This window comes from Cololabis saira, chromosome 1 (assembly GCF_033807715.1).
Source record: "Cololabis saira isolate AMF1-May2022 chromosome 1, fColSai1.1, whole genome shotgun sequence".
In the NCBI taxonomy this organism is placed as follows: Eukaryota; Metazoa; Chordata; class Actinopteri; order Beloniformes; family Belonidae; genus Cololabis; species Cololabis saira.
The window spans coordinates 38,390,623-38,449,938 of NC_084587.1; the positions used below are offsets into that span (position 1 = coordinate 38,390,623).

Sequence of the window (59,316 nt, forward strand, 5' to 3'; positions counted from 1 at the left end):
AGAGTTTTATGAAGTATTATCTAGAGTATTACTAAAGTATCATCTAGAGTTTTATGAAGTATCGCCTAGAGTTTCCTAAAGTATTATCTAAAGTTGTATGATCTAGAGTTTTCTGAAGTATTATCTAGTTTTCCTAAGTATTATCTAGAGTTTTCCTAAAGTATTATATAGAGTTTTCCTAAAGTATGATATAGAGTTTTCTGAAGTATTATCTAGTTTTCCTAAAGTATTATCTAGAGTTTTCCTAAAGTATCATCTAGAGTTTTCTGAAGTATTATCTAGAGTTTTCTGAAGTATTATCTAGTTTTCCTAAAGTATTATCTAGAGTTTTCCTAAAGTATTATCTAGAGTTCTACTAAAGTACGATCTAGTTTCCTAAAGTATTATCTAGAGTTTTATGAAGTATTATCTAGAGTATTACTAAAGTATCATCTAGAGTTTTATGAAGTATCGCCTAGAGTTTCCTAAAGTATTATCTAGAGTTGTATGATCTAGAGTTTTATGAAGTATGATAAAGTTTTATGAAGTATTATCTAGTCTAATCATTAGGTGGTGGGTACTGGGGCATGTGAGGGTCATGTGTGCAGCCGTGCAGGCTGCAGCCCTGCAGAAACAGTCCTGCAGAACCAGTCCTGCAGAAACAGCCCTGCAGAACCAGCCCCGCAGAACCAGCCCTGCAGAACCAGAACCAGCCCCGCAGAACCAGCCCTGCAGAACCAGAAACAGCCCTGCAGAACCAGCCCCGCAGAACCAGCCCTGCAGAACCAGAAACAGCCCTGCAGAACCAGCCCCGCAGAACCAGCCCTGCAGAACCAGCCCTGCAGAACCAGCCCTGCAGAACCAGAAACAGCCCTGCAGAACCAGCCCCGCAGAACCAGCCCTGCAGAACCAGCCCTGCAGAACCAGAAACAGCCCCGCAGAACCAGCCCTGCAGAACCAGTCCTGCAGAAACAGTCCTGCAGAAACAGTCCTGCAGAACCAGAAACAGCCCTGCAGAACCAGTCCTGCAGAACCAGCCCTGCAGAACCAGAAACAGCCCTGGAGAAACAGCCCTGCAGAAACAGCCCTGCAGAACCAGCCCTGCAGAACCAGTCCTGCAGAACCAGCCCTGCAGAACCAGTCCTGCAGAAACAGTCCTGCAGAACCAGGCTGCAGAACCAGTCCTGCAGAAACAGTCCTGCAGAACCAGGCTGCAGAACCAGTCCTGCAGAACCAGCCCTGCAGAAACAGTCCTGCAGAAACAGTCCTGCAGAACCAGAAACAGCCCTGCAGAACCAGTCCTGCAGAACCAGCCCTGCAGAACCAGAAACAGCCCTGGAGAAACAGCCCTGCAGAAACAGCCCTGCAGAACCAGCCCTGCAGAACCAGTCCTGCAGAACCAGCCCTGCAGAACCAGTCCTGCAGAAACAGTCCTGCAGAACCAGGCTGCAGAACCAGTCCTGCAGAAACAGTCCTGCAGAACCAGGCTGCAGAACCAGTCCTGCAGAACCAGCCCTGCAGAAACAGTCCTGCAGAACCAGCCCTGCAGAACCAGTCCTGCAGAAACAGTCCTGCAGAACCAGCCCTGCAGAAACAGCCCTGCAGAACCAGCCCTGCAGAAACAGTCCTGCAGAAACAGTCCTGCAGAACCAGTCCTGCAGAAACAGTCGGTACTCGAGTTGAGGGGGGATGCGGGGGGATGGCATCCCCCCTGAAATAAAAACGGTCCAAATCAGCCCCCCCTGTAAAACTGCCATCCCCCCTTTCCATCCCTTATGTCATTTCATCAATGAATGTGGTTTTACTGCTATTTCAACATTTAGAGTCATCACCAGAAAAATGTGACAATTTTTTCTGTTTCAGGTAAATTTTCACTTGAAATAAGTAGGAAAATCTGCCAGTGGGACAAGATTTATCTTCTCATTACAAGCAAAAAAATATTCCACTGGCAGATTTTTCTACTTATTTCAAGTGAAAATCTACTTGAAACAGGAGAAAATTGTGTTTTTTTCCAGTGATGAGTCTTGTTTTAAGTGTAATGAGATTTTTTTTTACTAAAATACTAAAATGAGACATTTTAACTAGAAATAAGACAAATATTCTTGTTAAGATTTTGAGTTTTTGCAGTGATCAATTTTACTTATCCTGTGAAGGACAGAGTCATATTGATAAGTTCAGAAAACTGTTTCTTATTGTTGTGTTTAGATGTATTTGATGTAAGCCCAGTGGATATTTAAAGCTTACAGAAGGCTGCATTTATCTGCTGCTATGTCATTCCTGCAGTATTTCTGCAGGTGTTTTGGTCACTGCTATTATTTGTAATATATTATATTATTTGTAATCAGCACAAATTATCTGTCCCCATATGATAAAATCCACCACCCCCCCTGATTTTTTTTTACAACTCGAGTACTGGAACCAGTCCTGCAGAAACAGTCCTGAAACAGAACCACACTGGCCGCTCCGCTGCCCCCGTCTGCGGGCAGGAGGAGCTTATCGCCCAGAAACTTCTCACTGAACATCTCACTGCCGAAGATGTTCAGCCAGCCAACTTAAACAGCCTCCCCGCCAGGTGAGTCCGCAGCTTTTACCAGTATATCGATCAGATAAACTACCCACGCTGTCTTTCTCTCATTGACATTTACATTGTGGATCAACTTTGTGCAGCTGGGTCGCCAGCTGATGTTAGCTGCACCGCTAACGTTTGTTCATGGATGTAGAATTAAAAACATGGCTCGATTATATCTGTCCTAACTTTACAACATAACTACCTGCTTTGTGAAATACTAAATGGTGTTTAATCAATCTATTTAAACGTATTTGTCTTGAAAAATGTAAATAAGTGTCGCCGGGTTCCTTTTTTTTCCCCCTTTTGTGGGCAAAAGTGAAGGGCAAGGCATGAAATGACATCGGTGCAAATGATTAAGTCACATATTTAAACAACACATTTAATATAAATGACAAATTTAATCCAAATCAATGAACAGAAGTGTTACTGTTGTCAAGTCACAGCCTAACGTGAACGCGTCCTCCAGCTGCTCGAATCTGATTGGTCAGTCCTCACGTGACGTGATGACGTAGTGATCTGCGTCTGTTAAGTAATAGTTGACCGGCAAAAACTTTGAGACAACTTTTTATACTTTTTGGTAACTTACATAAACATCAGATCATGAAATGGGCAAACAAAAAGCCGTCTTAACTCGACTTCATATAGACTTTAAACTGTCTTATGATGTTTTATCTCTAAAATTAATCATAAAAAAGTTAAATAATAAAACTTTTAATAAGAAAATACAAAATTATAGAATTATAGATGGATAATCTTTCTTTTTCCCTTTTTATAATTTAGATATTATTTAAGACGTGATTCAAACCCCCATCTTATTACCCCCTTACACCTGCACTGTCTTTGCTTCCTTCTTGAATGTGTTCTGCATGTCTGTGTTTATATGTTATCATCCCCGGCTCTTGTGCTGTTCTGGGAACAAACCTGTACCTGCTTGTACTTTGTTTATATATGCATGTATAGGGAGACCCGTGTGAACAGGATTACAGTAGTCCAGTCTACTGAAGATATACATGGACAAGTTTTTCTAAGTCCTGCTGAGACATCAGTCCTATAAAAAAATACAGACCTAATCCTCAATATGTTCTTTAGGTGATTCAATAAAGTTAATTTTGTCTTGACTTACAATTAAACGTCGCTGTTTCTTTTATCTCAGACAAAGATTTTAGGTTAGGTTGTTCTTTAGGTGATAATAGGCTGACTTCACTACTGTCTTAATGTGGCTGTTAAAGTTCAGGTCTGAGTCCAGAACCAGTCCCAGATTTCTGGCTTGGCTATTGCTTAAAGCTTAAAGCTGAGAGCTGACTGTTAATATTTCTTCCTCGGCTCCAAACACTATTATTGGTGTCTCCATTTAACAGAAGAAAATTGTGGCACATCTATTCTTTAATTTGATCAATGTTTAAATTGGATATAGTCTCCTGGCAATATGGTTACCGGTATATGGATTTGTGGGTCATCTGCGTAGTCATGGTAACATCTTTTGTTCTTTTTCATAATTTGAGCGAGAGGGGGCATATACAGGACTGTCTCAGAAAATTAGAATACTGTGATTTTCTGTAATGCAATTACAAAAACAAAAATGTCATACATTCTGGATTCATTACAAATCAACTGAAATATTGCAAGCCTTTTATTATTCTAATATTGCTGATCATGGTTTACAAGCTTAAGAAAACTCAAATATCCTATGTCAAAAAATTAGAATATTCTGGGAATCTTAATCTTAAACTGTAAACCATGATCAGCAATATAAAAATAATAAAAGGCTTGCAATATTTCAGTTGATTTGTAATGAATCCAGAATGTACATTTTAGTTTTTTTTAATTGCATTACAGAAAATAAAGAACTTTATCACAATATTCTAATTTTCTGAGACAGTCCTGTAGATGTTAAATAACAGAGGCCCTAGAACGTACCTTGAGGAACTCCACATGTTTGTTTTTTTTAGTTAGCTCATATTTGTAGTTACCTAAAGACACAAAATAGTCCCTGTCTTTAAGACAGGACTCCAACCAGGCAAGTGCTGAGCCAGAAAGTCCCACCCAGTTCTTCAACCAGTCTATCAAGATGTTATGGTTGATCGTGTTGAATGAAGCACTGAGATCCAGTTAGACTAGACTGAAATGTTGCCACTATCCGTATTGGATGTCATTAAGGACCTTTGAGCTGTTTCAGTGCTGTGACGTGGAAACCTTACTAGAATACATTAAAACAGTCATTTATTGACAGGAGGTTATACAGCTGTTGAAAAACAGCTTTCTCTATGATTTTACTAAGAAAAGGGAAGTTTGATACGGGCCTATAGCTGTTCATGAGTAACTTGTCCAGACTGTTCTTTTTTTAAAGTTGACAGCTGTTTTTAGCACTGAGGAAAGATTCCTGAAAGCAGAGACGTATTCACAACGTCTAGAAGCTCTGAGCACGTACAATGTGCAACTCTTAAAAATAAAACAAACCCTGTTGTCAGAGTATCAAGGCAGCAAGTGGAGGAGTTCAGGTGGCGTATGATGTCATCCAGGTTGTTATGGGTGACTGGACAGAAGTGTGTCCTGGTTTCTCTCTCTGGACCCAGAGCTGGCACATATCCTGTGTCCAGCATAGCAGCACTGAATGACTGATTTTCTGAATCTTGTCAGTAAAGAGAAGCACGGTTGGATAAAAGTGTGGGGTCACCTGACTCAGGGGGTTTGTTAGCCCGTCAACAGTGGTGAACAAAGTGCATTATTGTTGTTTTTCCGTCTCTCTTTAGTTGTCATGAACCTGTAATTGAGTTTTCCGCCATACTAGTAATACTAGTACCAGGGGTGGAAAGTAACAAATTACATTTACTCGCGTTACTGTAATTGAGTACTTTTTATGAGTAATTTGTAATTTTCTAAGTAGTTTTTGAAATATGTAATTTTTACTTTTACTCGAGTACATTTTGACCCAAGTATTTTACTTCGCTACATTTGAACCCCCTCACGTTACTGAGTACAAAATTTATGGTGAAAATCTTGTGGGCATTTTATTGTGGTTTATTGTGAATAGCAGGATCCTGCGGGCGTTGGGCACTTTATTTTGTGTTTGAATACTTTGATTCTGGTTTTAGTGTTGTCGGTTGGACAATATGACGGAAAATAGTTTGCACTTCACAGTACAGGTTGTGACTGTCCTTTTTGTCCTGTTCTGCGGAAGTAAGAGCTTTTACAAGTATGGATGTGTACTTTAATATGCCTCAAAGTTGATTAAAACAACTTGTGCTGGATTTGATTCGTGACTCATCCTTTTTTTGCATTGAATAACTGAAAGTAACTTTTACTCAAATTACATTTTAAATGAAGTACTTTTGTACTTTTACTCGAGTAAATTTTTAGATGAGTACTTTTACTTTTACTTTGAGTAGGATTTAAGCAAAGTAAAGATACTTTTACTCAATTACAATTTTTCAGTACTTTTTCCACCTCTGACTAGTACTAGTAATTTTACCACTGAATTTATCCACAAGCCCATTCACTGAAGGTGAGTTGAGGGTTGAGGAGGAGTAGCCTATATCCAAGAAAAAAAATCAATCACAGAGTCGAAGAAAAATAACCTTGTACCTATTATTATTATTATTATTATTATTATTATTATTATTATTATTATTAATAACAATAAAGTCAAAAACCTTGCAGAAAACAAGGTGATTAACTTAAAAAAAAGTTTCAGATAATGTAACGCTTTGAAAGAACAAAACATTTCAGCGAACATGACATGCTCTTAGTCACAACAAAACAAAGTGCAAGGTTTCACAAGATAAGAAAGAAGACAAAAATGTTTTACAAGATCACATTTATGAAACATGTTTTTTTGCAGCTCTGCTGAGCTTTCTCAAATGCTGTATTTGCTGTTTCAATATACTGTAACTGTGTTAATAATCTTGTTCTGTATTGTTGAACTTGGAGAACTGTTAAACTGTTAGCTGTGGATACTTGGGGCCCTATAAAATGTGAAAGATAAAATGTAATATTGCAGAAATGATATAAAGAAGTGGCTGAACCTCACTGAGTGTTTTTAAAACTTCACGGGCCAAAGCCGGTAATGTTTAACAGGCGTTGATTCTTTCTTCTTAATGAATTATTGAAATCCCGGCTCTTCCTCGGCCCTGAAGGATAAGGGGGGGAGAAACCTGAGATGTACCGGAGAGAGAAAAAGGAGGAGACTTGTCGGGAGGCAGTTAATCATGTGGTAAAGGGAGCTGAAGGAACATGAACTTGGTTGTGGGATGCGTGCGAAGGAGAACAGCATGATGGTTGCAGCCTGTTCGGGGGAGAAGAGGCAAAGAAAGGGTGAATAACTGAATTCTTATACCGTAAGACAGTGTTTCAGTGTACGCTGCAGAGGGAAATATGGGCCATGTATTCACTGGTCACAATGAGGGCATTATGTCCCGACCGACGGTTCTGTGTCTGGTTTAAAGAGCGTGTTGGTGTTGACAAGCATGAACTTGTAGAGAGCAGCTGAAGAGGCACCAGGGGGATTATGTGACATAAGATTATGTGTTCACTACAACATTTGCCTCTATGCAAATATTTCAATGATTTTGTTTACATGTATACCAATAATTTTAGAAATTAGATTTTTCTGTGCAGCCTCGTAGATGCTCGTCTAAGTCAGATCCCTATGTAATGTTATTCATACGCTACACAGGATGTCATCTTCTATGTCTAAGACCTGAGATCTTTTTGGTGAAAAATATCTTTAAACATTTTTGTTCTACAGTAATTCTGTTTTTTTTTTTTTTTTTTTTTTTTTTTCTGAGATAAAATTATCTTGTTTCTCAGAGTACTATGAATAAATCTGAAATTTGCTGCATTATATCAATTAGGCATGAGAAGCTATATATATATATATATATATATATATATATATATATATATATATATATATATATATATATATTATACCAAGCAGAAGGATTGAGGGCCACCATAATATTGTTGTCATGAAAAACAAGCTCTTATATTTCAGCAGATGGTGTGTTTATTCTCCTTTCCTGCCAGACCTGTTGCTCAGTTGACGATATCTAAAATAAAGCCCATTTTAGATGAAAGCACACTACAGTTACACTGATGTTATAACAAATGGTTTAACTTTGTTTGTCTGGCAAAGTCTTTATCTGCAGACAATCTCCAAATGTTCCCAGGAAATGAACCAGGCATCCGTTCCTTCAGCTCACTGTACGTTTTTTCTGTTACCAATGGGCTCTCAGCATTTCCCAAAGTTTCGTACAGGATGTCCTAAGACATTACTGGATGTCATCTGTATAGTAAAACAGCCCAAGAACGATGCATCTTCTTTTAAAAGGGGACAACCTCTACATGAAAATGTGTTACTGCTTGCTCTTACCATTTAAGATTAGTCATTTCATTTTCGGCAAGAGGTTCAATTCAATTTTATTCATATCTTATGATGATATTCAGCATCTATTACAGTATAAGTTTCCTCTAGGGGCAAATATTACATAAACAACGGTAGGTAAAAACCTTAAGGGAGGACAAACCTTAAGCCAAACAGTGGCAAGGAAAAACTCCCCTTTAGGAGGGAAGAAACCATGAGCAGGACCAGGATCATAAGGGGGGGCCCTCCTGCCGGAGGCCAGCTGGGCAGAGCAGGAAAAGAGTAAACAGACAGAGAGAATGAAGAACAGAGAGAGGAGAGACACAGACACACTGTCAAAGGTACAAAAGACAAGATGCACTGTATTATTATATCTCGCAGGTTCAACCTGCAAGGAATCGTTTTAAATTTGGGAACGTATTTGCAACTTTGTTATACTTTTCCGTCACAATCAAAGACACGACAAGAGCTCAGTTTTTCACTGCACCAGTAAAATGATCTCATTGTCAGCATATACTCGTCAAAAGTTTGGACACCCCCATTGTTTTGACTGGCAGTGTAGATGATTTCTTTTTAAGTTTGTCTCTGTGTTCCAGAGCACCTTATAGTCTCTCTCTTGCTTACTTATTCATACAAAGAGTGCCTTTTATTGTGTTTATCCACTCTATGTACAGTTTCTGTAACAACCTGATGAACATATTGGTGGGAGTTGGTGGGGGAGGTTAGTGTTCAGGGTCCGGCCCAAAGTGACCTAAACCCATGGTGGGACCAGGTAGATGCAAATTACCCATGTACCTGTAGAAATGGTATATTTTGTATTTATTAAAAACTATAATTAGTTACTTAAAATATATATTTTTTAATGGTTTCTGAAATATAAGGATTTTCTTTAAACCTCTATGACCTTTTATTTCTCAGTCTCTGAAAAAAGCAGAAACGTTACATCAGAAAATGAGTTGAAGTTTCTAGAGTTTGTGTGTTTGTTTCTTAATTCATTTGTCCAGAAGATGTGAAGTGTAAAGAAGTAAAACATCAGGAGTTAAGTCAAAGTCCTCCGTCCTGTGAAGGAGTAGGCACCTACTTAGCGTGCTGTCTGTGCAGCGCCACAAGCTCTAAAACGTAAACGCCGTAGTACAAACTCCTTTGACATCATCTTCACCAATTCAATTGTTTTATTTTATCTAGCTGTTGGGTTTGCTTTTTTGTTTAGCAATTATATCTTCAAAATTAATAGTTTAAATCAAGTTTTATGTAAATGTATGATTGAAAACTGCCATCAAATTCCCCACTGAAAACAGTTTATATGATAAGATATATTCTGTCTTGTCCCACATCTTCCGTCGTGCCCCTCTGCTGATGCCTTTGTGTTTTTGTTTGTTTGTTTTTTCCAGGATGTGGTAGTTTTCATCCCCAGCCCTCACGTGGCAGTGATGATGAAGGCAATACTTCCATGAACTCCTTTGGTTTTGCCCTCCGAGGCCTCCCCTTGGCCTTGGTATCCATGAGGCAGGGGGTCGTCTCAGACTCGCGCTTCCATCCAAGATGGAAAGCAATATTTGTGGCGGCGCTCCTGGCTTTGGTTTTCATGCTATATTTGCACCGGACAACAGAAGACGGAGATACTTTGACCAAAGGTTACCACCGGAACAGGGCTCATACTTTCCACATCTCTCATAAGGCTGAAGATGACATTTTCAGGGAAACTAAAAAAAAAACTACACCAAGGCGCCAGAAAAGTGAAAAACCTTACAATGACACGTACCCTTTAAGTCCACCAGAGAAGACCAGCCACGGCGTGCGCTATCGTATCGGTGTAATTGCAGACCTTGACACGGCATCCAGGAGCTCCAAGGATCAGACGTGGTTCAGCCGCATGAAAACGGGCTACCTGACTGTGTCGGAGGATGCTAACAAGCTGGACGTGGAGTGGGATGCAGACGGTGTCGTCCTGGAGAGCCATCTGGCTGAGAAAGGAAGAGGTCCAGAGTCCACTTATGGATACGTGACATCTGCACGTGTCAGTAGTGTTCGTGTGGCCTACAGTAACTTTCTGTCTGCTCCGCTCTCCTGCAGGTATGGAGCTGTCAGAGCTGGTGGTGTTCAACGGTCACCTGTACAGTGTCGATGACCGCACAGGTGTGGTGTACAGGATTGAGGGGAGCCGGGCCATCCCCTGGGTTATATTACCTGATGGCGATGGTTCAGTCTCTAAAGGTCAGTCTCATTGGAAAATGTGAAACAGAAGCTTTTCTTCAACACAGCAGTAGTTTATTTCACTTGAATAAGAAGGACACTAGTAAGAGATGGTTAATAAGGGCCAATCCCAATACATCCCCTACTTTCTACCACTAGCCCTCCCTCACTACCACTACCCCTAAAAAAGAAGCCACAGATTTTAGGGCACTTGAAATCTTCCCAGGGCCCTGTCCCAATACTCCCACTACTCCTACTTTTCAGCACCACCCCTAAATTTTGCGTGCTACGTCACTGTGTGGTTTACGTTTGGGTACGTAAGCGACTGCGTAGTTACGTTTGCACATACGTCACACCATATCAGGAGGCTGAGAGCCAAAAGCTGTTTTAATTTCAGCTGTAGCGCTGTTAATATGCCACTTTATTAAGTTTTAATATTTTTTCAGGCGTAAAAGTAACCGTTAAGATCCCCAACCTGGGCTCAGTTTATCCAAATAACGCCTGTTAAGAAATTTGATCTGATGTTTTTGGAAATGAGAAGAGCCGCCGGCTCGGGGTCGCAGCAGCAGCTCACAGCCGGGTCAACCTGCGCCGTCGTCCCAGGGAGAAACCTGCAGCTCTGTGGAGAATTACCGCTGGCTGAAATAAATCATTTAGGAAAATAAATGTTGGTTTGATAGATGAAATCTAACAGTTGTAGCTACGCTTGTTAAGAAATTTGCTCCGAAAATTTTGGGATCAAAACTGCCTGCCGGCTCGGGAGCTGATTATGATTATGGTTCCGCGTTAAATTGACGCAGAGCCTACGACGTAGGGTACGGCGTAGGGTACAGCGTACGGCACGCGTCGCAGCGTAACCTACGCCATAGGCTCTGCGTTGGTGTAACGCGGAACCATAAATCAGCCTTTATTCTGGCAAGGTTTGAAAAAGACTTCGCAACAACGGGCAAGCGAGTGATTATGTACATTCACTGAGTGAATATTATGAAAGTAAAATATATATTTCTCGCTAGAAATGTAATCAAAACGCATTTTTATTTTTTTATGCAGAAATTAACTCAAAATATTGATTTTATTCACTAAAAAATAAGAAATGTCCGCCTTTTTTTTTTTTTTTGATTCAGTCCGCAAATGACGACAAAAAGCATTCTGGGAAATTTTTCTGGCCCTAGTTCAGCTAGTGTGCACCTGAAAACCCTCGACCCTCGATCGAGGGACAGATTCATAGCCACTACACTAGTTTTCTTCACTACCCCTAGGTGAAAAGAGGAATTGGGACAACACTACCCTCACGGGAACGCGCAAAATTTAGGGGTAGTGATGAAAAGTAGTGGGTAGTGGGAGTATTGGGACAGGGCCCGATCTGTTCTTAAATACAACAGGGACCACGGAGCTTTGACGGGGTTTTCAACTCTCTAATTTCTGTGTTTACGTTGTTTTTGCAGGATTCAAGGCGGAGTGGCTGGCAGTGAAAGACGAGCACCTGTATGTTGGTGGCTTGGGGAAGGAGTGGACCACGACATCAGGGGAGGTCGTCAACAACAATCCGGAGTGGGTGAAAGTTGTCGGGTACAACGGCGAAGTGGAGCATAAAAACTGGGTGCCCTACTACAACGCCCTGCGGAGCGCAGCAGGAATCAAACCACCAGGTACTGAGGAGCAAAGTGTGTGTGTGTGTGTCCGTCCGTCTGGCCTTTGGTACCAAATCGCATTGACTTTCCTGTGGATGCTATTGTTGTATTTTATATTTTTGCGATAGTTTTCCTGGTTAATCCGACTTACGTTGAGTTCTGTCACTTTACATTAACGGTACTATGAATGTAAATATAATTCATTAATCCCTGGAGGGATGGTGAAAAGGGACTATCATTGGAGGAAACTGCTCATATACAACAGAACTGTTAACAAATAAAAGCTCAAAGTCTTTTCACCAAATCTCCTCTGACTAGGTCTTTGAACATTCATTCATTCATTCATTCCCTGGTTATGTAATAATAAAACAAACAATTATTCTATTCTCTTAATTCTTTTGTTATTTGCCGTTTCACTTTGTAGGTTTTATTTCTTTGATGCCACAGAAAATGAAAAGGTAGCGTTTTAGCTGGACTGAACTATGTTTGTTTGTTCTTCTCTTTCTTCAAGAATGCTTCAGTACTGCAGAGATTAACCATGAAAGCATAACTCCAACCTCTTATGAGACGTGCGTAGCACATCTCAAAAAAGTTAGACCAGGGGCGACAAAAGGCTGGTTAAGTAATCTTTGCAAATCAAGAACTGACTGGTGACCTGACTGGTTATAAAAGGAGCATTTCAGAGACGCCAGTCTCTCACGTAAAGACGTGAAGATGGGTGGCAGTGATGCGCGGGCTGATCCGAACTGAGCGGTGGAACTGTGGTCACAGGTGACCTGCGTGAGTCAGACAGAAATATGCATAGTGATATTCAGGTCGGGCCGGTTAGAATAATTATTGCACTTTGAAAATGAATATGTAAACACAGTTTCAAGCTATATAAATCATACATACTAAGACATCATTGGTTGATTGGCACGATGATGCCGCAGAGTTATCAGCGCAGGTGTGACACGAGGCAAGTGATGGAGACGTCAGGGGAAGGTTGAAGATGGGAATTGAAAACTATAAAGGTACACAGATAGAAAACTAAATTCTGGGGAAAAATGAGGATATAGTAAATTAAGAAATTTGTTGGAATGCATCATGTTTGAAACTTCTGATTAATAAAGATGTTTCAAAACAACGGCTGATTTTATCTCTGGATAACAGCAACAGTATGTTTCAGATATATCCAATAATTAGTCACAGATGGGAAAGGCCTTTCTGGGGAATAGACTCTGGCGATGATGCCACTGTTTGGCTTAAGGCTTTTCTCCCACTAGGGGAGTTTTTACCTGCCATTGTTTATGTAATATTTGCTCGGGGATCATGTTCTAGGTCTCTGGAAAGCGCCTAGAGACAACTTTTGTTGTATTAGACGCTATACAAATAAAATTGAATTGATGATGCTGGCGTAGGATGTCATGTCTGTCTTAAGCGGTAAAATCTGGGACGGACATTTCTTTTTTTTTTTTATTTCACCTTTATTTAACCAGGTAAAAGACCCATTGAGATCAAAACATCTTTTACATGGGTGACCTGGCCAAAGAAGGCAGCAGCACACGTCCAAACATTAATATGAGAGTGCAAACTGTTTTAGCAAATAAAGTGCAGTGTGGTGACTTCAGTAGCATGTAGGAAAAAACAACAACCTCAGTTATAATTTAAAAACACGGGCACATGTAGTTTAAAAACACAGGCACTGCCGAAAGGATTCTCGTTGTCGGCCTTTTAGAATAGAGCGAAAGGCTTCAAGTGAAATAAGTTCAGACATTTTTAGTTCAGATTGGAGGATATTCCAAGCAGAGGGTGCAGAGAAACTAAAAGCTTTTTTCCCCAAATTAGTCCGAACACGAGGAACAGCCAGGTGCAAAATGTAATTTGATCTTAAAGCATAATGCCTTTTAGTTCTCTGAAGAAATAAGCATAAATAACCAGGAACCAAGCCAAGAAGAGCCTTATAAATCAGAGTCATCCAGTGTGTAAATCGTCAGCTTTAGCATACAATTCACAGTGGTGAGTGAGATGCTACAACCAGTGATGAACCGTAGAGCTCAGTGGTAGACCGGAGTCAGAGACTGGAGACAACTGGCTGACGCACACATGTACACAACATCGCCGTAATCAAGAACAGGCAGAAAAGTAGCTGATATCAGAAACTTTTGCGCTCTGAGGGAAAAACATGCCTTGTTTCTGTAATAGAAACCGAGTTTCACCCTTAATTTAGAGACAACATTTTTAATGTGTGCTTTAAATGTAATCTCCCCATCAATAGAAGAAGAAGACATCTGTAGACTATATGCGTAGTGGCACATTAACATACCTACATTTGTGTTGATCATGTAACCTGAAGCCAATGATTAATCAAGAGCTCCCCTTTATTTCATTTTTGAAAGAAAAAAATGCAGTTCTGGTTTTATTTTGTGTTTATCATAATTTGGGGGTCCAGTCGCAGTGGAGGTGGCTCATATCTAACCCACCCGCGCATCGCTGGTGGTAGGGCTGGGCGATTTTGGAAAAAAATAAAATCCCGATTTTTTTTTTCTCTGAAAACCCGATTTTCGATTTAGATTTTTTTGGTAAAACTACAAAAGACAATGGAAAAAATTGTTTCAAATATTTTATCTTTATTTTTAAAGAAAAATAGCAAACAAATGTCCCTATTGGGAATGAAGTGCAACTGAAAGATACTGTAAATCATCCTTGAAGTGACAACATTTACAATTTTCTTTCCCAAACTAGACGAGCTCTGTCTGTAATGCGGCCAGCTGCAAAAAATCGATTTTCCGATTTCCTTTTTTTAACATCGATTTTGATTAATAAATCCGATTTAGATTTAAAATCGATTAATCGCACAGCCCTAGCTGGTGGACAGGTTCACTGTAGGCATCATATTAAACTAAGTAAATGTGTATTTGTGTGTTTTGTCATATAGGCTACCTTATCCACGAATCAGCGTCTTGGAGCCAGCACCTGCAGCGCTGGTTCTTCCTGCCTCGTCGCGCCAGCCACGAGCGCTATGAAGAGACGGCGGACGAGCGGCGCGCCACCAACCTGCTCCTGTCCTGCCCCACAGACTTCAGCCACATAGTCACGCAACGTGTGGGACCACTCCACCCCACCCACGGCTTCTCCTCCTTCAAATTCGTCCCTGGCACGGATGACCAGATCATCCTCGCTCTCAAGTCAGAGGAGGACGCAGGGAAGATCGCCACCTACATCATTGCATTTACGCTGGGCGGCCGAGTGCTGCTGCCCGAGACTAAGATAGGAGACGTGAAGTACGAAGGACTGGAGTTCATCTGAAAGCAGCGCCGAGGTGTTGGTCTGCAGCAGATGAGAAGAAGAAGAAACTACTACATTCCCTTTGAGTTTTTATGTAGGATATCACCTAAATGAATATATTTTATACTGGACTGACATTTGGGGGACCTAAGCATATTGTGAACAACCACAGCCTCTCATGACTGATGCAGCTGCAGAGTCAGCCAGCAGCTCAGGAGTTTTAACTAGTTCAAGTCTTAACATGTTCACGTAAGCACTTCTAGAGGTTTTTCTCTCTTGGTTTCTGTGCTAGCATAAGTTGAGACTACTGCAGTGGTTCATAACAAAAGTTAGTAATATGGAAACTAAAAACTGCATTTATTAGACAGTGATTTAAAACATGTATTTATTTGAGAAGAGTGTGAAGAAAAGAAATCCAATAGTTTATATTGAACCTTTTTAGTTTTATTTTCATAGATTTGACACCAGCAACCAGTTTCCAAACAGTGGGAACAGGGGAATGTTGCGCCACATTTGAACAAGTGTTCTGGAGCTGAGAAAACCGAGCACTTTGAAAGGAAAATGCTTTCTTTGTTGTATTTTTCTTTTCATTATGTGCCAAATGTTTTTAGTTGCTGACAGTTGCAAAGTGAGGGTAACAAGCCGGTTGTGCCTAATCCTCTCCAGAGCTGGGGTAGGGGGAAGGCAGTGCTATTTCTTGATAAGGTTTATATTATTTTCTTTACATTTTAACTTGCATTTGTTGATGCAATGATAATGATTTTCTGCAGTGAGAACAGAACACACATGAGATTTCTGCTTAATATTCCCTATAACATCATGTACCAAAGATGCTTTTTGAGTCCTCCGGAGTGGCAAAGTCCTCCCTGACTTCACTTGTTGGAGTTTCAAGCAAGCTGAGAAGTTATTTTTAGGCTTGGTCATGTTTATCATGTTACTTAATTGGGTGTGGGATGCTGCACCATTTTTTTAAAACCATATCACAGCTTCTGCAGATCTGTCCCAGATCTGTCCCAATTCTTTTGAAATGCAGTAAAAAAAAAAAAAGAAAGTTCTACAGGTATTGATACATTTTTTGTTGTACCAGTTTCGATTTGGTTATTTTAAATTTCATCTCCTTCATGTACGGTTTGTGCAGTAGCCTCACTTTTTTTTTTTTTGAGAGGGTCTCCAGAAGAGTTTGTGCTAAAATGTTGCAGCCGAGCTCCGCTGGTCAGACACTCAGGGGGACGAGGAGAACGAGCAAAGAACAGAAATCACGGTCCTTAAATTACTTGAAATCCAAAGATGACTCATTTCTGTGTTTTGTTGTTCAGGCACAATTAACAATTATACTGGGGTATTGGATTTTGTGTGCACTGATCAGTCACATTAAAACCACCAAAATGAGTAAATTGTTACAGTGCAAAGTTCTGCTACTGGGACATCTAAATCCGATACATCCCCAAAGGTTGTGCGTGTATTAACATTAGCATTAAGGGAACCTCAACACTATTAGAAAGGGGGTTTATTGTGAGTGATCAGTCCATATCAGCTGTGCTGTAAAAGCTAGGAGCAAAAGGGCAGTCTGGGCCGGTCCACCTTAAATGGACTCTAACTGAATGTTGTATGCTTTTAAAGCAAAATAAAAGCTATTTAATTTAATATTCAGCATTAATATATTTCCTTTGTATTATGTCATAAACGAAAAGAGCAATGCATCCACTTTTAAAGTTTAATCATCTTGTTGAGACGGAGTATACAAACATAGATCTGTCACATGCAACAAAAGCTGCATATTCATTTATTTGGACTGGCTTAAAGCAACAAAGAAAACATGAGGAACGCTACACTTTTTACAGTGTCACGTCTATGAAATCAGTTTGGAAACATTACAAACTTTCCGATTATTTTGCATTTAAAATGAGAATTTCAACGACTATTGTTTAACCTCCCCACCGGATCACGCAGATTATGGAATACAAACAAAGAAAACTGACAAAACTGGTAAGATCTCCTTCACATGCTTTAAAATTAGCGAGTATTCGCCATATCATGTTTCATGTTTCAGCCCTGAGAAGAAAAAAAGTCCATTCACAGGCTTGTTGCCATGACGAGGACGTCTTGAGGTGCAGTGTCCATGTGTAAGGGTTTAAAGGAGCCCAGTTTAGAGAAGAAATCGAGCATTCTCCGGTTACTTAGCCTCAACTCACAAAACACTCCTCTGGACCCTGAAAGATAAACCAAGAGAGAGTTTTGGATTCAGTCTCTGACACTTACATCTGTGATGAACAGAGATAATATTCTGAAGATGAACACAAACTTTAGAATCATAAATGCTTTCAAAAGTTATTTTTTATTTACAGTAATTAAGGAAAAACTATCAGGTTAATTATTGTATTAAAATCATGCGACATCATGCTACAACATCAGCAACTACACTTCAATTTGACCCAGCTAGTGTTTTTTTTAAGTGACCTGCATTTGGTAAAATGTAGGTAACTAAAGGGCTCCCCCTTGTGGTGAATTTGCCTGATCATATTTGTGGGGTTCACTGAGCTGTTCAACACTTCTCAAGTTCCCACTGCGACGCGTTGACCTACCGCTGCTCCTGACGGAGGACAACAGCTGACCCACCATCCGCTTGGCTGGAGACGGGTCAGTGACGCGGGGAAGCACTTGCACAACGACCAGAGAGGGAAACTCCTCCAGCACCAAGTCACTCACTGCTCTCTACAGGATAACGTGATGTTACATTATATTAGATTTCATGGTAATGTCGTACTGTTTAAAACAATTATATCTGGTAATCTGATTACCTGAAACTTTGCTGCAGGAAGTTTGGCATCAGTGAGTGCAAATGCATAACCGCATACTCCAATCTCATCCTCCACAACAAGAGCACACTGAGAGGAAGGGGAGAGTTCCCCCGCTGAGAGGCTGCAGTTGATGAGGGGGAATGTTAAGGTTATATCGATAATAAAAGTGAAAATAGTCATGTTTTAGAAGAGTTGACTTGTTCTTACGCATCACTGATAAGCGGAGGCTGTGACACCTGAGGGGCTCTGACCTCTCCTCTCTGCATCTCCTCAAAGATCCTCTGCACCTCAAGCTAAGACAGCAAACAGTTATGTCTATCTGCTATATCTGCTCCAAAGTTTAATCAAATGGCAGCGCGGCATCTGAGGACGCTCACCTTGTCCTCGCTGCAGTACGGCCGGATGGAGTATACGGCTGTCATGGGAGGGTGTTTGAACAGGTCCCTGTTTCCATGTCCTGGCAGCATCCTCTGCAAACACAAATACACAGTATGTATGTATGTACACACACACACACACACACACACACACACACACACACACACACACACACACACACACACATATATATATATATTAGGGCTGGGCGATATATCGAGATTTTAATTTTAATATATATCGATATATTTTCAAACGCGATATGGTACGAGACAATATCATTTATATCGATTTTAATTTTTTTTTTTTTTATGATTTTGATATAGCTTATTTTGTGAAAAATTGACTTGAATGTTTTATTTGAGATTTGCACAAATGTTTTGTTATTTGCACAACTGTCAACCTCAGTGGAAAAGTCTGCCTGTTACTGTCTGAATTGTATTAATTGCACAGATGGAACTGAGTCAGTCCGTGACTATCTGAGTTTTCAGCGCCGTGTGATTGGCAGTTGTCAGGCGTGTGTGTGTGTGTGTGTGTGTGTGTGTGTGTGTGTGTGTGTGTGTGTGTGTGTGTGTGTGTGTTCTGAACAAGTTTGTGACTTTATTCTGCTTTCTGCAGCATAGGCCTATAGGATTGCTTGGCTCAATAAAAGTGAGAATAAATGTTGTTTGATGGGTAGGATGAGGTGTTGTTGAACGTTAAAATGACTATCATAAGGGCCCATGGAGAATGCTACGCCCCCTCTGTACTGAGACCCACGCTCCGCCATTCCGCCATCCACAATCACACGGTGTGATTGTGGATTCTCTGCGCCATTATGTGACCAAACTGAGTGATTGGGGAGGGCATGCACCGTGCACGTAGGATATTATTGTAGGTAGGGGCCCATAGCGAGTTTGTGTCCAGGGCCTGTGGTCATGATAATCCGTCCTTGCTCGCACCCATCAGGACTGTTGGGAAGGGTCACTAGGCATTTTATGGTTGCTTAGCAACCATAATATGCTTAGCAACGTGTGTTCAGTTTCTGTTGTCAGTTGGATTCCGTTGTCTGGGAATAAAGTCCTGTTTTACAAACCTCTGGAGTCGAGCTTCATCCTGCCACATTGGTGACCCCTTTCTGAACATGTTCGAGGAGACAGAAGACATCTCGTCCTCATCTCATCAGCCTCCGCAGCCCGCAAGTTCCGCTGCAGAGAGAGCGGACAGACTCCTCTCCCTGCCGGGCTTGGGTGACAGGTCGGCGGTGGATCTGATGGACCAGATGTTTTTACTGCTGGGCCCTGACGATGGTGGATTCCTGTTTCCGCATCTTTTCCTGCGCCAACTGCCGCCGCCCGTCCGCGCAGCGCTGGCGAACTCCAGCTGCCTTGCAACGGGCGACTACTACGGCTTGGCTGAGGAAGCGGACCGAGTCCTGCTCGCTACCCGGAGTCTGGCCGTTAACCATGTCGCAACAACCGCCCAGCGATCGACGTCGGAGGACGCGGCCCCAGCGGTGGTGGCTGCAGTGAAGACCCGGAGACGACGCAGGACAGATCTGTGTTTCTTCCACCAACGCTTCGGCGTCAAGGCGAGACGCTGCGTCCCTCCGTGTCAGTTCGAGCCGCCGGGAAACTGGCGCTCAGTAGCAGCTGTGGGCAGCTGTCAAGCGTCCTGCTCACAGTGATGACTGTTGTGTGACTGTTGTGGTACAGGAAGGACTGCACAGCCGTTATGGGCGGCTGATGGAGCCACCAGTGAGGGACTGTTGGTCCTTCCAGGACAACCTTCTGGGTGTTCTGGGGGGGCTGTGTGGCGGACACAATTATGGACCTCGCACCCATCAGGACTAGAGGGAAGGGGGCGTGGTCGCTAGGCGTTTTATGGTTGCTTAGCAACGTGTGTTCAGTTTCTGTTGTCAGCTGTCAGTTTCTGTTGTCAGTTGGATTCCGTTGTCTGGGAATAAAGTCCTGTTTTACCAACCTCTGGAGTCGAGCCTCAGCCTGCCACTAATATGTATATATATATATATATATATATATATATATATATATATATATATATATATATATATATATATATTCGTGTTGGGGCAAAAAATCAATATTGCAATATATTGTTGCCTAGGAGGCAGTGAGGTACTATACAAATGCACTTTCTTTGTACATTGTAGTAAGTTTTGGCATTGAATAAATGCAACTACAGACGTTTTCCTTTTTATGGGTATTTTTTCTTTTTCAGTCACATATATCGTGATATATCGTTGATTAAATTTCTTACAATATATCGAATGTCATAGATATCGTGTATCATGATATTAAGATAAGATAAGATAAGATATCCTTTATTTTCTCCCTCAGTGGGGAAACGTATTTTGTTGTCAGCAGTACACTTAACACACACATGTAGGGGAGGGGTAAAAAGACTGAAAAGTCAGAAATAAAAAATATATAAAAAATACAAAAAGATACGTATAAAATATGTATAACCACAGGATATGAACAGTATATACAGTTAAGAAACAGTGCAGAAAAGCAGGTGGAGTGTTGTGAGGTAGACTGGCAGATTGGCATTGATATTATTGTTATCGTGGGCCACATATCGCCACAGTATTAAATCCTGAGTTACCCGTATCGTCCCACCCCTAATATATATATATATATATATATATATATATATATATATATATACACATATATACACATATATACACACATACATACATACATACATACATACATACATACATACATACATACATACATACATACATACATACATACATACATACATACATCAAATCACAGTTTGGTCACCTGAAACTCTCCGGACAGGCCTCCTCTGAACCCCCAGGGTTCAGGATCCTCATTCATCACCTGAGCAGAGGGTTGGCCCTGTCCTCCTGTGGACAAATAAAACAGCACACCACACAGCTTTAGTGACCGACACGTGACTTCAGCCTCCCATTTAGCAGGAACTCTGACACGTTTACAATATCCATCATCTCCTTCCATTCATTTAATAAGCCACATGTTAAGATGCACACGCATCATCTGATGCAGGTCCTTCTACTGTTCCTTACACGTCATTGTGGGGGTCGCCACAGCTCTGCTATCACATGTGGACTGATTACGATCCAAGCAGAAGACGGTTTTCTCACCCAGAGTTTTCACATAGGCCCGGGCCAGCCCGACCCCGCTCTTGATGTCACAGATGTAGTTGTACAGGTCATAGAGAATGCTGCGGTTGGGAACGTTTGACAGACGGTTGAACATCTGAACCACGGCATCACACATGTCGTCAAACTGCTGTGCTCTTGAGTGCCACTCCGCCGTCTGGAAAACATCACTAAATTAGGCATTTCTCTGAAGACACTGAACAACATGGTTTCTGCATTTGAAAAAAAAAATGACCTCATCTGTGTGTGCAGCAGCAGCCTGACTGTGTTCTTTGAGCCAGTCCAGCTGCTGCAGCATGGTTCTAGCTGTGGCGCCGTGCTCGTAGGGCAGGTAAAACAGGTCTGACAGCAGCTTCAGATCGTCCAGAGTGGGAAGCTCCGCTGTGTACAAGGGGTTTTCCCCCGGACCGGGATTATAGGGACCGTCACTCATGTCAGTCTGCATAGGCTCCTCGTCTGAAGACTCTTTCTTAAGACGAGCTGGACGACACTGACCTAGAAGCACAAGGACAGCACAGACAAACTTCACTTCTTCTTTCCTTTTCTGCCTCTTGAGATTAAAGGGAATATATATCAATAGTAAAAAAACAAAACAACTGTTTCTGTGCTTGGGAATATTAATTTGGATGTCTGAAGTGACAATTCATGCTATGGGGATGCTGTAGGCGCTGTCAGGGGTGGCAGCGCAAGGACTCGTAGGATGCCATTAAGGGTTATCATCTTACTCTATGTAGTTCTTGGTTAACTTATCGTGTTGTGTGTCATCTGTTTCAGCACCAAAAGTGAAATGGGAGGGGCTGCTACAATATTTTGCAGGATACTACGACAACACAAATCTAGATGAGAGGAGAATTATTGACCTTCCACACCTTCTTTATCTTGATCCACATCTTTATCTCCACCCTACTGTATCTCAGGACTGGCTGACACGCAGCTCTAATCCTGTTCTGACAACAAGCAGAGGACGGCTGGAGTCGAGTCTCACAGCCCACTGCTTATTTAAACGTTGCTGCTATGAATTGAGGTTTGAATCGTTGGTTGAAAAGGGTCCTTTTTCTGACTGTACTCCTCTGAAATGTTGACCATAGCATGTCAGACATTTCCTAAGAAAACAAAAACCAACAAAAAAAGAGCCTAAGTGTTTCTCTTTGGGATGTTTATTTGATTGTACCTCCTGGGTGATCTGTAGACATCAGCTCCTGCAGCCAGTCAGAGAGGGCCAGCATCAGGGCTTTGTGGGGGCTGTAGCCGGGGTCCTGGGCTTCATCACCTGGTTGGATGTCAGAGACGGGGAAACGGTGTTAAGCTCTGTGTCCCGTGGTAAAAACCTGGGAGTGCCGGACTCCAGTCTTGAGTAATGCAACAAACATACAGAACAAATCCCGAATATTTACAAAGACAAAATGCAGAAAAGGTCAGGCTGCTTTTGGATTATTGTCTTTTCCATTTTATTTGAACATCCGCCTGAACATCCAACATGTTTTACAGTTGGCAGGCATTTCTTTTGTTTATAAGGTTCATTTTGTCAGAATAAGATCTACACACTGGTTTCCTTTGACTGTCTTATTTATAGACTTTTATATTTTAATCACAAATAGGTTTTCTGATATTCACTCAGACACTCACACAGTTTAATGTGCAGTGTTTTTTCTGGATTAACACCCCAAGCCAACAATAAGCCTCTTTTCAAGCGCAAAGCCATCATTCAGCTGTGAGAGCAGTTAAAGCAAAATGTAGGAAGCTGAATCAAATGTATCAAACTTGCCTAATAATTTCACAAAGCTTACATTTTATATTTGTTTTTTTTTTTTTCTTTTTAAAGGAGCTTGAGGCTCCTTTTTAAGAAATGAGACTCTCTAGCGCCACCCTTCACCACGACGGCCGTTGGGGGTACTGCAGCCAACAATGAAACCGGCACGGGAGAACGGGGAGAACGTGCATGCAGCGTCATGTGACGTCACATCCGCAGGACAGCGCGGGAAATTCGGGACCGAATTGCAGCACATTTTGCAGCACACAGCCTGTTCAAGGCAAAGGAGAGATACGGTAGAGGGCTCATTCTTTTGGGTTTGGAACGCTTCATCTGACATTATTACTAGAAAACTTAAAATGTATACGGATTTTTTTCATAAATCTTGCCACAATCCAGCCTCAAGCTCCTTTAAATATTTGTGTGGCTCCAGTAGCTTTTATTTCAAACTAGTTGGACTGGAACTGTTGCAGAGAGACGGGGCAGACGTGCAGCCAGGTGTCACAGGCCAGGACTGGAACCCGGACCGCCTGCACGAGGACGACGGCCTCCAAATGCGGTGCCCCTGCTCAACCAAGTGAATTTGTTTTGTTTGTCCCCCTCACCCATTTCCACATCTCTTGATCCTCCTCCAGCAGATGAATTGCACCATGTTGCCAAAGTGTGGATGGCCACAAAGTTTGGGTAAAACTCGCAGTTGGGGTTTGTGAGCACTCCTTTCAGCCTGGGGATCAGCTCAGTGGGTCGATCCTTTTCAGAGAATAAAGTTTGTACAGATCACAAAGTCACACTTGAGTTTAGACACATTATCGTTATGATAAAATAAAAAACCTACCTTAAACGGTCCCAGGAAAAGCCTCTGGGGATCATAATCATTGGCATGAATATTGTCCCAGATGACCGGAGCTCTCTTCAGGACGGAGGACACCTCCTCGATCGATTCAACAGAGATTTTGTGGGACACCACTTTTGGACCTAAACACCACAAATAAATAAAAACATGTTAAGCAACTGGATGGTTTCTGGGAAACTGTAGATGGTGGGAACGACCTGAGTATAACCTTACCAGTCCACAGAATATCAATGCCAGGCAGGAGCTGCTCTCCCACGGTGTGCAGGTACGAGGACTGCAACACGTTGGGGGTGCAGAACGCAGCGCAGTAATCTGGATATGAAGAAAACGTTTATTTTATTCTCATCTCTGTCAGTTTAACTCTGTCTGCCCTTGACTGACTACCACCTCTGTCACGATCACTCCCTGACCTGTAGGACAGAAGAGGAAGACCTCGGGCTCTCCCAGGTGCTGGTACACCTGGTTGGTGATGGCCACCTGGGCGTGAGCGAAGGTGCTGAAGGCCTCCTTATCCGCTGGACACATCTCCGTCTCAATGTCGTCAAAGAGCAAAGAGAACGACCTGCAGCCAAACTCCTTCACCTGAAAAAGAACAGGTGCAATAATGTATGGTAGGAACAGATTACTTCAATTATGTCCTGATACTAAAAGGTTAGAATAGTATTAGGGGTTGTTCTGATAGGTTTTCTTATATTTGGGAACCTATTCTTTCTTTTGTTAATTCTTTGGCATCCTTGGAAGATTCATTTAATCTGATTTAATTTAATTATAAGGAAGTATGATATTGCTAACCATGTCTATTTTTTTAGGGTTCCTCTTATGTCTGTTTATTTAAAAATTGTATTTATTTATCTTATTTCATTATTTTTTTTGTATATATATATATATATATATATATATATATATATATATATATATATATATATATATATATATATATATATATATATATATATATTTTTTTTTTTTTTTTTGTTGTTGTTGTTTTGTTTGTCCTGTATTTTATTTTATTACTTTATTTTTCCTATTATTATTGTCTTCGGTCAGAGTTTGATTGGTAATTGGTACTTACTTTGGGACCTGTTTATAATTACGTATTTTGCAGTGTGTGTGTTTTGGGGTGTTTGTTATGTTAAGTTTTGTGTCCTTATTTATTTTACTTGTTTTTTTGTTTTTTTTTGTGTGTGTGGTAAAATATAAAACGGGGTAATCCTTTAAAAAAATGTTTATTGTGTAATATGCATTACATGGACTACCCAATAAAGAAACATGTAAAAAAAAAAAAAAAAAAAAAAAAAAAAAAAAAAGGGGTTAGAATTGACAAACACTGTTGTTTCCTTTTCAAAAGGTAAAAAAGAATATAAAAATAAATAAATATAAGCCCAGAGACGAATCAATCCAGGCTTATTTTCCTCTTCTCTGATTTTCAGAAGCCATTTAATTCCTCCCTCTCCAACTCTTATCACACATGTATATAGCCCAGATTTTTAAATTTGCTTCTGTTTCCATCTCTAATTTATTTGATGAGAGATCTAAGAAGTGCAGCGAGGAGCCAAGGCCTCTAAACGCACCGGGCTCCAGCTGAATCATTATGCGAGAGAGGTCCAGTCGTGTTAAGCCTGCTAAAGCGTTTGCTGGAGCCGGGGTGAAGAGACTGAAGTCCAGTTTTTTTTCTTCCTGTGGCAAATATTTACATTTACTGCTCCAAGTTTCATGATAAGTAAGAGGTCCAAAACAAATCCTCAGAGAGCCATAAAGTTCCTTACAATCAGTGCTCCACCCATCATTTCTATTGAGTCCTACCTGCTCGAGCTTCCTCTTCAGAGCAGTTACTTCCTTGGGGTTGGAAAATGTTATGTCCAGGCCGGGAGAGATGGCATAGACAAACTCCACATTGTGCTGTTTGGCTGCTGAAATCAGGGCGATCAGTTGTTCTGGGAAGAGAAGAGATGCTGTTTGATGCAGAGGAAATGTCCAGCCAGCGATCACTGCTCATCAATCACAAGCTTGACGCTAATATTTGCAACTGTAAAACACTTGCAGGGATTTCATATGAGCCCTTTAACTCTCACTGTTTTCACAACAGATGAGTCTTGAAGTAGAAATAATTAAACTAGGCAAATATGATCATTCGAAATGGTCAACAATCCACTGGCGATGCCTAATTTGACCCAACAGTTTCGTGAAGTTTACTGTCATGTTGTTATCACTGCTGCTTAATCTGTAACCTCACTGATAGCAGCCAGAGATGCGTGAAGAAGAGTAATTAAACATTGTCTCTTGGGAGATTATGACTCATTTCAGTTCACATGAACATAATAGTAACTGCCAATCAAATTGTTCTTAAAATTGATTTGCATTTTCCCATTTACTTTTATACCAGTAGTAGTTTTAATTCATAACACTTTATTAATCCTCAGAGGGTAGTAATATTATTATCTAGGATAATCTAATATATTGTTGTTTCAAACTAAAATGCACTTGACCATAACAATGATTTGGTGTTGGCTTTAAAGCCAAACCCATAATGCAGCTGTTGAAATATAATAGAAACAATGAGAAATTGTGCATAATCTCTGCCATGACCTCAAACAAGTGCAGTGTAATATGTGATGACTATGGCAGCGCTAAAAGCTGCAGTTATAACTGATGGAGACTCACCTGCCTCCTCGGGAGAGTACAGGTCTCTCCAGTACATCCTGTGTTTGTAGTCATCCTTGGGAGCATACAGGTACGTGTTCAGACCCCACCGCTGCTCCCTGTGAGGTCAGATCACATGTTAGTAATGGTGAGTACAGCAGATGACTCTGAAATTATGTTCAAGAAACCAAGCATGCCAGTCAGAGACACCTCATCACAATAGAATGAAGACACTTCAATTGTACGCTACATAGTTCATCCTAAGACCCAAATCTAATAACATGAGTACATTTACAAATGTGAAATAATAAAAATGTACTCTCTATCTCTATCTATATAAAACACGTATAGAAAAATATTTTTCACAAGGTACAGGGATGAGGGTTATTGACTGTCACCATGTGTTCATTGTTTATGTGTATATATATATATATATATATATATATATATATATATATATATATATATATATATATATATATATATATATATATATATATATATATATATATATATATATATATGTATGTATATATGTATATTTATATATTTTTTCTTTTGTTAATTATTATTTATTTATATGTTGTCAGCACAATTAAGAAATATAACGAAAAAAGAGTGTATGTGTGTGTATGTATGTATGTGTACTTGTATGTTTGTGTGTATATGTATATTATGTACGTATAGTATGTATGTGTGTGCGTGTGTGTGTGTGTATGTATATATTTATATATAATTAAGAAAAGAGTAATGTAAAAATAAGGACATAAAAAAATATTGTTAATATTTTATGGAGAAGGGGCGGGATTAAATAAGTTATACTTCTTCCCACCCCTTTTCGGACATGCAAGTGAAATTACTGTGCTGTTTTTTTGTTTTATTTTGTTTTGTTTTGTAAAATTGTCTTGATCGGCCATTTTGTATTATTATTTCTGTTTTACTTGTTCATATTTACGTTATATATCATTTGCATGTTCGGAATAAATTACTAACTAACTAACTAACTAACTAACTATCTAATCCCCCTGCAGTATTGTGACGTTTTAGGACACATACCTTTTAAATAGCTCTGTTCTTTGTTCCATAGTCCATGGTCGCCCATAAAAACCTGAATCAAGCAAAGGTCACGTTATTCAAATTCTGTCCTCTCACTACCCACTATCGATCCATTCCCAATATCCTGCATGCATTCTAGTCCTGGTGGTTTCATCTGGGTCTCTACTGACTCCGGGGGCTGTAATGCACCAGGGCCACCCAGTCCAGCCCACCATAGTCCAGGGGCCACAGCCCAACATTTCACTGGTCAGTACCACTCAAGGTGACAAAACTTGCTTATGATTTTTGAAAATATCTATGTCTGTAGATGATATTTTGATAACCCTTCCTGAGTGGCAGCTGTATCATAGTTTGAGTGACATTATGTGATGATTCTGTACTTGGTTAACCTTCTTAACACTATCTTAAGTATAAACAGAACTTGATAGCACAACTATAATCAGATCTTGACATATTCCCATTAATAATTATGTTAATTTTATTTACAATATTGTTATGTTTATAATGTTGTTTATAAAACTAAGCTGGTTCCTTCTCTCATTGTGGTGTCCTTTATGCCGTGTATTTGCATAATAAAGACCAGTTTGTGACATTAGCCTAGTGGCTGTTTTCATAGGAGCCTAATGATGCTCTTCTAGTTTAAGGCTCACAATGACCTGTAACAACAATATAGTAGGGGTATATTATACATTTCCTGAATCCTTATGCTCCTGTGAGTATTCCAGTTTTTGTATTTTGTGTCTCTGTTGTTCCTAGATGACACAGGGATAAAAGATAGTATTTCATTTAGGCGAAAATGGTGTAAAAATGTGTGTTGTTTATAGTTTAAAGAGCTGCAGTGACCTCTATGTTGGTCAGAAAGATTCACATCTTAGCTTGAATGAATGCTTAAAAGGTTTCCTTTAAAATGATATCAAAGACAATATTGTGAAACATTGACAGATATCCTGTACATGAGTCTAAACCAGGATATGCAGCAGCATCTAAAATGTAATTTTCTGAACTTCATGAGCTGATAACTATGATACAGCTGCCACTCAGGAAGGGTTATCATACCAAAATATCATTTACAGGACTGTCTCAGAAAATTAGAATATTATGATTTTCTATAATGCAATTACGAAAACAAAAAATGTCATACATTCTGGATTCATTACAAATCAACTGAAATATTGCAAGCCTTTTATTATTTTAATATTGCTGATCATGGCTTACAGTTTAAGGAAACTCAAATATCCTATCCATTCTAAAATGGATAGGATAGAAATGGAAATCTAATCTTAATCTTAAACTGTAAGCCATAATCAGCAATATTAAAATAATAAAAGGCTTGCAATATTTCAGTTGATTTGTAAATAATCCAGAATGTATGACATTTTTGTTTTTTTAATTGCATTACAGAAAATAAAGAACTTTATCACAATATTCTAATTTTCTGAGACAGTCCTGTATAGACATGGATCTTTTCAAAAATCATAAGTAAGTTGTGTCCCCTTGAGTGGTGCTGATCTCTGGTCTGGTCCCTGGACTACCAGGGGGAACTCACCTTCCACCACCCCGCTGATGAAGCGCCCCGTCCCCGCGGGGGCTGGCCTCTGTGCCCCGGCCTGGGTGGACATGTCTCGGTGTGGTGCAGCGTCCTGGCCCGGTCTCCTGTGCTCTCAGCGAGGCTCACAGACAGGTCCAGCTCTGGCAGGGATCTGGCCCTTCATTTATTACACTTTTATTGCGCCGGCCTCTCACGCCTGCGCAACCGGGCTCAAACAGTGTTGTGCAACATCACGCTCTAAAGTCTAAAGCTGTAAAAGCTCCAGGCGAATAAGAAGATGATGTTGTTCACCAATGACTTCTGTGTATCTGATGCAGAATGTTGACGGAACTGACTACCAGGTGGACGTCTTAAAGGGCCAGTAGCCCTGCGTCTTAAAGGGCCAGTAGCCCTGCGTCTTAAAGGGCCAGTAGCCCTGCGTCTTAAAGGGCCAGTAGCCCTAAGGGACAGTAGCCCTGCGTCTTAAAGGGACAGTAGCCCTGCTTCTAATGCTGCGTTCCATTTACCTCGGAAGTCGGAACTCGGAACTGGGAATGACGTCACAGCCAAGTTATCAGCGTTCCAGTTACAAAGTAGGTAAACAAGTTTGTAGTTCGCATATACCACATGAAAAATGTAAATTACACTATAGCAGCATATATATGCCGAACAATACTTGTATACGACTGATTTAGTGTGACCAAAACTAGAATGAAGTGCTACGGATTTTTACAGAGCTCTCTCTTCTACTGTTTACAACCGGGGCAGCCATCTTGGAATGTGAACTCGGGGGTGGTGAAGACTCTCCCACTTTCCCAGTGGGAAATCCCACTTCGAGGGGCGTTCCAGTTGAAAATTCCGACTGGGAACTGGGAAATCCCCACTTCCGAGGACAAATGGAACGCGGCATCTGTCCACACTGAAACTGTTAAACTCGCGGCCAGTTAGGACAGTCCAATACAAAAAAAATAAAGCAATGGAATTTATTTTGTCGCCGAAGCTCCCTCACATGGGACACGCTTTGTGTACGCAGCCGGCTCTTCTGCCCGGAGCGAGGCTTTGTTCCCTCCCCTGCTACACATCATTCAGGCAGCCAATCAGCACAGAGCCTCATTATCATAGCCTCCCCTCCCCTCAGAATCCAGCACAGAAAAGGAGACTAGAAGTGGTAAAACTAGAGACATGGCCCACAGGCTGAATTTCTGTGTTATGTAGAAAAAACAAGCTTTAGATTGTTTTTAAGACATTCAAGGCCTGTTTAAAATATACATTAAATGCCATAATAGGTCCCCTTTAAATAGACAGCAACTCTGCGTCTTAAAGGGACAGTAGCCCTGCGTCTTAAAGGAACAGTTTACCAGATAACAGAGACAAAATAAATGTGGTTAAAAGTTTAGTAATGAGTTGGAAATCGCATTGTTGTTCAGAATAATATGAAGCACGAAGAAAATGGCAATAGTCTCTGTGCAGTTTCCCTTTGTGTACAGAGTGATAACAGGATTTAGAGACCTTGATGCATAATTTTGTGATATCAAAACAGACATACATATTACGGTGACTGTATGGTTTAGTAATGTACCTGAAAATAGCTAGAAACAAGCATTAAACTAAGAAATATATACAACAGTTGAAATGTCTTCTGCTTGGCATATACTTTAAGTCACCAATTGCAGTAAAATAAATGAATAGATGTTTGAAAGAGGGGGTGAATAAACTTTTGACTGAAGACACTCCATTATCTCATTAGGGTTTGTATATAGAGCAACTGGTGAAACATTCATCCTTCCATAATCTGATCAGTCTCCAGCCCTGGGAACGCCTTCTTTGTGGGTTTGTTCAATTTCTACCAGTCACTGCCTTTGATGCTGCCGCCCAAACAGATGACTGCAGATACAACTGTTATCTTGACCACAACTGATACAATATAAATAAATAAAACACTGGCTAAAACTGACGTATATTCATGACCAGTCGATCTACATAAGGATAGGAAATGGATACAATTCTGTTTAAGCATTCAACCGTCCACAGTTAAGCAAACTGTCTAAAAAATTAGTAGTAGATAGTTTAGTACTCTAGCTACTTTTCTTTGGGGTGGGTGTCCAGCCAAGATGACTTCAAGGGTTTAACCAGAAAATGAACCCATAAATAACAATTAAAGGCTTGAAGACATTGGAATGGGTAAATATTTTATTTGTTTACTATACATAAGACATTGAAAAGGAAGGACACCATGAATGAAGCCATTGCTCTCATTAAATAAACAAACAAAAGGCCAATGCCAAATGTTCAAAATCAAAGTTTGGAAACAAAAGTTTAATTCTTCAGGAAAAACCTCACAAACAGTGTATGCTCCGAAAAAGTACACAGCTTACCAACATTATAAGATGTGCCCAGCATTATGATTTGGACTCACTTCATTGCCTCAGGTTCTGCAACACTCGTCATCTTCGAAGGCAAAATTATTTCGACCAAGTTTACTAAACTGTCCTATGGGTAATGTCAGGGTGAAGCTAAGTAGAAATTGGTTGACACAGCAGGAAAATGACCTGAAGCATTGTGGACTAACCTCAAGAGAGCTGTTAGCAGCACACAGCCTTCAAATGTGTCTGAAATAAAGCAGTTCTGCAAAAAGATTCAGCAAAGATGCCTCCTGAATGCTGTGCAGGTCCAGCCCAGAGATACCAAAAGCACTTGTTAAAATCCGCTCCTCCTCAGCGGGGAATGTTTAATGGGTGTTTAATAAAGACATGAGAAAGACAAGATATATGCTTAAGCGCACTGCATTGGTCTGTTATTGAGATGTAAATCAGAGAACATTTTATTGCAAATTACTGCAGAAAATCAGTAAATTAAAAAGGAATCAATCATTCCTGTCCTTGTTAATAGGCCTCCATGAACTGTGATCTTAAGTCATATTTGAGATTTATGGCAGGATAGGGATGTGGGAAAATGCCAGAGATGCAGAAGGTTCACTGAGAGCCACACGGCCTATATGTTGACATTGATTGCTGCTAAACGTTACATGATCAAATATATGTAGGTGATCATATTTGATCATGCCAATTTAACTTGTTTTATTTTGTAAATTAAGCTGAATAATAAATCAAAAGCAAAGTCTAAAGAGCAAGTTTAAGATTTAAGATGCACCCATTGTCTACATCTGCTGATAGTTTCAAGAACTATTTTAAAAGTTCGTACATACGACTCTGATGTGTTCGAGCAGGGAGGGTCTCTAAAACAACCACTATTATATGACGTCACCAATCTACAATGAAGAAGTTCACCCATTAACATCTGAAAAAACACCAAATACTGAATACCGTACATAAAAGTAGGCTACACTTTTGTAAAATGAACAGGACAAAACCAGGAATGCAGACAACGAAGCCTCTGTGGCAGAGATAAGACAACTGTCAGGTGAGGAACAGCTGGCGTTGCTCAGCCAGCTATCTGACAAACATGTATTTTCACCTTCATTATGTAATATCTAGAAGTTTTTTCCTAATTTTCTTATGGGGATCAGGCTTGAGAGACTAGTCCTACAATGATTTTTACTGCAGTAGGACAATGAACTCAGTTGAACATAGTTAATGCCAGATTAAAAAAACAAATACACACATATATATATACCGTATATATATATATATATATATATATATATATATATACATACCGTATATATATATATACATATATATATATATATATATGGCATGAATATATCTATCAGCATGAATAGCAAGGATCTATTGTTGGTAAATAAATCAAGTAGACGAGAAAAAGAACAATTAACAACCTTTATTTTTATATACAAAACTTTATAGTGCTATGGAATGAAATAAAACGTTCATTTAAGAGTGCCACATATCTGCAAATTTTAATTTCACATCTCAAAAAAACGGCATGCTTCAATAGTGCTACATGGTTGTCCATATAAATTGTAAGAAATAAAAACATGCATGCATCATTCTGCTGTATATTAAAAAGGCAAAACATCAAAAACAGAAACAAAAATCTTTGCTACATTAAATGTGAGCATGAAGCTCTGAGGTCCATGAGAAGTGTCCCCTGCATCGTCCCTGTCCTGGTCCTTCTCCCAGCACGGCTCTGCTACCTCTTCAGTCCTCTCTGGGCCTGTTTCAGCAGCGAATCAAAGTCCACGTCTTCAAATCTGCTTCTAGCAGGTGATGATTCTGCATCCCTGCTTGCATCTGAAGAGAGAAAGGACTTTACTACTCAGTTACTTTTATGTTTCAGCTCAGTTGAACAAAGCGTTTTATGACAGGATTTCGTTTCGGCCTCGATCCTGCTTCAACATGCACACTAAAAGCTACACACAAGTCAAATAAGTTCTTACTCTGCTGTAGAATAAATTCAGCATCTTCTGTAGGACTGGGCATCAGGGACAATACCATCACAACAGGCACACAAGTCTCATCTAAGATATTTTCTACGGATAAAACTGTTGCAGTAACTCTTCAACAACTAATTAAATAGTTTCCAGGTAGTTTAATAACCTTTAACAACATGTACTCAAGTATATTTCACTCACAACTGTAGTTAATATATGAAAATTAAACAACTATTTTTTCCCCACATTTACAATTATTCAAAATATTTTTATTTATATATATTTAAATATTTAGGGGCTGTCATTAAATTTTCATCTTAGAATTTTAGATAGAAAGTTATTATGAATTATTAGCTGCAAAAGGTTGACTACTATGTGCAAACATTTAAATAATAATAACAATAAATACTGAGCTCTGCAGAGTTTTCCTGAACAAGACCTTTCAAAATAACAATTAAACAATTATAACAGCCAAAACTAAAAACATTTATATGATTTAAAAAACCTCAAATTCATTCATGCATCATAGTTTGAACAGCTCATAATTTAAACCAACATTTGTCTCCTTTAGGTTGAGCTACAACATGTCAACAGAGGCATCAATGTTAACGTGAAAATTACTGAAGGAACATCACATTTAGTGTAAATCCTTAATTCAACTATAACAAAACTTTATTAATCCCCAAAGTGAAATTATATGGTTTGTATTAATGTCATGATGTTTCTGGAAAAATGACCTCCTTAAGTCCCATTAGGGAAAAAAGAGCTGCTGTCTCTTCAGTCGGACAATAATTTACATTAAACGCTTTATTTCTCTCGACAGTGGAGACTGAGAAACAAAGCTTTAGGTCAGCACTAACAATTATGTTGAGGTTTTCTGAAAAAAAAAAAGGATATCTGTTTACAACACTGCAAAGGTTTTAAAATAGCTTTTTTTTATTTTTTTTTTTACATTTTCTACTGTTTTTATTACGGTTTTAGCAAACTCTCTAAAATTAACAGATAAAAAAAAACTATACCTAACAGTATTTAAAAGCTTTCTCACATTTAGCACCTCTTCTTCCCACAGTGTTGCTGCGTCTGTCGTTCTGCCGTCAGTCAACTCAACGACTTCAGTGTAAACCTAAATGCTGTTATCTTTTCAATACTCTGCAAACCTGCCTTCTGTGTATTTGAATGAGTCATCGTTATTAATGTTCACGCCACCAGGAGTGAAGATATTTCCTGATGCTGCTCTCTCTGCAGTGTTGGTGAAGGAGGACGGCACAAACAAACACGTACACCCATCATCCCCTTCAATGTGAGGATGGAGGAGTAGGATCGCTGACTGTGACCACTCGTACCTCAATTTAGTCTCAGTCTGAACGAGTCTAAAGGTCGTAACATACTCCACAAGAACATAGAAATGTGTTCTTGCTCTCGCGGCAACAAGAACCAGGACATTTCACACTTTACAAGAAACCCAAGTGCAGAACTCCTGGAAGTCCTAACAGCAGCTTTGTGCAGCTGTGTACAGGGTTGCCAGGTCAGAAACATAATTGACAGTCATCTGAATACTAACTACTAATTCTAACACTGTGGAATTGGCAACCCTGAGACATGCACGATGACAGAAACAACAAAACAGCGACTTCACGGTGACAATGACAGATGATAGATTTTGACTTGATGAAGAATAGCATGATTGGAGTGGAGAAGGAAAATTTGTCGTCAATATTCACAACTGCCAAGGAGATGGAAATAAGAGAGCTGTGGTACAAACTTCTGCACCAGCAGAAAATAGAGGACGACGAGAACAGGCTGCGAAAACTCCCAAACCAGAGCTGTAAGGACATTTTGTTCTCGCCTCGTCGAGAACAAGAACACACTTCTCTGTTCTCGTGGAGGATGCATCAACCTTAAGATGTTACCATGTTATTTTTGTTTTTATCTTTGATTGTTCCATCATTGGTAGGGATTAGGGTTGGTGGGGAAAGGGATGAGTGGGATCCACTTTGTTTTAACTGTGAAGCACTTTGTGCTCCATTTTATTGTAGAAAAGGTGCTATATAAATAAAGTTTGATTTGATTTGTAAACCTATAAAAAGGATACCTTCCTTAGGTATTCTGTTATTCATCACTTCTTTACCTTTGCATATGCAGAGCCTGCAGGTCACTCACCGGCAAAGAACTTTGAAAATGACGTTTTTCAGAAATATTTTGCTAATCCCGGTGATTGCCGAGACCAGTGTTGTGCAGAAGTGTGTGATTCTGCTGTTTGTGGTGTTAAAGCCTCACCGAGATCAGCGTAGTCTGAGTTACAGAACTGCCTTCTCCCACCAAAGCAGATGTCTAACGGCAGCTCGTCAGGCTTTCTGAGTTTACCGCCGTTATCGATGGCAGCGAAGGCATCCTCCATGGTGTAGAACGTGACAAACCCGTAATGGTCACTGTGAGGATCACAAGAAGGCAGACAGTAATGCTGACTGATTAATCTGTAACTATAAACGGGGGGGGGGGGGTCAAACTAGGGCTGGGCGATTTTGGACAAAAATAAAATCCCGATTTTTTTCTCCGAAAACCCGATTTTCGATTTCGATTTCGATTTTTTTGGTAAAACTACAAAAGACAATGGAATAAATTGTTTCAAATATTTTATCTTTATTTTTAAAGAAAAATTGAAAACAAATGTCCCTATTGGGAATGAAGTGCAATTGAAAGATACTGTAAATCCTCCTTGAGTTTAGTAAAGTGACAACATTTACAATTTTCTTGACCAAACAAAGATGACTAGACGAGCTCTGTCTGTAATGCAGCCAGCTGCAAAAAAGGAAAATCGATTTTCCGATCTTCCTTTTTTTAACATCGATTGTGATTAATAAATCCGATTTAGATTTAAAATCGATTAATCGCACAGCCCTAGGTCAAACTGTAACGGGGCATGCTTACCCTCTGTCTCTGAAGTGAAGCGACACGCACTCCACCTCTCCAAACTGAGTGAAGCGCTCTCTCAGTTCATTAGGTGTCATGGTTCTGCAGATGCGGCCGACGTACACCACTCTGCGCTCATCCTGTGTGAGAGGATTAAATATTTACTTCATAATAGAAAAAAAAATAATCAGCTGACACATCAGCTGACATGACGAATGTAAAATCAGATTTGCTGAAAGCGTACTCACTATGGCTTTGAGCTTCTGAATCCTTATCTCGTGCTCCCTCCTGAGCCTGCGGGAGTCTCTGCTGCTGCAGGAGTGACATGTGACAGTGAGACCGAGACCAAAGCAGAGGTTTCCCTCTTCAAAAGATGTGAGGCGAGTTGACATGTGACCTTGTATCAGTCAGAAAAATGACAAAAATCACTGACCTGCAAACGTCCCTCCATCGCCGATGTCGTATCCGTGCGGAAGGGGAAGGGGACCGGGACCGTGACTGTGACGGGGATCTGGAATGAGACCAAGACCTGGATCTTGACCTGGAGTAAGACAATCTGTACTCTCGAGCAGGGGAGCGGGAAACCCGATAGGGAGACGGGGAACATGAGCTGCTCTCTGAACGCCGGTGATGGAGCCTGCGGAACAAAAAATAAAAATACCAAATGAAATAAACGAGGACTAACATTTCTTAGAAAGACATTCAGATTTAGTATTTGATCTACTACTCGTTGATTGTTCCCTATTTATCTTACTGTGTGGAATTGTGGGGATCCACCTTTAAAACCACCTTAAATTCAATAATAAAACTTCAAAAACGAGCATCATCAATAAGGCTGATTACTACGCTCACACAGATCCACTTTTTCTAAATTCTCATGTTATTAAATTTTATGATTTGTTTTATTATAAAATCATGCAAATTATGTTCAGAGCAAAATTAAAAATGCTCCCTGACCCAATACAGAGGTTCTTTTCAATTCAGGAGACTCCCTATAATCTTAGAGGTGTCTGCAATTTCACAGTACAAAAAGCTAAAAAAGGTATGAAAAGGAGATGTGTCTCCATTACTGGAGATAAATTCTGGAATGATGCCAACATAAATTTAAAAACATGTCATTCTCTTTTTGTTTTTAAGAAAATCTATTTTTGAAGCTTATAAGTGCAATTGACTATCTGTAAATGTTTCTTTGCTTTTCTATTGTTTCTTTGCCTTTTGTTGTTTCTTTGCTTTTCTATTCTCTTTTTGGTTTTCTGGAGGTCGGTAGCCAAAAATAGAAAGTTGGTACTATAGGATAGGCTTTTATAAGCATTTTGCTTCTGCCTATGCCTTTTCAGTTATTGTTCAACACATTTTTGATTTTGTATGAAATGTTAATGCTGTGCACAATGTTTTATTTTGTGTTTTGTGTTGTCATGACTGAATAAACTTCATTCAAACTTCAAACTTCATTCAAATAAACGAGGACTAACATTTCTTAGAAGGACATTCAGATTAAATAATAGACGACGAGCACCTTGGTCTTTTTGGAGAGCAGGACGCAGACCTGGAGGAGAGGGAAGAGGAGGACGAAGATGAGGAGCGGGAGCGGGACCTGGAGCTGGAGCTGGAGATGGAGCTGGAGCTGGAGTCGGAGTGCGGAGATCTTCGGTATCTTCTCTTGGTCCGGCCTCTGACGGGAGGGCTGGGCGGGGGTGTAGGGAGACTACACGGAGCGCTCTTGTGTTTGTTTGCGATGTCGTCCTTGGTGGCAGCGCTGTCTGTAAACTGCAGAGCTCTGTCTGTGGAAAGGTCTGGCTTTGACCGGGTCCCTGGTTTCTCTGCATGATGCTGCAGCACGGTTGCCGTCTCTCCGTCTGAGACGGGTCTTGTACTTTCCTGAGTTATCGCCTGTACTTCTGAAGGGATTCTAGTCATTTCTTTGGGCAAAGAGGGAGTAGCTCTACAATGCTGAGAATATCCACAGATGTCAGGAGTATTATTCACAGACCCGCAGTAGTCATGATCAGAGGACAAATGTGGAAACATGTGGGTGGAGGTCTGAGCAGCAGGTGACTCTGGCAGACTTGTGTGAGTCTTCCTGGGTGGGAGAGGCCGGGGGTCGATTATCTGAATGGCCTTGGATGGGAGGGCTTTCCTTCTTGCAGGCGTCTCCTGCAGAGTGCTGAGGATGATTTCAGTGCAGAGGGGCTCGGGGATGTCCACAGCCTCCACCATCTGCAGATCCACCCCACTCTCTGAACCGTTCAACGGTTCAGTTGGTCCCAGAGAGGACGTCAGTAATCTGGAGGTCTTTTGTGGTCCCGCGGGTTCAGGAACGTCAAGGTCCACGTGTCCATTTTCTTGTAGATGTGAAGCTGAAGGAGCTTGAACTGGTTTAGGTTCAGTCTCACAAACTCCGCCCTCTACAGCTGAAAATGAGATGATAAAACATGTTAAGATATAATGAAACACTGGCCTTTATTAATGCAGTGTTAACTTTAAAATACAAATCAAAGCAGAAATGCAATGGCAAACGTGTGACGCCTGACTGAGGGCCCCAGTGATTACGTTGATAAAAATCAACTAAATCAAAATCTTTCAAATTTCAAGCATCTTTTCTTGACCTTGAAAAGAAAAAAAACGAATTTCAAGGGTAAATTAAATATTAGGGGTGTAAAGATACACTAATCTCACGATACGGTACGATATTATAGCAGTATTTTTTTAACAACCTTGAATGAGGAACATATGGCTGGAAAAAATTGTCTTTTATTTGAAAGACACAAAATACAAAACAATGATGTGCATTTACCCTATTGTTACAGTTTGTAATGATTTATAAGTGTTTAAGTTTTAAGAGAAAGCCAGGCCAACCATTTTCCACAAACTGAACTAGTTTACTGAATAGTTTCTCTCATATATGATTTGACTTTTTTCTTTTCCAGAAATTTAACAACTAAAATTAAATAAATAAATAAAAGTAAATAAATACATACAATTTGACATCATAAAAAAGATTGATTCATGCTCACCTTATAAGTGTAAGAGGAGATTTATTTTTGTTAAGAATGTTATTTTGTTAATTCAGGGTTCATTATTTTATAAATATATTCTTTATATTCTGATGTAAATCAGGGACTATAATGACACTAGTCAGTTTACCTGTAGTGATTAGTCTGTTTTAGATTGGGCGGAGTGATACAGCACTAGGTGCTGTGTTGATATTCTAAAATCCTACGCTGTTGAGCGGACATTAAAGTACACTGGAAACCAGCAGAAGTTGTCCACGTGTTACTCTACTCACCACCCCAAAAAGGTTTAATTTAATAAGGTAAGGCTTAACTCTACACCAGACTTACATTAGTAAAGGTTCAGACCTCAAAACGGGACCGCAAAACGGAACTAGTTTCTTCTGAGCGGAGGAAGATTTTGGTCCGCGGGTCGAGGCGCGGTCGCGGTCGGATGCTTGTTACTAGTCAACACAATAGATTAATATTAATAACCCAATATCGCGATACACTTTGTCACCTCCACGACACGTATCATGACGGTTTTGTATCGCGAAATTTCGTGGCACGATATATTGTTACACCCCTATTAAATATCCATATTTCCTTTTTTGAACTCTTTTAAAACCATCTGTTCTTGGTGTGAACACTCACCCTGGGTTTCCTCAAACTGCTCCAGCAGGCTGGCCAGGTCCGACGCTTCGATTCCTGAGAAAAAGGAACAAACTCAAATGAAACCATTTCTTTGGCATGGGGACCACACATAAGTTCTCTGACTGTTGATAATGCAACACTTTCACAGTTTGGGAAATACTACTAAAATTAAAGATGATGACGACAAAAATGATAAAGAAGAAAAGAAACGAATCAAAAGGACGAGATCGAAGTATGGAAGGAGCTGCCGTGTTTCTGTTTGCTACGATGGTAACGGTGAGGACATCCCAAACTCCCAAACATCATCTCCTGCCACATCCAATCAGAGTTAAGGCCCCCCCACCCAGCAGTGTTTCAGGGCTGTGCTGAAGGACTTAACCCAAAGCAGTGACGTTCCTCAGACCCACTGATGTTCCCCAAAATCCTTGTTAAACCTTGTAAAACCAGCCTGAACCCCCACTAACGGAAACGCGCCTTCAGTCGCTTCTGCCACGATCGCTACAGGAGCCCCGTGAGCCAATTTAATCTCCTAGCCATCATTCACCGTTATCCAGGACGTGTCACTTAGTCCTATAAAGTAATATGCAGTTCTCAGGAAAGGTGGCCCAGATGGGACTCCAGTTCCTTTAGGCAGTCTCTGCTGATAGGAGGGATCGAAGCCAATAATACCATTTTCCTTCAACTTAAATCAAAACTGACATTTTAACGTGAAAATTCTCCTTAATGGTGCTTTGAGATCTGAGGAAATGTATCCACTAGTGAGAAAAGGGAATAAGTGACATGTACTTGTTCAGAGCCTCATGCGTGGACGAGTGGAGCCCATTCAACTGGTTTTAACGGCCCAGGTTTAGACAGTTTAAACCAGGGGTCGGCAACCCGCGGCTCCAGAGCCGCATGTGGCTCTTTAGCGCCGCCCTAGTGGCTCCTGGAGCTTTTTCAAAAATGTTTGACCTTTTTTTTTTTTTTTACTTTTTTCCTTCTTTTCTTTTTTTACTTTTTTTTCCTTTCCTTTTTAATCTCGACATTTTAACTTTTTTCTCGAAATTTTGACTTTTTTCTCAACATTTCGACTTTTCTGGAGATTGTACTTCGACATTAATCTCGACATTTTGACTATTTCCTCAACATTTTGACTTTTTTTCTCGACATTTTTACTTTTTTCTCAAGATTTCGACTTTTTTCACAAAATTTTGACTATTTCCTCAACATTTCGACTTTTTTCACGAAATTTTGACTATTTCCTCCACATTTAGACTTTTTTCACAAAATTTTTACTATTTCCTCAACATTTCGATTTTTTTCACGAAATTCTGACTATTTCCTCAACATTTCGACTTTTTTCTCAAGATTGTACTTCAACATTAATCTTGACATTTCGACTTTTTTCTCGACATTTCGACTTTTTTCCCGAAGTGCATAATGAAAAAAAAAAATCTTCCACCAGTTATAACTAATATAGCTACATGCAGCATGTGCTGCCTTCATTCTAAGGTTTATACAAGACTTTTCATTTTTTGCGGCTCCAGACATATTTGTTTTTTGTGTTTTTGGTCCAATATGGCTCTTTCAACATTTTGGGTTGCCGACCGCTGGTTTAAACCAAGTAAAGACAAATATCTGCTGATGGTCGCTTCATGAACTCCTAAAGCTGCCTGTTCCTGTGTATTTTCTCAAACTATTCCCAGATCAGACTGAATGAATCAGCGTGGATGCACAGTCTTACCTGATGGGGCCGCTGCACTCTGCTCTCCACGGCTGCTTTGAGGGGGTATGAGATCTTCAGACGCACTCTTGTTTGGAATGTCTGCTAACTCCTCTTTGAGGACTTTTGGAGCCTGAGGTCTTTTGCTTTCTGGATCAGATCTGCTTTTCGCTGGACATAGAGAGGAAACATCTGGAGGCATTACGGTAACCTTGGCCTTAATTTCCTGAAGCACTTTGTCGTCCTGGTTACATTCCCCGTTTAGAGACAACATATGCGGCTTTGGCTCTGGCCAGATTCCCCGTCTCTGAGGAGTTACTGCCGAGGACTGAGTCCGTCTGACGCTCTGCGTGCCGGCCGAGTCTGTGTCGGACTCTGACGAGGAGCTGGCGGGGACGGGGGACGGTGTCTGGGGAACTGGCAGGGGGACGAGGACGGGATTTGGGGGATCACTACTACGTAGTGCTGGCTTTTTCACTGAAGTGCCATTGGGGTTATCTGTGAGGTCTGGGAATGGACTGGCTGGTGAGAAAAACTGAGACTCGGCCCTCGGGTCCTTTCCCCTGCTGCAAAGCAGATGAGTGAGGGGTCCGGCCTCAGGAGGTCCGGCGGTTTGCAGAGGAGACGCCTGGTGTGTGGAAGTCTTACAATCAGGTTTACGGAGGTCTGCATCGACGAGTGTCGTCTTTGGTTTCACTATGATGTGTTGCTGTCCCTGAAAACAGAGAATAGGGGCCAGCTCCTTGGGGGGCTCAGGAACAGAGGGCCACTTGGTGTTGTAGTTCCCCTCTTTCTCCGCCAGGGGGCGTCTCTCCTGGCGAAGCTGCCGGTACTGTTGCAGGCTGAGTGATTTGGCCTTTCTTTCACCTTTCTCTGGATGAACAATACTCTTATTGTCATTTCCTTCTGAGGACGGCGTTGAGAGTTCAGGTGCTGACCCTGCCGGGTTTCTAAGTGTTGCTGCGCTTTCCGTGGGACTTGAATCAGCTTCATTCACCTCCCTGCTCGTTGGACTTTTCTCATCCGATCCCTCGTCCACTGATTCCTCAAACAACGCCACATGAACAGAGCCAAAGCTCACTCTCTTCCTCTCTTTGCATGGCACAGGTCTGGATGAGTTTCCATTAAGCAGCACGCTTTTAGGGAGTCGAGCATTTTCGTTTGCTCCATCTCCCCCCTGTTCATCCTTCGTCTGTTTCAGAGGTGCCTCGTCATCAGAAACCACATTTATCTCTTCGTCACCCTCTTCGGTGGGCTGTTCATACCTCCACACCTCTTCCTGAGAAAATAGGGAGCCATTTTCACTCAGCATGTCCCCCTCCTCCACGTGAAGCTTCAGACAGTAAGGGTGCATGAGCTTCACCAGGCTGACGAGAGAATCTGAGGTGAAAACTTCCACCTCGGCGTTCACTTTCTTATTTTTGGAGCAAAACAACATATTGCTTTGTCTGTTAAACATCTGAGGCAGACCGTGTTTGTGCAGCCGGCCCTTTTCTCTAGCAGTCTTGGTTTTGAATTTCTCATTTGGTGGTTTGGGTCTTGGTCTGAGTCTGTGGGCAGGGGATTCTTCCTGAAGAGAAGAGCCAGAAGAAAAGACGTGTGAGGAGTTTGTTAGCAGCAGAGAAGGTCAGTGGTGGGATGAGAGCTGGTGTTGATGGGTGTGAAGTAGGGATGGGCGGTATGGACTAAAACATTTATCATGATAAATTATGGCATTTATCCCGATAACGATAAAAATGATGATAAAAAAAATACCAATTCAACTCCACATTTGTAACTATAAATCTATAACCACATTCAGTCTTTGGAGCCCCCAAAACACTGCTCTAAAAGATACTAAATGCTACTAAACTACACTAATTAAATTGAATTGATAAAAACCAATGAAATGAGTTACACCTGTACTGGAAAACTGTAATGACTCAAGCTCCTCGCTCTCATATCCGCCATGTTTGTTACACAAACACGTATCAACGGGAATTTATACTTCTTTCTTTCTTTCTTTCTTTCTTTCTTTCTTTCTTTCTTTCTTTCTTTCTTTCTTTCTTTCTTTCTTTCTTTCTTTCTTTCTTTCTTTCTTTCTTTCTTTCTTTCTTTCTTTCTTTCTTTCTTTCAGGCTCATTCCTTCCTTCCTTCCTTCCTTCCTTCCTTCCTTCCTTCCTTCCTTCCTTCCTTCCTTCCTTCCTTCCTTCCTTCCTTCCTTCCTTCCTTCCTTCCTTCCTTCCTTCCTTCCTTCCTTCCTTCCTTCCTTCCTTCCTTCCTTCCTTCCTTCCTTCCTTCCTTCCTTCCTTCCTTCCTTCCTTCCTTCCTTCCTTCCTTCCTTCCTTCCTTCCTTCCTTCCTTCCTTCCTTCCTTCCTTCCTTCCTTCCTTCCTTCCTTCCTTCCTTCCTGTACATTGTGCGTCGATTTAACGCTGTCTTCGCTTTACACAAAAACGTCATCAACGGGAATTTATTGTTTTTACCGTGAGATGACAAATTCTTACCGTGGGGAATTTTTTTGACGGTTTATCGTGAACGATAAAATATCGCCCATTCCTAGTGTGAAGATCTGTCATCTTCTATCTCACACTACCTCAGCCTAGACAGTATAACACCATTTTAATGTATATTTGTATTTTTCAAATGAAATATAAATGATTCACTACAACTTAGCCCTTAGTACGTGTGCCTTAAGCCAAAACAACCTAAAACAGTAGTTAGTGGACAAATAAGATAAACAATGCATGTACACTGAAAAACAGCCCCTCTAGAAATAAGCATAATATGCTATAAATATAGTCAAAATGTATTTTAAGCAAAAATAACTTTGTCCATGAACATTGTTTTGGATCTGAAATCTTAAACTGCTGCAATAGTCTAAAACATTCTTCTAATTAAAAAACAGTTTTTTTGCAGTGTAGACAGAAATCATGGGGAAGAAAAAGAAAAAAAGGATTTGGGGTCTGTTTTTTGTTTCTTTTCTGAACAATCACATCAAATCTTAATTAGAATGAACAACTCTCACGTTGATCACTGAGAACATGACGGACAAACAGTTTCCAGCATAAATAAGATTGAACCCAGAAATACTGAGTAACTGCGAAGAACTACTCAAATCAACTGGGGATGACACATTTGAAACTAAAAAGGGTTTCTACTCACCAGTGGAGTGTTTTTCTGCTCCGTGTGTTTGAGGAGTTCAGAATCCGGCAGGGTGTCGAAGGGAGACAACATCCTGTTGTCGTCCTCCACGCTGTCCAGCATCTCTGTCAGCGCGGACAGCAGCCGCTCACTCTCTTCCTCCTCACCATGTTTGCTCTGACAGAGACGAGCAGAGAAGTCCGTTAGCTATTTATCTGTGTCAGCACATAGTACTTTCATCAGTTTTTGACATTGCAGATGCAGATCTCAAAACTGAAATTCATAGAATGGATAGAAAGATTAAAAAGTACCTAAAATGATACGATTCCTTTAAGTGAAAAGCTTGAAATATCCATAAGACAAACAGTTCCACAGATATCCCACAAATTTCATCTATTTTTTTCAACCACACAGGCAAATTTCCCAGTTTTCACAACTCGCTCCATCTCATCCACCGCCATCACCAAAAACCCACTAGGATGGAGCCGTCACACTGGTTGGATGCAAGCCTCAAGATAAATATGATCTGAGTAAAATTCTTTGTGGCAGGTAAATCGATCATGTCTATATTGAAAGCACAGCTTCATTAGTCAACACTTGCATTTTGAATATTACATTTCTAGATCTATCAGCCCTTCATACTTGACACTGTCACACCTTTGGTTCATCAGTACTTACGCCACAAGCACTACCAGTCAACAGCACCCAGGCTGATAATTATACTTACAGTCTGGTAGGGCTGGGCGATATGGACCAAAAGTCATATCTCGATATTTTCTAGCTGAATGGCGATACTCGATATATATCTCGATATTTTTTCTGTGCCATAATTGGGGTTTCCCCCCAAGCATTATAGCATAGCATCTCTGTTAGCTTCATTTTTTTCTGAGGCAAACCCTTAAAAAAACAGTCAGTTTTAATACAAAGCTTCGTGCCAAATGTCACACAGGTTCCTTTATTAACAGAGTCTGCACAATATCAAAATGTATAAAACAAATGAAATAAAAATAAACTGCCTGCATATATAGAATAAAAATGCTTCTTGAATAAAATAAAACAAATATCCCTTTCCTGCATAACAATTAAATTAAAATACACTGTACAATAACAGGCAGACTTTTCAACTGAGGTTGATAGTTGTGCAAATAACAAAACATTTGTGCAAATCTCAAATAAAACATTCAAGTCAATTTGTCACAAAATAAGCTATATCAAAATCATTAAAAAAATAAATAAATAAATAATATATATATATATATTTTTTTTTAAATCGATATAAACTATATTTTCTCGTACCATATCGCGTTTGAAAATATATCGATATATATTAAAATCTCGATATATCGCCCAGCCCTACAGTCTGGTAAGAAATCATCTCGTCCTAACAAGCTCTTATAATACAAGCTTACATGATTGTCAACACATAACAATAGCAGGTACTCAGCGTTCCTCCAAAATCAGGTGTGTTTATTTTGGCTGCTGACTATAAACTGCTTGTAGGAGCAAGTGTGAGCATGCATGGCTGTTTGACTCATTTGTCCTGCGTGTGGTGAAGGCTGCAGCCCCACATGACCCTGAGCAGGATGGAGCAGATGTAGAGAGTGGATGAATGAAGCCCGGAACACACAAGCAGAACGTGAAAGATGAACTAGACGTGGGATTCACACAGCAGCGTTAGAGCAACGGGCCAGGGAGGGCGTGTCTAACGCTTCTCTCTGTCATCACGGCTGGGATTATCTCTGCTTCCCATACGTGATCTGCCAAGCCTGCTTTTGGGTGCGCTCTGTTCGTCAGAAGTGCAGGCAGAGAGGACGGTTGAAGACGGCCATGATGGGGTTTCCCTCCACTGTCCTACAATGTGTGATCAGAAGGACCAGCTTTCACTTTTGACCTGCCTCTTGGGAGGATTTGACCGGCTGACGCATGTGTTGAAGCTGGAAAAGTCAAAAATCTCACAAATTCTGACAAGGCCAATGCAACAAACACAACCCACAATTCTTTATGGCAACAGATGACGTCACAACCATTCAGTGCTTAAGGACCCAGACGACGAATGCAATGCTGCTGTGTGAATCTAGTTACTGATTCTATTGGAAATTAGAGGCTGAATAGCAGTCAGGTGGTTGCTCATCACGACCACAGCCCCCACCTGGAGGTTTAGCCATACTGAAATTTATCTCAATATGGCAAAACAGTCTGAAAAGATTTGAACAAAACCATACACGCAGAGATTAGATGCACTGATTAACTTCTTACTGCACGTTCTCTTGCCTAATTCTGCACAGCATTCATTCATATAGACCAGGGGTCGGCAACCAAAAATGTTGAAAGAGCCATATTGGACCAAAAACACAAAAAACAAATATGTCTGGAGCCGCAAAAAATGAAAAGTCTTGTATCAGCCTTAGAATGAAGGCAACACATGCTGCATGTTTCTATATTAGTTAGAACTGGGGGAAGATTTTTTTCATTTATTTTTTTTTATTATGCACTTCGAGAAAAAAGTTGAAATTTCGACAAAAAAGTTGAAATTTCGACAAAAAAGTCGAAATGTCAAGATTAAAGTTGAAGTACAATCTTGAGAAAAAAGTCGAAATGTTGAGAAAAAAGTCGAAGGAAAAAGGAAGAAAAAAAAGGAAAAAAGATGAAATAAAGGGAAAAAAGAAGAAAAAAAAGAAGAAAAAAAGTAAAAAAGGAAAAAAAGAGGAAAAAAAGAAAAAAAAGGAAAAAACAAAAAAAGAAAAAAAGGAAAAAAAAGGTCAAACATTTTTGAAAAAGCTCCAGGAGCTATTAGGGTGGCGCTAAAGAGCCGCATGCGGCTCTAGAGCCGCGGGTTGCCCACCCCTGATATAGACTATACGTCACGGATTCATCTTATTTACAGTACCTTGTGACGTAAACATTTGATTTGAAATTCTAACAGCATTCAAGTTCTGCCAATAAATCAATTTTCTGTTTTGTTGTGACTATCTGAGCCAAGTCATAATGAAAAATGAGGATTTATTAGGTCAGGACATGTTTTACACCTCTAATAAATGTCCTGTTGTTTTTATTCTGACCTCTGAGGCAACAGGGGAATCTTCAAAAATGGCCAAGATGGAGTGATCCACACAGGACTGTGCGTTCAAGTCCACAGCTTCCACGTCACTTCTGCTCAGGATCAACTGCAGACACAGAGAAAAAACAACAATGTTCATGGTGTATTAAGAGTATCACGTGCGCTCACTTCAGTAGGTGTACGTGATAGAAAAGTGGTGGTTGAGTTATGTTTTGCCCTCTGTGCATACTTTCCACCTGCAGTGCTTCCTCTTGGGTGTGACCAGAGGCTGAGGGCCGTGAACAATAAACTAGAAATCTACTTTTTCAGCATAAACAGGAAGAACCATTTTAACTTTTGGGACAAATAAGAAAAAAAAAAGTTGAGCACAGATTGAGCTAACTTTGTAGTTATAAAACAAGCTAGATAATAATACCAAAAATAAAAAGAAACCTGACAAAACTGTGAAAATTAAAATCGTACTCCATAAACCTCAAGTGCTGAAAAACTGCTTTACAGAGAAATTATAACAAAATACTTTAATTTCAGTTAAATAATAAAACTGTTTAGCAGTCAAAAAGTTTGAAAACTTAACTGAAATAATTTTAAATAGAGACAAGCCCTGCATAATCACCAAATTGAAACATATAATTGTATGATGGTGTATGATGTCCTCATTAGGGTTGCCACCCGTCCCGTAAAATACGGAATTGTCCTTTATTTGAGAAAAAAATGTTGCGTCCCGTATTGAACTAATACGGGACACGATTTGTACCGTATTTTCATTAACTTTTACACCATATTCTAGTTGAATTATTGAAATAAGTTAACTTTTACACCATATTCTAGTTAATTTTATTGAAATAAATTAACTTTTACACCATATTCTAGTTGAATTATTGAAATAAATTAACTTTTACACCGTATTCTAGTTGAATTATTGAAATAAATGAACTTTTACACCATATTCTTCACCTGTAGGCTATATTACATCTGGGCTGATGTGGACATACGTAGCATAGGATGCTATTTCAGCTGCTAGTATGGTTGTCTGTCTGTACAGTCATGCAAGTTCAATGCTATTAAAGCACTTTAAACTTTAAATCAAAGCATTTTGTTTTTTCATATAAAATAAACATTTTTGTATAGTTTAGAAGTTTTGGGGCTTTTTTTTTGGCTCCTGCGCTGCTGAAATCAGGGCGTCCCTTATTTCTATTTCCTAAAGGTGGCAACCGTAGTCCTCATTGGTGTCTTGTGCTGTTTCATACAACTTCTTAATTTGCCTTTATTTTGTTACTTTTGTAGAATTGTTCACTTGTTCAGGCTGCAAATGTTGAGCATTATTGATTATTGAGATACAAGCACTGTAAATGACCAATAAACCCCCCTAAACTGGCTCTGTAGGTCTTGGATCTAGTTTTAGGAGAAAGTGCAGGGTCTAGTGCGACTGAAGCCTGAATTATGGTTCTGCGTTAAATCGATGCACAGCCTACGCCGTAGATACGGCGTACCCTACGGCGTAGGCTCTGCGTTGGTGTAACGCGGAACCATAAATCAGCCTTATCTGCCGTCGGGGCGGATGCGAGAGCTGCTCCGCATCTCCGGGGACTCCACCGTCTCTCCCCCCGGGCCCACATCACAGTTACATATCAGGACAGATGTTCACACTTGTAATCGTCTCGAGGCACAACACGGCTTCACTTGTTAGAAGCAGATTCTGAAGTTAATAGCAGAGCAGAGGGTGAAGTAGTCTGATCTGGACATCTTGTTCCTCCACCAGGAACACCCCGGTCACGTGGTCCATTTAAAATATTATAAACGCAATCTACATGTGGATGACAGAAAAACACGCGTAGCACGCTGTTATTTAGCTGCCGCCTCGTCTAAGCTATCCAAACGCCCAGATCATCGATCAGTAGTACTACGGGTCGGCTGCAGCCACGTGTGGCCCCGCGCCATGTGGCCCCGCGGGCCGGCTAAACGCGGCTGATGCCGCCGCCGCGGGCTCCACGCCAAGCCCAAGTGTTTAGTCGGATGTCTATGGTGCCAAAATGGGGAAAGCCGTACCTCTTTGGGGGTGTTACAGGCATTTAAATCCCCGTCTTCGCCCCTCCACCACGCCGCCATCTTGCTCCTCCACGTGGTCGCCCGGCAGGCCGGACGGAGACACGTGGTTACCGGCGGAGACCCGGAGCTGATCTGAGATCAGACTACCAGACTAAAAACCAGCAGATCAAGGGAGGACAGCGAGGACACACTGGTCCCAGGTCAGCTGCGAGGTTCAGCGTTCATTCAAATATATATATATATATATATATATATATATATATATATATATATATATATATATATATATATATATATATATTCGTGTGAGAGTTGAGCATTGTTAACCAAAGAGCAGCTAAAACAACAAGCATGAAAGAAGCACGGTTATATAATATTTTACAAGCATCAATTACTTGATTTAAAACCCTAGTTCCACATAATGAAGTTTATGTAATGTTTTTACAAAAAATCCCATGCTCTAATTCATTGATTACATTTATTTCTCAGCTAATACAATAGTTTTCTATTTCAGCTGATATGAATCAGACTGACAGACATAAGTGGAAGTTGTTTTAAGTGTATTCTCATGTTATAAAAAAAATAAATCAGTTTCCAGCATAAATAAGGTTGAACCCAGAAATACTGAGTATTCGTATATTTATATATTTTTGTACATAAGGAGACATGCCCTGTTCATTTTATTCTATTTTATTTCTTGTTCTATTTGATATTTTCAACGTTTTGCTGCTCAGTTGTCCTGCAATTGCGCCTCGGGGATGAATAAAGTTTTCTGAATCTGAATCTGAATGAATGAGTGACTGCGAAAAACTTTTCAAATCAACGGTGGATGACACATTTTAAACTAAAAAGGGTTTTCTTCTTCAGATCTCTTCTCGAACTTTCTTTTCCTCTGGGACTTCAACTTATTTTTTCCCTGTTAGTCATGATGAGGAGGAAACATGTTTTATCACGTGTGTTGACACAAATCTCTTTTTTTGCTGAGGTAGCCTACATGTGTTTCAGTTACAAAATTATATTATAGTTCTTGTTTTTTTTTTTCTGTCAACCTTATCCTGTTTAATGCCACAACATTTGGAATATTTCTTATACATGTGGGTAATAAATACAAACTAGCATTTCCTGTCATTGATTAATTGAAAATATTCAAGCAGAAGTCACATGTTTTGTTGTGGCCTCATTTCTGGACAGTTTCACTAATTTAACTTCCCTCTGATATGATTGAAATCTCGATCATGTTTCAATTTCAAGCCTATAATAATAATAATTATTATAATAATAATGTAATAAGCAAAGAGAAATAACTAAAATGTTCATTGTTTTTCATGGGTTTTGCTTTTGTGTCTGTTAAGAACTCAAAAAACAAATAATGCTAACTTCTTATGGCGAAGGATGAAAACATCTAACTTTTTTTTATTAAAAACAATTATTTAATATCTTTTTGTAATGTTTAGTTTTAGATTACAGCTTTAGCAGAAAAACACATTTCCTTCCAGATGGATGTTTTTTTCATGAAGCCTTCAGGTGAGTTGCTACAATATGAACACCGAAAACAATCTCATCCTCCTGTTGGGAATGAGGCCCTCAGTACACGGCTGAACTATAGTTAATCACGTCTCAGATACCCAGGGATATACTTTAGGATTCTGCTTGTCAACTTTAACTCAGTGTCAACTCTTGTTATCTTTAAACCCATGTAACTCTGCTTCCACCTGCCATCGAGTATACTCTGGTAGGGAAGCAGGGGAAACGCTGCAGCTGCACGAGTAGTCATCAGTGAAAGGATTTCTGCTTCCTCCTCTTCTCCATCCCCTCTACATAAATGACTTTAGCTCAGGATACTCCACTGCTGAAGCCACCAAAGTCTGCAGGTGACACAACGGTCAGCTGGGTTTTGGCAGGATGTTGATCAAATCTTTTGCTTGACTGCTTGACTTGAGGACTACAGGTGCAGTAGTTGTCCTTGGAGCATACCTGTCAAGTTTTGGCTTTAAAAATAAGGGAAATTTTCCACCGAGGTCCAGTATCCATTAAATTTTAGGTTTACAAGAAATATAAAATAACTACCTGTCAACCACTTACAAACTACAATTATGTCCTCAGATTCTGATAGGCCGACCTTTGTTGACACTGAAATGCTGTGGACATTCCTATGTGTGTAATTCCTATAATAGAGCCTAAATGAAAACACAAAAAGTGAATTAAAGCAGATTTATTTATTTTAAATATTTGGGCATTACAGAATTGTGTGTGTGTGTATGTGGATTCCCTGAATCTGCTGGAGCCGCTCTCACAGGGTAGAGGCCACGGCCTCGAGTGCTGCACCAACCACGACAACAATGTTGGGTTCATGTTCCACATTTAAAAAAAAACTTCTTCTTTTATCCCCCAGTATTTGTCAAGTTTCTTCCTATTCCTTCTTGAAATAGACTCTGTTGACCACCACCATATCTGGTTGTTCGGCCTCACCAGTTTATCAGTTTCTCTATGACCTGAAGGTAACTCCAGTCCAGGGACTTCCAGCTTAGTCTCAGCAAATACGTTCTTTAGAGTCAATATTCTGGCAACTTGGGACTAACAAACATACCTATAGTATACCACCAGAACAGAACTCTAGAAAAAAAACAGTTGCCATGTTCATCATTTATGAGAAATTTGGTTGAGACATCAGAATCAAAGAACTTTCAACTTTTTACGGTGCACCAGACTCGTGTGATCGTGTACTATCGAGATGTGATTACAACAATAAATTGCAACAGTCAGGCTTGAATTTATAACCTTTCACCAAACGACCGATGTTTTCACTGATTGAAAAATTTAAGCCTAAAAGTTACATATTGTCACTTGATCATGTTCATTGGTTCATTTATCCCCTCTCTCTAAACTGTGATATTTGAAAACAGCCAGTTTTTCAAGACTACCTTTTTATTAGCTGTTTATTAGCTGCAGATCTCCCGTTATACTTTTGTGCTTTCAGAAGAAAGTTTGTATTTGTGTGGATCATAACTTTTAATGGTTAAACTAATATTATTAAACCATACTAAAGTCCCACAAGAGAAGCAGTGTTTTTTTCTGGCAGTGATAAGTTTTGTACATTTCCTTAATAAAATATCATGTAAACTTTGTAGGTGTAATACAGTCTGTGAGGGATTCAAATTGCTTCACTTTGCTGTTTTTTGTCACTTTTTCTTATATTATTTTTCTTATTATACTGTGTCTAGCTTTTCTTGCTTGGATGTGAGAGTTGATCTGTTATAAAAAACACATTTTAATGTAATGGATTGTAAAATTCCTGCAGCGATCTCTTGTGGGCCTTAATCGCTCTCTCTCTCTGAGGAAAACCTATTAGTTGACTCAGCAACATCTCCTATCAGCTGTATTCTGACAAAGTCAGCTGTTCTGTTCTTTTAAAAGTTTATGTTTTACGAATTATAAAATGACTTTGATAACTGTCCTGAGAGTGCTTTGGATGTCAAGTTGAGGCTCAAAAATGTCATTGTTTTAAAAATGTAAAAACCCTCATGTGAGGCTGAACAAGGGATGATTACCTCACTGGGTCACTTTGATGCACTTTTGTTTATCTTTAAAAATCCCTTGATTGTTTTCAGACTGTAGGAAATATTGCTACAAGACCCTTAAGTGGAACTAATAGGAGAATCCACATTACTCCATATTTATCGTCCCATCATCGGTCGCCAGTACATCTTGGAGTTAATTTTGAAGTTGGAGCGCCGGCTGCCAGGGCTTGCGTGGTTGAGCTCGGGTACAGAGCAGCCTTGTTAAAGCTGTACTCTTGTTGTGGGGTCAGCGGCTGACCCAGATTCGCTCTCCTCTGCACGGACCCTGTGCTCACACGGCCAGACTGCTGTGCAGACCCTGTGCACGGCTTTAATCCCAGAGGGATTGCTCCTTTCCAGGAGCAACAATTTTTCAGTGGAATGATCATTGTTTTAAGATCACGTTAATAAATGTAGCTCTTTAAAATAGTTTTTTTTTGTGCCTTTTTAAAAATATATTTATGTATATATCTTTTGGCATCTTTTGCATCTGCTTTTAGCATTTTGATTATATTGTAAGAAATGTGCTATTTAGATAAGTTCTATTTACTCGGGTTTCTCTCATACATTTTACTCAGTGTAAACTCTTCCTTCATGGGCTGTTGTGCGTACACTCAGACCAGTACTCTGTTCAGTGTCTTACGCAGCTGCAAAGGTGTTGTTTTTGCTGAAAGCAGCTGGCTCTCCTGCGGTAAAGCTCTTGTGCTGTTGGGTGTTCGGCATCATTTCTTCATCAAACCCTCAGATGTATGTTTTGACCATTTGCATGAAAAGATAATTAAATTCACTTAAGTCTACCCATTTGTTAAGTCTTCATTTTATCAGGTTATTTTTTTCAATCTTAAGCATTTTTTCTACAACAAAAATATATAATACAGGTTAAACTGTCAAAAGAAAGTTAATTATGGGACTTTGACACCTTTTATAACAGCTTACACCTGAGGCTCTATAATTACACTGCCGTGTTGTGTTTCACGACTACACGAATGGGTCATCTAACTGAACATACCGGTATGCTGTTTTTTGAAAATGATCAACAAGAAAGTGGAGTAAATGAAACAGTTGCATAAGGTAACCATCCAAACTGGCCCTTTCATTTACTTCTGGTTAAGGTTTTATTTATTTATTTATTATTTTTATATATATATATATATATATATATATATATATGTGTGTATATGTACACATTTTTATATTATTACCCTGCAGCTTTAAATTGTTTAGACTTAAATAACATATAGATGTACATTTCTAATCAGTTTTAAAGCACTTTGGTTTGTTTTATAGTTTTTAGTGTTATTTATAAGTAAGTGTGACGATGAGCTTGAAAGAGGACATGCTATGAAAGCAAAGAAGCCAAACATCATTAGACTGTTGAGGAAAGCAGTCTAATACTTTTCCTTTTAAACCACCGTCCAATAATATTGATATTAAAATTGTACATTAACTTGAAACTAAAATGATCTTGAATTGGGCTTTTTGGTTGATACAGAGGTTAAAACTCTATTTACCGAGTCAGCTTGCAGTAAATGATTTTGTCCACTAGAGGATAATGTTGTACGCCTTTCATTAAGTTCTATTTCCTGTTTTTCATTGGCCTTATTAAGTTGTGAATGAATGTATTTCTTGTGAAGAAACTGCACCACACCAGCTCCAGCTTCATATACACGGAGTTAAACAAACTCAGACAGGAGGTGTATCTCTTTTATACAATGAACATAATAAATGCCGACCAACTCTTTTTGTGTGCGTTATCTTTTCTTCCTTCTCTTTCTTCCCTTCTGTTGAGCTCTATGGACATGCCCGCCCTGTTATCTTGTGCATGCCAGTGAAGAGCTGACCTTTCTGCTGAATGTCACAGTGGATTCAGGAGCTGTAATATATTTGTAGAGAGGGAAATTTGCTCATGGACAAGCACTTTAACAAGGAACCACAAACCCATTTTCATTCATTCACGTCTCCAGGGTTTTCTAGAGTGTGTATCTTGACAACCAAACACACCCTTTTCTTTCTGTTCCGGTTTATCTTTTAATCCCATGTTTTCCTCAGTTCAGTGGCGTCATTCCGTTTCATCCCTGCCACACAAACCACCTACTGCTTCATCTTCCACCACTCTTTACACACATTACTGTCTGAAACGGGGCCAAGGCATCCTCCTGTCTCCAGCGGGTGAGGTGCTTTCTGTTCAGGAGTGTGCACAGGCATGTGTACGAGTGTATGTAAAGGCATGGGGGGAGGAGGGAGGGAGGGGGCGCTGTGTAAGTGGGTCACCTTACTGCTGTATCCAGCGTTCAACCACCATGTCAGTACACGGCCCCACACGCACAAACACATCTGACCCACTCTGCATATGCTGTCCGACATCACCGCAGTTTTTCACAGGAAATGTAACTACCGTATTTTCTGGACTATAAGCCGCACCTGTATATAAGCCGCATCCGCTCTATTTAAAAAAAAAAAAGATATTTAGCCGCAAATATTTATGTTGTTAGATTAGATATTTACTACACTTACAGAACCATTTTGAACTGTAAATGATGTACATGTTTGTACCTAAATAGATCTTTCCTAACAGTGTCTTTTAACATGGCAGCAACTTTGCTGATTAAAACGGGACAGAACCAAGAGAAAATAACCAGTATTTATTTATCTATTTATCTGTTTGAAATCTGCTTCTACCTACTTCTGCTAAAGAAGAAGTAGCGTATTCTTCTTTGCATTTATTTTGTCTTAGTTTTGATTCTAATTCCGGTTAGAGCGCCCGAGCGGTGGAAGAAAAATCCACAGAATAGCCGCACCTTTGTATAAGCTGCATGGATGAAAACCTATGAAAAAAGTAGCGGCTTATAGTCCAGAAAATACGGTATCTCAGTTTCTGCTGAGCTCCCCAGAGTCCCAGATTTTCACTCAAGGTCTGGGGGAGAAAAGGAGGTAAAACAAATAAAACAACCTCCCTCTGCTGCTTTTCTGTCACGTCTCTTCTCTCCTGAGCTGCTCGTCCCTTCCTCACTCTTGACCTGCAGAGGGACTCCGACGGTGCTCTTTTGGCACGTTTGAATTTTTAAAGAACCCGGGAGCTGTAGGGAGTCAGGTATTCACCCTCCTCAGTCTGTCTCACTTACACTTGGCTGCGTTTGTAAGTGTTTTTTTCTATATGGCTCCCAGTCATCTTGGCTGCTCAGTCATGCAATGTTTAGTATATTCACTTCCATGACCTCTCAAGTATTGCGTAACACTGGGAGCAGTGTCGTATAGAAAGGCGAAAGCACTCCGATCTTTAACTTGACACTCGGGGCGGAAATGTGGGACTTGCTGGTGTTACTTTGAGAATTTGAGTCGAGTTAGGGAGTTGTGCAGCTTTCGTCTCTGATTTTTTTTTCTTTACTTCAAACAAGTCATGTTCTCCTGCTTTCATAGCAGAGAGGAGGAATGCCCTCCCACAAGGCTCAGAGAACATCTGCTAGTGAGAAATGAAGGCCTAGGAGAGATACAGGAGGAGGGGGAGGAGGAGGAAGGGGACTTACGTTAATACAGAAAAGCAAAGGAGGTGAAGAAAGAACAAGAGAGCATGCAGAGAGGTGGAAAGGGGGAGGATAGAAAATAATCAGACCTAAGCCTGACGAGGCTATTCTCTCTGCCGAGCAGCAGAGGTGAAAGACTAACAGGCAAGAGGCGGTGACTTACAGGTGTAGATGTTCCCGTGCACATGTGTGCGCACAAACACACAGCACGGGAACAGAAACCTGCATCAATAATGTAGCTGAAGGAAACAGGATGCAGATTGCACCTTTGCCATTTCCCACTTTGCCCTTAGACGAACCTAAGATTTCTTCAGCTAATAAACAACTGCATTTCCCTTTCGAACAACTTTTCCAGATAACAGAGCTGCAACAAAAGAGCTGCACTTTCTGACTCTCGGTGATTTGTTTTACCCCAAGGAGCAGCGATTTTCCGCTAATCTGCAGGCTGACTGGGGACGAGCACGATGACAGTAATGAGCATTGTATCTGCTGCTGTGGACCAGCTGATGAGGCTTGTATTGGTCCAGATCACAGTGGATACAGAAACATGATGGAGGTTCAACATACACTTTTAAACACATGGATACTACTGTTGGCAGAGCCGTCTGGGAGATTTGTGAGGCCCTGTGCGAAATGGCGTGGGGGGGTCCTTGCAAACTTTTTGGGTTTTTCGAAAAACCCAAACATTTTGGGGTTTTTCGGTTCGGATCGGGTGTCTATATGCGCAATTTTAACTCTCCAATTAGCAAAATACTGGATACCTTCCCCTGCCTCATCATCATTTGGCTTGCCTCGACGCGGGGCCCCACAGCTGCTTGAGACCCGGTCGGATTGGTGATTTTTCTAAGAAATTTATCAACCGAGCCTTTCAGAGAGGCATTAAACTCTTCCATTTTCTTTAGTTTTTTTCTTTTTTCATCCCCTGATGGAAATTTCCTGAATCTGTCTCGTTCTCTCGACATTGTGTGACAGTTTGTTCCAACTCCACCGTCTGGATCAGAGCACCTTGTGTCTGCGCTTGGTCTGATCAGTTGTATTGAACAACAGACACGCGCATCATTGCACATAAATTTATTGATATGCACAGACTAGTACACATTTAGGTCTGTAATGGAACGTGACTGTTGATATTTATAAGGGAAAAAAGGAAGAAAAAAACGTTTTTTTTTTTGTTTTTTTTTTCAAAAACGGCCCATAGCGCGAGGCCCCGTGCAGTCGCACGGTTCGCACACCCCTTGCGGCGGCCCTGACTGTTGGGTAGGTTGCCATGGCATTTGGGTCACACACTCAGGATGAATTGTAATCACTTAACTATTTACAAGTACCATCATCGGGTCATTGTCAGACACTCTTTGTGGAGGTGAATATCTGTCTGGTAATATGTTGATGTGTTCAGCATCAATGTATTAGCAGGGAGCTTGCTGTTAGTCCTCCTCTAATGGACCACAGAACATTTTTACATAAGTGGTGAGACATTTCCAAATATCTTTTAATTCGAGCCGTTTATTTACTCATCTCGGATAATGCTTGGATCTGCTTCCCAGAACAGAATAAGAGGTCTTGCTCCGGTAAAGACATTAAGGTTTCTGACCAGTAGTCAACCTCGTCGCCAATATTTCACATGACATAACCTTTTCATTCATTTCCGAATAGAGTGAAATGATCCCTGACACTCTTCCAGCTCTATAAATGGACTATACAGGCTCCCCCTCTGCAGCCTCGTGTAGCATTTGAGGCTTTGTCACCTATTGTTTCGGCAGCTTTGATCTTGGTTGCGGCAGGAATACCCAATACACCTGCTGCGCACCAACGGAGACAGTCAGCAACTGTTGATAGCAGGGGATGCTTCATACAGCCAAACACTTTCCTCACCAATAAGTAGAGGTGGTACAAAAGCGAAGAGAAGGGTGAATGCTGGATTCCTCAGGTGGCCTCAAAACTTTTTTTGAAGGGCTGTCTTTTGGGTGGATGTATCTGGATTTCTTTGGTAGGAATACATGCCATAATAACTTCATAAGGCAATAATGTTTCAGATTTTATAAATAAATAATTGCAGCTATCATGAAAGCAGAATGAGCAGTTGAAGCAGAGCACGAGAGCCCATCGCAGAGCCACACAGCAGGCGGCTGTGATTAGCTCCAAAAATTGCTTTCTTGTTCTCTTTTGTTATTTTCCTCTCCAATGCCCTTTTTCTCTCCCGATTTGTGTTTACTGTGTCTTTTGTACTTGAATTTCCCTTCA

At 40.3% G+C, this 59,316-nt stretch overlaps 3 protein-coding genes across 5 annotated transcripts; 1 reads left to right on the forward strand and 2 right to left on the reverse strand.

The window, feature by feature from the left end:
- Positions 1-2,445: 2,445 nt before the first annotated feature.
- cant1b (calcium activated nucleotidase 1b) lies at positions 2,446-16,645 on the forward strand. 2 transcript variants are annotated; one of them, XM_061722615.1, is made up of 5 exons: positions 2,446-2,551; positions 9,302-9,889; positions 9,984-10,124; positions 11,549-11,752; positions 14,652-16,645. In XM_061722615.1, exons 2-5 carry the CDS (start codon positions 9,361-9,363, stop codon positions 15,020-15,022), a joined length of 1,245 nt encoding a protein of 414 aa, XP_061578599.1. In that variant the 5' UTR covers positions 2,446-2,551; positions 9,302-9,360; the 3' UTR covers positions 15,023-16,645. The 2 variants fall into 2 exon arrangements, with proteins under 2 accessions (XP_061578599.1, XP_061578589.1); XM_061722605.1 differs by lacking the exon at positions 2,446-2,551 and adding an exon at positions 6,686-6,859.
- Positions 16,646-16,701: 56 nt separating this feature from the next.
- On the reverse strand, positions 16,702-29,496 carry ogal (O-GlcNAcase like). The gene is made up of 17 exons (XM_061722594.1): positions 29,180-29,496; positions 27,634-27,685; positions 26,599-26,696; positions 25,741-25,871; positions 24,348-24,519; positions 24,151-24,249; positions 23,920-24,059; positions 23,690-23,834; positions 22,506-22,604; positions 21,570-21,829; positions 21,317-21,491; positions 20,973-21,058; positions 18,177-18,269; positions 18,007-18,092; positions 17,800-17,920; positions 17,584-17,713; positions 16,702-17,211 (listed from the first exon to the last, which is right to left on the reverse strand). The coding sequence occupies exons 1-17, from the start codon at positions 29,250-29,252 to the stop codon at positions 17,075-17,077; spliced, it is 2,097 nt and encodes a 698-aa protein (XP_061578578.1). The 5' UTR covers positions 29,253-29,496; the 3' UTR covers positions 16,702-17,074.
- Positions 29,497-32,947: 3,451 nt separating this feature from the next.
- On the reverse strand, positions 32,948-50,076 carry si:dkey-93h22.8 (uncharacterized protein LOC449943 homolog). Of its 2 annotated transcripts, none has more exons than XM_061722635.1 (11): positions 49,998-50,076; positions 47,953-48,057; positions 44,915-45,070; positions 41,793-43,341; positions 40,070-40,123; positions 37,942-38,836; positions 36,859-37,062; positions 36,674-36,734; positions 36,444-36,565; positions 35,793-35,944; positions 32,948-33,375 (listed from the first exon to the last, which is right to left on the reverse strand). In XM_061722635.1, the coding sequence occupies exons 1-11, from the start codon at positions 50,055-50,057 to the stop codon at positions 33,275-33,277; spliced, it is 3,459 nt and encodes a 1,152-aa protein (XP_061578619.1). In that variant the 5' UTR covers positions 50,058-50,076; the 3' UTR covers positions 32,948-33,274. The 2 variants fall into 2 exon arrangements, with proteins under 2 accessions (XP_061578619.1, XP_061578610.1); XM_061722626.1 differs by having other exon boundaries at positions 36,674-36,737.
- Positions 50,077-59,316: the final 9,240 nt, after the last annotated feature.

Coding starts and splice junctions, on each gene's coding strand:
- cant1b (XM_061722605.1), top strand. CDS start 6,796: ATGCGTGCGAAGGAGAACAGCATGATGGTTGCAGCCTGTTCGGGGGAG. Junction 6,860..9,301: donor GGAGAAGAGGCAAAGAAAGG/GTGAATAACTGA, acceptor TGTTTTTTCCAG/GATGTGGTAGTTTTCATCCC. Junction 9,890..9,983: donor TCTGGCTGAGAAAGGAAGAG/GTCCAGAGTCCA, acceptor GCTCTCCTGCAG/GTATGGAGCTGTCAGAGCTG.
- ogal (XM_061722594.1), bottom strand. CDS start 29,252: ATGTCCACCCAGGCCGGGGCACAGAGGCCAGCCCCCGCGGGGACGGGG. Junction 26,697..27,633: donor AGAACAGAGCTATTTAAAAG/GTATGTGTCCTA, acceptor CTGACCTCACAG/GGAGCAGCGGTGGGGTCTGA. Junction 17,212..17,583: donor GTCCTCCGTCAGGAGCAGCG/GTAGGTCAACGC, acceptor TTTATCTTTCAG/GGTCCAGAGGAGTGTTTTGT.
- si:dkey-93h22.8 (XM_061722626.1), bottom strand. CDS start 50,057: ATGGCGGCGTGGTGGAGGGGCGAAGACGGGGATTTAAATGCCTGTAAC. Junction 45,071..47,952: donor ATTCCCCTGTTGCCTCAGAG/GTCAGAATAAAA, acceptor CGTCTCTGTCAG/AGCAAACATGGTGAGGAGGA. Junction 36,566..36,673: donor TTCAGAAGCTCAAAGCCATA/GTGAGTACGCTT, acceptor CCTCTCACACAG/GATGAGCGCAGAGTGGTGTA.